The 70,187-nt window shown below is 43.2% G+C and overlaps 3 protein-coding genes and 2 long non-coding RNA genes across 13 annotated transcripts in view; 3 read left to right on the top strand and 2 right to left on the bottom strand.

Moving 5' to 3' along the window:
• The window catches only part of OXNAD1 (oxidoreductase NAD binding domain containing 1), a 17,797-nt gene extending 11,322 nt beyond the window's left edge, over nucleotides 1-6,475 (bottom strand). Inside the window, exons 1-4 of one of the 4 annotated variants that reach the window (XM_035318325.1) lie at nucleotides 6,442-6,475; nucleotides 3,537-3,651; nucleotides 2,878-3,040; nucleotides 2,552-2,615 (exon numbers count right to left, since the gene is read on the bottom strand). In XM_035318325.1, the coding sequence (XP_035174216.1) occupies nucleotides 2,552-2,615; nucleotides 2,878-3,008 (195 nt within the window). In that variant the 5' untranslated portion in view covers nucleotides 3,009-3,040; nucleotides 3,537-3,651; nucleotides 6,442-6,475. Of the gene's footprint in view, nucleotides 1-2,551; nucleotides 2,616-2,877; nucleotides 3,041-3,536; nucleotides 3,825-4,453; nucleotides 5,231-6,441 lie in introns of those variants that run through there. The other 3 variants (XM_035318326.1, XM_035318327.1, XM_035318324.1) reach the window with 3 other exon arrangements.
• A 28-nt stretch (nucleotides 6,476-6,503) lies between these two features.
• Nucleotides 6,504-8,790, top strand: DPH3 (diphthamide biosynthesis 3). The gene is made up of 3 exons (XM_035318328.1): nucleotides 6,504-6,668; nucleotides 6,798-6,872; nucleotides 7,345-8,790. Exons 1-3 carry the CDS (start codon nucleotides 6,561-6,563, stop codon nucleotides 7,408-7,410), a joined length of 249 nt encoding a protein of 82 aa, XP_035174219.1. The 5' UTR covers nucleotides 6,504-6,560; the 3' UTR covers nucleotides 7,411-8,790.
• Nucleotides 8,791-18,945: 10,155 nt separating this feature from the next.
• LOC118162071 lies at nucleotides 18,946-24,445 on the top strand. 2 transcript variants are annotated; one of them, XR_004748278.1, is made up of 3 exons: nucleotides 18,946-19,759; nucleotides 20,624-20,762; nucleotides 22,565-24,445. It is a non-coding gene; the product is annotated as an uncharacterized LOC118162071 (long non-coding RNA). The 2 variants fall into 2 exon arrangements; XR_004748277.1 differs by lacking the exon at nucleotides 18,946-19,759 and having other exon boundaries at nucleotides 19,777-20,762.
• GALNT15 (polypeptide N-acetylgalactosaminyltransferase 15) lies at nucleotides 23,260-50,978 on the bottom strand. 5 transcript variants are annotated; one of them, XM_035318001.1, is made up of 11 exons: nucleotides 50,827-50,977; nucleotides 49,343-49,885; nucleotides 43,888-44,054; nucleotides 42,976-43,180; nucleotides 34,564-34,731; nucleotides 33,850-33,967; nucleotides 32,707-32,901; nucleotides 29,070-29,201; nucleotides 27,880-27,981; nucleotides 26,902-27,042; nucleotides 23,260-25,964 (listed from the first exon to the last, which is right to left on the bottom strand). In XM_035318001.1, the coding sequence occupies exons 1-11, from the start codon at nucleotides 50,850-50,852 to the stop codon at nucleotides 25,818-25,820; spliced, it is 1,944 nt and encodes a 647-aa protein (XP_035173892.1). In that variant the 5' UTR covers nucleotides 50,853-50,977; the 3' UTR covers nucleotides 23,260-25,817. The 5 variants fall into 5 exon arrangements, 4 of the variants coding, with proteins under 4 accessions (XP_035173892.1, XP_035173896.1, XP_035173893.1 ...); XM_035318005.1 differs by having other exon boundaries at nucleotides 49,343-50,045; nucleotides 50,827-50,959; XM_035318002.1 differs by having other exon boundaries at nucleotides 49,343-50,370; nucleotides 50,827-50,844.
• LOC118162072 lies at nucleotides 29,102-30,824 on the top strand. Its single transcript, XR_004748279.1, has 2 exons — nucleotides 29,102-29,230; nucleotides 29,321-30,824. It is a non-coding gene; the product is annotated as an uncharacterized LOC118162072 (long non-coding RNA).
• Nucleotides 50,979-70,187: the final 19,209 nt, after the last annotated feature.

Below are 70,187 nucleotides of genomic sequence, written 5' to 3'. Positions count from 1 at the left end.
ACCAATATGCATAACCCTATTCGGAAAAGCTAATGCCACTTTAGTAAAATACTAGTAACACCACCAGAACTTTACCATTTCTTATTTGTGTAAGACTAAATAGCAGAGAAAAAGGAAAAGGAGAAAAAAAGGAAAAGGAGAAAAAAAAAGGAAAAGGAGAAAAAAAAAGGAAAAGGAGAAAAAAAGGAAAAGAAACTATGCTAATTTAAAACACATGGCAGGAAATTAATTTCTTCATAAAGCGACATCTGAACACATCCGCTGTCCCACAAAACAGCGGGACATTTGCCAATTTAAAATAAAGTAGCATACGTTTCTTTTCCATGTTAACAGATAGCATTAAATGGGAAAAGTGATAATTCTACATTAACAAGACAAAATGTCAAATACGTGACTTAAATGGCTGTTTTAACGGAGGAACTCTAAGTGCAGGAAATGGACTTCAAGTTTGCATCTTCTTTCTTCCCTTCTTTACTCTTCTGTACACTCCCTAATTTGTTCTATGGTCAATACATCTGACAGGGCACTGGAAACATAATTCATAGTCAGGATAAAGCTATTACAGAAGTGAAATTTGCCAGGGTGACCAAAGATGTTCAAGCCAGTATTTCAGACCATCAGAAGTGTATCCGATCAGCCCTGAGCAAGGCTGCAGTAAGAGAGGAAGACCCTAGACTTTGCCATTGTATTTCAAGAAAGTGTCAGGCACTTTTTCTTGTCCTTGCCCTTCACATCACCACACTTCAGCAGGTGATAGTGTGGCATGTATGCTAATGCAACACAGACCTATAATTCTTTCATCTCCCTAAAGGATTGCGATGGCCAAATAAGGCAATACAGGCTGCGAGAAGCAAACTGCTGATTACACGGAATTGCAAACCAAGTGAAGGATTTAAAATAAACTGATTTTAAAGTGGTCAGAAGAAAAGTAACAAAATATAAATCAAACATTTTTTAAAAAAGAAACAACATAATCCTCTAACATGCTGAGAATCTGTGTTAGCAGAACTGAGCTCTGCTCTTCCACCTAAGCCATACAGCTTCCTTCTTGCCCTCAGACCTTACACAGTTCTCTGCACCACCTCAGAGCTCCCAACTCCTAGGGATCCACTTATTTCACTTATTTTCCAGCTACCCATCTTCTGTTTTCAGCAGAAAAAGCAAGGCAAGCAATCAGAAATGTACAAGATGAAAACCTGGTTGTAAAACTGCAGTCCTTCTTTCCATGTCTCAAGTAAACAAGAACATGCATCCACCTGCACCTGTCTCTACAGAGTCACTCTGTCCAGACCCACTTGAGAAGCTGTACATCCACAAGCAATGCTAACCTGTACCCAAGTAAGTGCTGACATCAGACGTGAGCAGCTGAAGCTCAGCTCCAAGACACACGGTTTCCAAAGCTGGCTCACCCCCTGGCAGCCCTTAACAGGCAGCACCAGCCTATGTTTGCTTTGTCCATCCATAGCCTACACTGTAGGTGCTTCATCTCCACTTTTGGCACTTATATCCCTTCCTTCCAAGAAGAATTCACTTGGCCTGTGATTATAGTTTGGGAAAAAACTAGCAGAGGATGGCATACATATATATAGAAAGAGGATTTTGCATGCATGTTTGCATATATATGCACATTAACAATGGTATTGTGAGTTTCAGCACATGCAGCTTGTCCTGTTCTGTGATATGCATGGGACAGGCCCAACAGGCTACTCCTAACACGGAGAAAAGCTACATAAACAACGGAGAAAAATGGTATCACTGCCCAAAATTCTGGGAATTAAGGATGGGATTTTTCCCACTCTACTTTCAAAAAGTACCTTCATTCTCTAGAAGAGCCTAAGACTGCAGAATTGTTTCACTAGAGAAACATTTCTGAGGATTGAAATTATATTCTCAAAGTATTTAAATTTTCTAAACACCTACTTAGCAAATTACAGAAAGGAAATGCCCGTATGAAATATAAGACTATGTTCCCCTCTGAGCATTAGGAAAAAACGTGCAAAACTGTATCCAGAATAAGCATTTCTGGACTGCATGGAGAACAATGCCCAATCTTCCTTGTACCTGTGAATTTAAACATATACAAACCAAGATTCTTTTTACAACTAACAACTCTCCCTCCAAGACACCTACACCTCTATCCTTCTGCTCATGGTATAAAATTACACTTTCCACATTTTTTGTTGATCTCAAATTTGGATCACAATTGTGGAAATCCATAAAAATCTGAGAAACGTGTGTATAAATGGTGGACATGGGTGCGCTTTCATTACCTATCATAGTCCGTACTAGATTAGAATTCTATTAAATTTCTTGTCTAACATGAAGTAAACAATTATGTGTACTGACAATTTATTATTCCTCATTACATTCCATCCATTGACCACAAAATCCACCCGTTTTACAACGGTATCAAACAGGAAAAATGAGGGGAAAAAAGTGAAATATACTCTAGTAGAAGAGAAAAGGAATCCTAAGACTCAAAACCAATTATCTAGTTTTCTTCACACGAGACAAAAAAAGTTACTAACATCCCAAAGAACAGAACACTAACCTCCTGGCGAAAATTGCTTGCTGTTCTCTCTAGGTGATCCATTTTCCTTTTTGATTTTAATGTGCTGCAACAAAAAGCAAACAAATGGTCATTTTGACAACTGTGCTACTGTCCCTCACTGACAGGAATTTCTGTTAGCACTATGTTAGCCTGTGTAATCCAGCCAGCATTTCAGAAGACATAAGTCTAAGCAAAAATTAAATGGAGAAATATAATCAGAAGCTAGCTGAGTATTTACAGGTCTGTAATAACTTGTCAGCTTCATTTTGAAGTGTTATTGTGACGTTCTCCTTAAAAAAAAATAAAAATGTAGATGGATAACCTACCCATTCCCTGTGCAGTAACAAAAAGCAGAGTGCCTCAACACCGCCAGCGTAGCACGAGCAGGACAAATTCTGCTAGCACCTCTCAGGAACTGAGGAATAGTCACACCCATGTAAATGGTAGCATGAGCCATGATGGCTGAGCTGTCTGCAGAATCTCCAGCCCCTGAAAAATCCATATAAATATTTATTAAGTAAAATACCCACTGTTTGACACTGCTTGCTCTCACCCTTTACTTCCATGAAATCAGGAAGGCCAAAGCTCAGCTGGAGCCGATATTAGCAACAGACGTACAAGGCAGCAAGAAGGAATTTTAGAAATACAAAAGTATAATAAAGAAATGAAACTATGTGTCCACGAATAGAATAGGAAGATAACCTAGTCACAAATGTTACATAAAACTATGAAGGCATACCCTTTTTTCACCTCTGTCCTCACAAGCAGAGCCTGCTGTCAGACCTCTGCTTGTATCAGGAGTGCTTGGGACAAACGACTGATAAGTGGGGCAGCAACAGTTTTAGGGACTGCCTAGAGGAGCTGGAAGTATGCAAATGCACAAAGCCCGACAGGATGTAAGGGCACTATGAGACACAATAGACATGCTTGTGAGGCCCCTGTCTATCATCTGTGAAAGGCCACAGTTATCAGGGAAAGTCCTCACCTGACTAGAAGGACAGGTGCGTGTTCATCTTTAAGAGAGGCAAGAAGCAGTGTCCGTGTCCAGTCAGTACCACCCGTGCCACCAGAAAAATGCTCAGGGCCTGCCCTTTTGGAACCTGTGTGAAAGCCGGGAAAGCAATCAGGGAGATTCAACAGGGATTTACCAAGGGCAAATTCTGTTTGACAAAGCAGGCTGTCTCCTTGTGATGACCTGTGTGGTCGTGCAGCTAGGGGACGGCAGTGGATGCAACGTGCTTTGACTTTCCTGGGGTTTCTGACACCATCTCCCACACCATCGGCATTAGGAAGCTGAGGCCAGATAAAGGGGCTGATGGAACGGCTGAACAGTGGCTGGCCGGGCGGGCAGACGGAAAGGCTTGGTGGCCACTTGATGTTCGTTACCTTCATTGAGAACTTAGCTGATGGTGACAGAACGTACCGCCAGCAAACCTGTGGGTGATACCAAGTTACAGGGATGGCTGACCTGCTGAACGGGACAATGTCCCTTCCAAGGGACACTGAGAAACTGCAGGACTGGGCGACAGAAACCTCATGAACTGAGTGTGAGGGTCTGCACCTAGGGCTGGCCTAATCCCACACTGGCACGGGTCCTGCTCCAAGCAGGACTTCGACTAGGTGACACCCAGCAGTCCCTCCTGGCAACTGATGTTGTCATTCTAAGTGCTCATACAATGTTTATTTGAAAAAAAAAAAAAAAAAAAAGATTGGACAAACACTGAATAAGTATTACCTTTTTCCAGCTAGACTTTATTTTCTAATAGAAATTTATAAAGGTTAAATAAAACCGTTCATGGGCTAAAAACACGTACATGCCTCCTATTTCCTGGAACGGTTAAAGGGCTGATGTAGAAATACACACGTCAATGCAACAAATCATACACCCTACAAAATACTTACACCTCTAAACAGTTAAGTGGGAAGAAGAGACTTCCACGCACTCCTGTGGAGAAACAGCGTGCATTTCAGAAGTGTGTACCAAAACGGAGCTTTGACAGAGAAATACGAGCTGATGTACAATTTTCAAAACAAGTCAGAAATATCCTTCACTCATCAAGTGTAGGATAAGGTTCGCAGTGAGCCAAAAGATATTTCTCATTGCTTGTAAATCTGCCTTTGTTTTTCCTAAAATGGCTTAGCATAATTTTGTATCATATTATCCTCACCTAGCAAGTTATCATACTGGTTCTATGAAGCTGTCCCTTGCTTCTTTAAAGCATTCTTGATCTGTTACTTCCATTTAAATCCCCTTTCCCCGCATTCTTTTAAAGCATATAATTTATTTTCAAACTGTTTGTTTTTCCCTTTGAATCCCTTTAAATGGCAATGATCCAGCTTGTTTAAGTCATCAGGCCTACACGCTAGGCTTTCACAAGCAGCTGCACTGGCTGGTCACTTGGTAATTTGTCCTGTTTGTAATCTCGTACAAATGGGAGGCAGAGCTTTCGTAAACGAGGCTGCTCAGAAACAGAATACATTTACTGTAACTGCTTAAAATGCCCACTTCCAGTGTAAGAAATACTTCCTGTCCATAATTTGTAATAGCTTTTTAGCATTTGATTACACAGCAGCTTGCAACTTTTCAAAGCGGAATTAGTAAAAACTCTTCCGCCACCAGCAGGCAAAACTGCTGTAAAAAGGTTTTGCCACAGCACATACTGAAAACTTTACTGAACAAAGTACTTCCCTACTGGCTACGTGCAAATGTGGAAAAGGTACTGGTAACATGTATTACCGAAAAGGTACTGGTAACGTGTATTACCATTCTTTAAGAAGTCTGTTGAGACAAAGTACACATCTCACAAAGAAATCACATCCCTCACTTGAGATCATCACGTTCAGTTTGCAAACCCTGCTCAGAAAGCACTGAGTTGCTGAAATTCACGAGATCAGCTTATGATCTAGTTGTTTAGATACTGCAGCTTGCTTACATTCATCTGCATCTCCCATTCTGGCCTTCCACGTGCTTTTTGATTCTTGTTTTCGAGCTTTTCACTCTATCACATTAATTAATTAAAAGTGAAGTTTGAAAGAGGACATTTTTATGTAAGCAGTTTATTCCAATAGCTGTGACTTTAATTAAATCATCACAGCAAAAAGTCCAATGTTTTGCTTTGGAGGCCAAGGATTGAGAATGAAAATTATTTTTTTTTCTTCTGTAAAGCACCTTGCACCCTTCAAAACCTCTTTGGGGATTCACTGCTACCAACCATGGCGACATCTGCTGGTCAAACAAGTGGCCCAACTGTAAAATCCAGAAGGATTCCCAACTGCTAAATTTACGTACTTGGTTTAACTTAATCATTCCGCTGCTAGGGCTGGCAGGTCATTAAAGCTAGCCTTGTTTTGACCGCTGTTCGTTTAGGATATAAGTATGTGCAGTTCTACACGTTAAAAAAAATGAAAATAATAATCAAAAATAAAAAAATAAATACAAGGGTGGGACTGGCCTAAATCACTGACTCCTGAGCTGTCCTAGTGCAGAACCCACTGGACCTGGATGATACTATCATCAATCACTTCCCAACCCCGTAAATCCCAGTAAAATCGCTTCGTGGTTTTCACTCGGCAGCTAGAAATCTCCAGAACGTCTCACAAGGAGTCCCGGCTGTGCCCTGTGCCCCACTGCGAGCCGTGCCCTCACAGACCGGGACCAGCCCGTCCCCCGGCTGTGACCCCCGCACCCTTCCCGGCTCTGTCCGTGCCCTGAGAGAACACTCAGGACGACCCCGCAGCCCCGCGTGGAGCCTCCCCTCAGCCCCTTTGACCGTTAACGACCGTTACCGGCCGTTACCTGCCCAACGGCCGCCCGCGGCTCACGCACGCCGCGCGCACCCCCCCGCCCCCCCCAACGGCCGCCCCCCGCCCGCGCCGCGGCCGTGCCCTACCCGGCACCGCGTCACGTGACGGGAGGGAGGGGGGAAGAGGGGGTCAGGCGGGCTCTGCGCATGCGCCGTCGCTCCCCTTCCGCGCGGTTCCGTCCCGCCCGTTCCGGCCCGGCGCCATCATGGCGGTGTTCCACGACGAGGTGGAGATCGAGGACTTCGAGTACGACGCGGAGAGCGGCACGTACAGCTACCCCTGCCCCTGTGGGGACCGCTTCCTCATCACACGGGTAACGGGGGCTGGGGGGGACCCGTTGGGGCTGAGGGGGGCCCGGTGAGGTGCGGGGGGGCCCTTGAGTGAGGGGGGGCCCTTGGGTGAGGGGAGGCCGTTGACTGAGCGTTTCTTGCGTCTGTTTTAGGAGGACCTGGAGAACGGCGAGGATGTGGCCACCTGCCCCAGCTGCTCCCTCATCTTGCGGGTCATCTATGACCAGGTGAGTGCGGGAGGGCGGCCTGCGCCTCCACGCCTTCTCCGGTGCTTCCTCAGTCAAGTGGGGTTGAGGTTTGTTGTGGGCTTTTAAAAGGCCTCGGTAAGCGTGAGGTGAGACTGGCAGGGAGCCAGCTGATACATCCCTTCTGTTATGACTCTGTCTCCTGCTTCATTTTCTTTTCTGGTGTCCGCTTGCTGTTGTGTCTGAGCTTTACATCATGCCTGTTCTGGGTGAGCATGGGGTGAAACGCGGGCAAAACAGTCTCAGAGATGTTAAGATGTCTGTGACTCCAGCAGCACGGTCATCTGATCTATTTTTCATAAGCAGTAGGCATGCTGCGGCTTTCATCTTGTGGGAGACAATTCCATGCCGCTTACATCCAGACCAGAAAGCAAGATGGTGATCTGATGTCTTTTGAGGGAGGGGAGATCCAAAAATAATGATATCCAACTAAAACTCTGCTTGCTGTCTCTAGGAACAGTTCATGCGTGATGAAGTCATTGCAGAGCCTTTGACAAACAAGGAACTGATTAAGTGCTGACGAACGCATCATGAACTGTTGCTGCTTTAGGATAAGAAATTATGGGAATGACAACTTTGGGAAGAGACGCGGTGCTCCGCCTGGAAGTTCTTGCTGCTGTGAGAAACAAGTGCAATAAGTGGCTGTCGTAATGACACGAAATAAAATTTTCTGGGACATGAACAGGTTTTGGTATAAAGAGTTACGCATTTTAAGAAATTAATAGTTGGTATTCTGGAAGACTTGGAGTGTGATCCTGATTGACTTCAAATCAGTATTCGGAAGTGTGCAGTGAGGATAAACCGGCGTGAAGTGGCACAGAGAGAGAAAATGTTGGGAAACAAAACGTAAAGGTCTGTGGGACGTGCTGCCATACAGAATTACAGTGTTGGTGCAGCATGGTGTCACCTAGGAAGTGGACCCTCGTACTTTCAGGCTATGCTGAGTTTAGGAAGAAAAGGAGGCCCAGAACCACTGCTGCTGGTAAATGGTTTTCACTACTGTAAACGCAAAGAAGGCACAGCACGTGGATTGAAGCAGATTTGTTTGATAAATTGCAGTTGCTCAGAAACAGCTTTGGTAGCTGTATTAACTGGATATCTGAAATAATCATATTACTTTTGTTGCGTGAAATGAAACAAAAAGAATCCAGCTCTTCTACCCTTCAAAGATAGTCATCTGCAAATGGATTTGAACTCAAAAGTGGATTTTAATATACCCATATTTTCTCAGCAGTTCAGTGATTTGACTGTTGCAGCAAATACAAAACAGGCTGCAGTTCTCTGTCCCACTTAGAGTAGTGCACTTCCTGAATTTTTCGGTCTCACTTTGTCAAGGTTCTGTCTGTTCCTGGATAAGAAATGCCCACAGTTTGCTTGATTTATTAATAAAAAGGAGTCTTAAGATAGAAAAGAGTTGGAAGATTATGCTCTGAAGTAACCTTGATTCCAAGATTACTTCTTGTATTACAGGCCACTGCATATAAGTATTTATTTAAAATAAGAATCATTCATAAATTTTGTTGGATTTGACATCTGTGAATTTGGGGGAAAGTATTTGTGCAGTGCTTATATAATTATTTCACTCCAGGCACTAGAGATAAACAAGTCTTACTGATATCTTTCTCTTAATTATTCTTGTTCTTACAATGTTCTGTGAATGTTGGAAATGAACATGCTAGTTATTTAAAAACAAACAGACCCTACACCCTTCAGCTAGAAGTTTTCAAGGCACCGTGTACAACGCGAAGTGTTTTTATGCCGAAACCAGCAGGTGGCACTCGTGTCACTTAAATACCCGTGCTTCAGAAAATGCTGTGGTAACTTTGCTTAGCAGTTTCTTAGCAAATATTTATTTTGGCTGTTATTTAAATAAAGATTCTTGAAATTGCACCAGTGGTTATAATGGGCTGTTGCTTATTTTATTCTGTCCGTGCACCAGCCAGAATGGTTTCTGAAGATGTTGAGTTGCTGCTGCTGCAGTGCTTGGGTACTGAAATCTCTTCTAGAGAGCTTGTGATACTGAAATCTTCTCTCTAGGTTAGCTAAAAAAGTGGTTGTCAGTCTATCAGTAGGTGCTACAAAGGAAATTCACAGGAACCCCGTTTAAGCTCCCATTCAACCTGCATAAATATCAGTTGTTTGTTTTTTCCCCCAAGTCTTATAAATAAAACCATGTAGGGTAGGTTTAAAAAGGAACACCAGGGAATGTGTACTCAGAAGCAATTATCTTGAACCAAATTGATTCATGTAGGATATCTAAATGTGCGGGGATTTTACAGAATTAATTTGACCAAGTTTTAAGGGGGGTTGTTTTTTTTAATAAAAGTAAGGCATTGTCATGAAGATACATTTTTTTTGAAACTTAAGTAGAAAATTATTTATATTCCATATGGTTGAATTCCGACACGGTTGTAAAAAAGTCTTTATCGCTCAATCTTACTTGGACTGCATTTATTTATTAGTGCCATTTATGTATGCACTACGGTTATGTTAGGTAGTACATATCAATGCTTCAGTCAACTATTCATTTTCTTCATTTTTTTTTACCTTTTCCAGAGCTTTTTAGTAGCATAACAACAGTGCAATATCATGTCTGACTTTGTTAGAAAAGGATGTGTCCACGTTTGCCTGCAGAAATTGCTTACAACTTGGTTTCACTGCAATGCCTTACAGAACTTGAGAGAACGGTTGCTGTCCTGGGGGAGGAGAGAGGGGAGAGACAAAGCAAGGAGGATGGATGATCTCTTTCCCCACTTTGTTGCGTTTTGGGAGTCTGAGAAAGATGTTTAGAAAGTGTTGAGCTGTTCCATTGCTTTCCAGCCCTCTCTGCAGAACAGAAGGGAGTTCTGTAGCAACGAAGTGGAGCCTTGATAAAAGCTCAGTGATGGTAGCAAGCTGCCCATTTTTGTGTTTTCCTAACTGGTAAGAAGCTTTTGATTCCAGTGATAGCAGATAGCTTTTTAAAAATTCTTCCATGCTGTGTAATTCCAAAACAGTAGGCAGGGCAATCTGAGTAACCCATCAGCAATGTTCCTTTCTTGGAATTCAGTCACAAGATTTCCTCATACCACCGCAGGCTTTTGCCCAGTGTGTAGGCCCCTTATCCATCCCTTGTGTGCTGCATGTTCTTGGAAACCAATGGCTCACTTGTCTTCTCAAAAGACAGCTATGTGGAACACAAAGAAGGCTTTGGCTGCTTGGTTGTATCCGACAAGTAGATCGGTTATGTAATTGATTAGCTCCTTGACTCTGCACAGAGGAGTCTCATGTACTTGATGAAGAACAGCATTGTGTGAACGTTAATGTAGACGCTACTAGAGTAAGTCATGCTTACTGGGGGTTAGAGAGGGTGGAAAAACTTGTGATCAGTTTCAGATGGCCAAGCTCTGAAATCGCTGATGCCATTAGCACTGTTACACACCACTAAACGCCCATGTAATATTGAAAACAAGCAATAGCCTGTGTCCACAATTTTAAAGGAAGAAATGGGAAATAATTTGCTCTTTGTTAAGCTGAAGAGGCTCTGCTCCTCCAAACAGTCAGGTTCGTGTTTGCATTTCAAAGAAACTAGCTGAGAAGGTCATGCACTGCTAAATCATTGTGCCTGTGTATCAGGCATACATGATTAGTTCTGAATAGCTGCTCTGGCAGTCTGGGACAAAGACCCTGGACTTCTAAGAGCTGAGGTCTGGAGGTCGCCAATTACAGCTCCTGCACTTGCTCCATGTGCCTGTGTGGCAGGGAAGTTGTGACCTGAAGGGCTGTTAGGCAAAGACCTTGTCATTCCTTCCTTCCGTCATCACTTTTAATTTTGATTCTCAGCAGCACCAAAAAACTTATCTACTTTACAGAACATTGTATGAATAAAGATGATTGTGTAGACCGGCTGGTCTGCCTACCAAGAAGCAGATTCTAGTTAATTTCAAATAAACCTTCAACATATAAATTAAAGTGAGCTGACAGCGGTGTATCGTCACTAAGAAAAGTTTCCCCGTATCCCATTTCCATCCCCCCTGCATTTTGGTTTAACATTCAGATCAACCTTGACTGCCGGGATAGGTATTTGTTACACTGAAAACTTACTGAAGTGTTCTTAGAGATAGGGTTTTTATCAGGATACCACAAACGTTGGCCATGAGTTTCTGTGGGCAATTTCTTGTGGATTCCTTTATGTTTAGTTAGGATGTAGCTTTGCTTCTGCTTCTTGGTAACTTAAAATGCTAATTTCTTCATGTCTCTCTGTTGTAGCCATGGCATAGAGGAGACGGAGGATCTGGAGGATCCTGTGTAACCCTGGGGATGCTGAAACTGGTCAAACCTTTTGAGTGACGGCGGCAGCAGCTGAAAGAAGCTGTGCCAAGCTGGAGAACAGCTTTCAGTGTCACCTGCTGTCAGGGAGGAAATGGGTCAAAAGGGAGTAAGGAAGAGGGTAAATGCTTTAGACCTTTCATCACTCCTTCCTGCCCCTTTGCAGCCCCATTTCGGTCTGTTGGGATATCTTCACAAATCTTGGCAGCTCACCCACCTGGTGTAGGCTTCTCACCATGACATGGAAAATCATTGCTGTGCCACGAACCCTGCCACTGAGCAGTCGGAGTGTGGAGTGGATGGCTGTGGAGGCACAAGACGGTGGGCAGAGGCCAGCTGCAACACCCACCGGTGCCATTATGCACCCGGCAGGCAGTGACCATAGCTACTGTAAGGATTCGCTCTGGTAAAAACAAAAATACAAAGAAAAACCCTGAACAGCAAGTGTGTATCATCTGCTTTAGGTTATGTGCCGTGCCATGCAAATCTAGCTCTTACACCAGGTAAAGCAGAAAGTAGAGTTCTTTTGAGCTGTACCTCTGGGTTTTTTCCTGAGCCAAAAGCCTGATTGTGCTGACCACCAATACACTGAGGGAGGCCTAGCCCTCTGAACACTCCTTACTTCTTGTTTTCCTCCCTCATTCTTGGCTGTCTTTTCTTCCCTATAGAGAGGGAAGAAGCTCTGCTAGTGTAAGGTGATGTAAGGGAATGATTCAAAATATAAGTGATAGTGATGTTGGCAGCAGTGCAATTGACAAGTAAAATGTTGGGACCCTCAAAGTCTCATAAAGACTTGCCAGGGGGTCATTGACTTGTCGAGGTCATTGTTGTGAAACATGTCTGAACAGCAGCTAGACTGATTTATGAGTATGATAGTCTTCTGTATGCTTTCTTCCTTGTAGTGGAAAAGTAATCTAATGTGGATTCACAGAGCACTCATTTATTCATGAGTATTTGCCCTATATACATTGTTAACTGATCATCTTTTCTTTTTGCTCTTCTCTGTGTTTTCAGTTGTGGGGTGATTCATACAGTGTAACTTGCGGTCTTCTCTGACAATTCCCTGACACATTTTCAGCTAGGTCATCGACGTTGCTGAAGCCAAGCTTTTGAAATGTGTGAGTTGGGCCCCTGTAAATTGTAAGTTAGGCTTAAAATCATAGGTTTAAAAATGTATTTTAAACTAATTCTCAACTATTGAAACTTTTAGGGATCGTGTTTTCACTTTGCTACTGTGATTTCCTTTTTTGTTGTTGTTGTGTGGTGATGATTTTTTAATTCAAAGTCAAAATTAAGGTTCTTGCCCTGCTGTTTTGAAGGCAGAAGCTGCTCCTTTAGGCGAGGCTCTAGCTATCGCAAGTCTCAGGGTGAAATCAACAGTAGCTGGCAGTGTGCTCACTGTCCAGTACGTCATTCCTGTGGTGCCCTCTTCAGGCTCTTCCTGTTCCATTGGCAAATGATTTTGCTTTGGCCTCACAAATGCTGGACAAGTTGGTAAACAACCATTGACATGTTCCTTGTCTGAAGTAAAAGTTACTCCAGCCCAGTAGCTGTCTAAATAGCTGCAGCGTTTCTGAGCTTGATGTAGCCCTACTGTGTTTAGTCCTATGTTTGTAGGACTAGTGTGTAGTCCTACAGTATTTACACACAGTGCAAGTTTGCTGATATAATCTTAGAAATAACAGGCATTTCACACTCTCTAGGAAAATAAAATACATTTATCAGGGAGGATTTTTTTAAGTACGTTGAAATGGTTACTGCCTAACTGTTCTCATTTCTGCAGATAGATCTCTGATCATGGGCCTGTTGCTGGGTCTGTCTGGGGAAATTCTGTACCCGTGCAAAGCCGATGCAATCATCTTGTGGCATTTATTGCATCTCTCAGATAGTGGTGTACAGATCTCTGTACACTGCAGCAAAAAATTATCATTTCGTATCACTCTGTAACAGATTAGAACTGCTATTGTGGCTTGTGGCAGACTTTAAGATTAAAGTTTGATTTAATTAAATATAGAGGGAAAAAATAGTAGATAAATTATGGAGCCTACATTATCCTTTATTTATTTATTTTTCTCATACTGATGGAATACTCTTGGCTTTGCTTTTATATCATGCAGAGGCTTCTGCAACCACCTGTGCATTGCACTGGTGTTATCACACTGGTGGACTCTGGTGTACATCCCATAGCCTGGTAAAGAGGATCAGACTTTGAATTTAAATGTAAAATTGGTTTGGAGGCAGAGAGAAACCACCCATCAGAGTGCCATTTCAGAGCCAATGAAGAAAACTTCTGTCCTAGAGGGTGACTTGAAGCGTGGTATCAGCGGAACTGGCTGTCCCAGATCAAAGCGAGGGGCTGCCTAGCCTGGTGCCCAGCCACAACACTGCCCTCCAGCTAAGGAAGAGTCTAGTAAAGAGCCAGGCAAGCATTTGGGGATGCTTCCCCGCAACACTACCACGCAGTTTGTGAGTTATGGGCTTCTTGAGACTGATGCACTAGTGGCGCGGTCTCAGAAATAAGTGATTAGCTAAGCTTATGGAAATACATACTTATAGAATTTGTGTCACAATTTATTATCTACTGCACCCCGTGAAAAGGAGTTACACGGTGTAAGTACACTCTGTTAGGAGAGCTGTCTCCTCTTGTTTGTGTTGAATCCACTGCTTGCTGGTTCATTTGAAGACTCTTTGGATAGGAAGGGACATTTCTGTGTCCTGTTCTCTCTATCCTGTTGATGACTGTTCAGGATTTTTTCTTATCTCCCCTCAGTCATTTCTTCTCTGAGCCTGTAACGTCCTTGCCTACTCAGCCACTCTCCCCACAGGAGCTGTTCCATGCCTTTGATTGTCCCTTGCTGCCCTTCTCTGAACCTTGTCCCCCTCTCCCACGCTGTTTTTGAGAGGAGGGGAGGTAGGTGCATCATGCATACATTGGCATAATGGTACTTGGTCTCTGCTCTGTTCTCCATTTTATAAAATACTTCCCATTTGATAGTTTTTTTTGGACACTTGCCAAGCACTAGGCTGATGTTGTCTTAGAACTAATGTTTAATTAATGCAAAAGCCTTTTACAATCTAAGCTCAGAGTAACTATGACCTTCTCCTACATAACCTTGTTGGTGGCTCAGGCAGGTTTTAGAAGAAAGCCAGGTGATCTGGGTCAGGTACCATCAGCTCAGATGGCCTTTCTGCTCCAGCTGGGGTGCCTTTCTGCTGCAGTCTCCTCATGGCAGCTGATGAAGGGGTGCAGGCTCCACACATTCCGGTAGGACTGTCTCAGGCTGGTTAATGCTCCTCTCCTCCCAACATTTAGCTGACTTTGTTTAATTTTGTGATCTGTTTGCTTCCTTTCCACGTGCTTTTCAATTAGCCATATTGCATTTCTTAATGGCTTCAGCTCCTTCTTCAAAGCCACATCTGTGTGCCTTTTGTATCTCCCAGTCTTTGCTGCAGTGACTTTCCTGATGGGTGTCTGAATTTTCCAGGCAATAAGCCCTTGACTGAGCTGATGGTGTGTTTTAGGGTGAGATATCTTTTAAAGCTGAATACACTGAATACTTTAATCAAAGGAATGTGGATACTGCCCAAGATGCACATTTAAAATAGGGTCCTTTTTGAAAGGGCAAATATTTTTTTTCCATTCAAAGGTACTCTTACCTTGTGACTTTATTTTTTAATGCTGGCCTGGAAAAAAAAAATCTTATCATGAATAAGTAACAAATGACGAATGTCATAGAGTGAATAAATCTTGCTCTTCCTTTTGAAGAAGGGGTTAATTGTAACTCAGTCTGTCTCGTCTGGCAGAACTACTCAAGATAAAGCTCTTTCTTGGAAGAATACCCTTAGGAAGTTAGTGACCTAGAATGAGCTTGGCATAGGATTGCATTTTAGCCTGAACTGTGAGACTCGCTGCTGCGATCTCTATACACAGATAGTTTCTGACAGGCTTTGCAAACAGCCTGGGGTCAGAGCCTGCAGGCTTTCCTTGGGTGAGTAAAAGCTGTGGAAGGGGAGCTCAGTCCGTTTGCTGTTGAGACAAACAGCAAAATTCCCAAACCCTGGGATGGCGCAAAGGGGGGCACTTAGAGGCAAACACAGGCCCTTGCTATGGGGCGGTGAAAAGGGCATGGGAAGCAGCAGAGCATCTCCCTGCCAGAGCTGGCTCATGAGGTTCAAGCACTGCTCTTAACTGGCACCAAGACTGTGTTTCTGATGCCCTTTGACATAAGGCACAAGGAGAGCAGGTGATGGCACGCCAAGCTGGCATCCTGCATTGGGCTTCAAAATGTATCCGTGGCCCTGCTTCTACACCTCTGCCGCAAACTGCCTGGCTGTCTAGGGATGAGATGGTGTTGTGGGAGAAGGGGTGAGCAGGAAGGTGGCTGGTACCTAAGTCAGTGACACATGGACCTTGTACACACACGGAGGGTGCGTGGCAGTGGGACGGTTTTGGGGGATGCCCTAATAGAGGCCCCCCTCCTCCTGCTTGCATGGGGAAGGATTTTCTCCCTACCCCAGCTGTCTGTTCCAGGCTCTGATCTCAGAACTTGTTCTGGGCTCAGCAGCAAATAACCTCGAGGTTTGGGCTGTATGGTTATCCCTGGGTTATAGAACAAATGGGGAGGATGCGTGGAAGATGTACAGTGGGAGAATTTAAGCTAATCCCTATAAAAGGCTGATCCTTGCAATTTTTTTCCCTCATTGATAGTTTTTTATGAGTCTGGAATTTTCCTAACTTGAGGAGAATTCAAATAAATCAGCAACCGGAGAGAATGTCAACCAACCCTGTCAAACTTGCACAGCGTTTCAGACTAATAGGCCCCTTCTCGAGATACTGCGTGTAACAGGATTTGATTGTGCTTTCTCGGCCAGAGAATTTCCGTCAGTACCTCTGCCAAACGACAGATCTGAGGAAGGGAGGATCTGATGGCGTTCCATGTTCAGCCAGCCTCTCCATTCAGAGACAACGACTGCCGGTCCCACACAGGTTGCAGCAAGGCCACCCAAAAGCCGAGTTTCCATTGAGGAAGGCCAAGTTCCCCATACTCTTTTTATTTTTGCAACTGTAGCAGGGCCGTGTCCTTGGTTTCTTTCCATGCCAAATAAAGCGTCTGCACATTTTGTCTAGCTCGTTTTTGTACAGTTAAGGCGTTCGTCCCAGGAACACCTGCAAAAATAGACTTCTGAAGACACAGATCCATCTCTGATGGGTTAATCAACCCGAGGAGTAAGAAATTATCGTACTAGATCTGTAAACAATTGCAGGTTGCCTTGCAAGGGCAGCTCACAGAGATGAAAGCGGCTGGGGGTATCGTGAGCTGTAGGCACGCAGACAGCTCATAGAAAATGCTTTCTGAAGAATGCTCTGGGGCAGATCCTGCCATTCAGCACAGCGGCGTAAAGCTAGAGTAACCCAGGCTGCTTTGGTGATGTTACTCCAGCTCTACTCCACTGTACGGAAGAGCAGAATTCAAATGAATTACCCATGAATGGAGAATAAAGGACATGTACGGTAAATAATAAATTTCTGGGTTTTCTGCCCTTCACGACTGCCTTTCATAAATATTTCAGGCTGCAGCTGATTTCTGCTTCGCTGGGTCAGCCAAGAGCTCAGGCTGGGCAAGTGCATTTCAGCGTCATTTGTGTTTGAGGCTCTTAGGGCCTGGGGTGAGACAGAAGCACAGGAAGCTGATTTCTAAGAGGGAGACTCTGTCCTGACCAGTGCCCTGTTTGCAGTACCACAGGGCACTTTCTGAGACTGTTCATGATCAGACGTGGTATCTGTTTTATTTATCTCCTACCTTTTGCTGACCTGAAATATAGGGAAGAGAAAGGGGTGGGAGTATTAAATTCATAAAAATTAGGCTGGTGCAAAAGTGTCAACTGAGACGTTTCAGCATTTAGGAAGCAAATAATTTAATTCTGAAGAAGCTAATTTAAAATATTCCAGTAGTTCTCACACCCTCCATGCAGGCTGGCACTTGACATCAATCTGTGAGGAGTTTGGGTTCCTCCAAAGCTTATTTTTTGGGGGGACTTTGGTCAACGAGCGATGAGTTTGATTTCTCTTTTTTTTTTTTTTTTACATCACTGCTGAACTCCTTCGGTTAATTTATGTTGTTCAGCAGCTATTACAGTCCTGTCAAGATGTAAGATCCCTGGTTAGAATCAGCCTCCGTTGCGATAACTCACTCCATTAGGTCGGGGTTTTGGCCCCACCACTGGATGCCCTCGAACCCACCCCTGCTGTGTCCCACACGCTCTTGGTGCAGCGCCACCCGCGGAGCAAAATGCCTTCCTGAGGTCTGCAAGAGCTCTGTCCATGCCTGCAGTCACAGTGAGTGGGAAGGAACCCTCTTCAGAAAATCTGAAACTACTCAGTTTTAATATTCTCTTTCCTTCATGAGCTGACTGCCATATTTTAAACCTGTCAAGTGTGTTTCATCTACGTGAAATTCTGTTTGCTTTTGCTCCTCCTTGCAGTGTCCAGGCCTTTACCACGCAGACTCTTTCCCGTGTTTTCCCCCGGGTGCAGCATATTGTAATTGACTGCCGGTGACAGCCAAGAGATGACAATTCCAAGAGTGCCCATAGTTCACAGCACAAGTTACCTCGCTGGTGGAAATTCCGTCACTGTTTCTTTGCCGTGAGTTCAGTGGAAAGCAACCAGAAAGCTAAGAGGGATGAGCCTCTCACGTGGGGCAGGGGGGAAACCTCGACTGTGGATTTTTGCATATTTCTGAAACGTCCAGTCACTTCCTGGGGCACCTAAAACTCTTGGTCTCAGTGGAACAAACGACTGCCTGCACATTGTCACAGGCTCAGAAATAATCTCCTCCGTCCTGCCGCTTCTGCTCTTGCTCTCCTGTGTTCTCCATTAGGTTTGTCTCTCTGCTGTCAGAAAAAGAAGGATGTGGCTCTCCCGTGTTCCTGCTGGATGTGGGCTTTGTCCATGTCTAGGGTTTTATTCCTTTCACTGTTTAATTTTCAGGTGTGTTTAAAACATTTTTAATAACATAACTGCACTGACGAGACCTAGTATAGGAGCAGGTGTAAGTAGCTCTTTCCCCTTGTGCAGCTCAATATTTTCTTCGGTTCAGAGAGGGAAATTGGTGGCCTGGCAGAACTGGAGGGATCAGACGAGGCAGTACGCTTCGTGTTGTCATGGGTCAAAAGGAGGGTTATCTGGAGGGAAGGAGTTTCACTGTCTGCGGTACATTTTCAGTGTTAACCATGCCAAGAGTATTCCTGCTGAGAAACAGAAAAATTAAAGCTGTCATCCACAGACTCACCTTGAAAACCCATATCGAAATGTCAATAATTGAGGATAGCTGTTTGCTAAAAAGGTTACTGACAGGCAGTAATGATCACTGATAGCTGAAAGTGTATTTTATGCCCTCAATATTTTCCTGGCAGACTTTAGTCTTCCATTGAGTTATGCAGTAGCAGCTCTGGATTTGGATGACTTGTTCTCAGAAGAGTAGTAGGATGCTTTTTGGGGTGGCAGAGGGAAGAAAGGATAGCTTTTCTGAAATCAGTGCACAGTAATTTTCCTCAGCTGGCAAGAAAGCATCACTCCACAGAGGACTGCATTTCAATTTGTTCTTTTGCAGTATGTTGTATGAGAAGGAAGAAGATAAAATAACTTTTTCTGGAGAAGACCCAGAATGTTAATTAAGGAAATGGCGCTTGGACATCCATTCCTGACTGGCTGGAGTTCATAGCCACACTGCTACGTCGTGTCTCGTCCTCATCTGAAGAGCTTTCCAAGGTGATTTTCTCTACAAACACTTATTTTTTTCTGCCACTAGAGGTCCTAAAAACAATAAGGAGAGGAGGCACAACCTGTGTGCGTTTGACACTGGAGCATTCTCACAAAGTGGACCTGAGAGCTGGGTCTTTGAGACCTCCCATCGGTCTGTGCCCGTGTTGGCTGCTGGCGTGGGCAAGTGCTGCGGGCAGGCTGGAGGAGCTGTGGGCGTCTGACCGTGGGGCACGAGAGATTAGCTCAGCCGCCAGTCCAGAGCGATTTCGTATGCTCCTGCCACATCCTGGAGGAGTGGGAGGTAGGATCTTCTTACACTCCAGCGATGCTCTGCCAATTTGTCATGCCACCCATGTGCGTCCCATAGCGCCGTGTGCATGACGACAGCAGGGAGGGCTGAGCTGTGGAGGCAGGCCCTGAGGCTGCTCAAATCGACCTGGTAAGGGAAATGGTAGGGAAATGCAGGAGGGAATCAACTGCCAAGGTGTTAAACAGCTGAGCAGCTACCACCAGCTGAAACAGCTTCTGGGTCCTTAATCCCCAGCCTCCTACTTTTTCCTCTCGCTTCCAGAGCTTGCTTTTGCAAACATAGAGACAAAAATCACTCCAGGTGCCAGGGAGAACAATGGAGAGAGCAAATGGCCTGAACACATGAAAACAGAGAGAAAAGCTTTTTCCTGCCAGGCATTGCGGTAGGGGCCAGGATTTGCAACACAAACCTTGGGCTGCTGCTGTTGTCGTGGCCATGCTGGATTGTTCTGCCGCGCTGCGGTGCTGTAAAAAGAAATGGATGGATGTACTTGGAAACTGAAATTGAACTCAGCTTTTCTCATTTTCAACTTCTCTCTCTTCTTTCTCCCTCATAAGAAATGAATATTGATTTTCCTCGTTCTGCTGAGTCTGCAGTCCTTGCTAGCATGTAATTGCTATAAACACTTTCACTAGAGCTGGCTAAGAAAACGCCAGCAAACCAATTTTGATCGGAATTTGCCAGCTTGTTGAAAGCAAGACATCTTGGAGGCAGATGCTCTTTGTTGTGCGGGGACGACAAGGAGGCAGAGCCTGGCCCCTTGCCATGGGCAGCCCAGCCCTGCCACCTCTCTCACCATGCCTCTGGGGAGAGCCCCAGCTCTGCTTCAGAGAGAAAAGGGAGCATTGGTTCTTGTTCCACACTGAGACCAAGCTGAACCCAGGAACCCTGGAAGTTCTGCAGAAAGGAATTCCCGTCCTCTGCCAAGGCTCAGCATCATGTTATGACTTCTGATGTTGAATGCAAACGTACAAAATACTGTATTTTTCAGAAAAGGCTGTAATTTTCTTGTAATTGGCAAGTTATGGTCTCCTTGTACTTGTTTTGCGTATCAGGTTATTTTTCAGTGTCGAGGCCAATTTTGTTTCAGCCTCCCCTCTCACCACCGACTTAAGAGTTGTTCCTGGCACCAGGGGACCTTTACAGCGCGGTGCTGGCCGCACGCGTGAGGCTGTTCTGATAGCAGGAACTGGAGCCGAAACAGCTCGCTGTTTACATGAAACTAAAAGTTAATTCCTTAGCATCAGCACCGGCCTCTGTGCTTGAGGCTGTGTGCGTGCCTATCTACAGGGACACCACGGGCTGACCGTGGCTCGCTCCTCTAGGAAAATGTTTCCTTCGCTTCTGCAGAGAAAGGAATCAACGCGCGTGAGTCAAGGCACGGCCTGTGGGCTTGCTGTGGCAGCGTGGGATCGACTGACCTGCAGAGGCTCCATCAGCATCACTGCCGCAGTCAGATAAGCAGTCAGTAAGATTTGTTGGCTGATTTGTGAGTTAAAACAAATCTTGGCACCGCTGATGACAAGTTTTCCACGGGAATGACATGTATGCAAATTAGGCAAGGAGACAAAAAGCCCGTGTTTCCGCTAGCTTGGCCAGTGAAAATTTTTATGTAAGGCTTATTTTTAATGATGTGATGAGTTTTATGCATCTGCCCACTCGAAATATTCTGATTATGAAACTGTCTCTTTGTTCGCTGCTTGGCTTTTGATTCATAAGCAGGCAAAGCAAGCAATGTGTGCTAATGAAAAGGACACAGAAAGAGGAAGATGTTAATGCAACGTACTGCATTAAACATTTTGGTTTGCCTACAGCTTTTCGACCACTTTTGGTTTGTTTAGTAATCCCAAACCATATGTATGTAGAGTGATTGACAAGATACATTGTGTTTGAAGCAGCTTCCCAATGGATTGCACTCAGATATAAATATCTGATGTTCAGGATCTTCAGAGATGAGCTCCTGATATATCAAAATACCATTTGATTTTCTTTCATATCTGCTCTGAATTTTTCTCATGCAAATGTCAAATTAAAATGATGAAAAAGAGACTAAAAAAAAAACAATGGTTTTAACTTAATAGGACACCAACTTAAGAAGTTAAGAAAAAATACTGCAGAAAAACATAAAACCAAAGGATGTAATACTTTGAAAATCGTATGTGCCTATAACAACATAAAGGACACCATTAGATTAATTCTTATCTGTCTATAAGACTGAGAGAGTAATAAATAAATGGCAAAGAATGGAGATTTGTTAGCAATCTTCTGAATAATACAAAATAGGCTACAGTGTTTATATCTAATGAATATTTTTAAAAATGGATGGTTTTCATCATCTTCTGAATTTGTAACACAAGCTTACCTTCAGTGTAAATAAACATGATGGTATTATCAAAGGTCATGGGCTTTACCAAAGGTCATAGTGCAGCTACTTAGAAACTGAATGCTGTATTCAGCCTTTAGGTTGGTCTGTGTATAAATTAGGGTCAAGCTGAAAAAGGGAACCTCGCTAACAATCCTGACACCTGTATCTGTTCTCTGTCATCAAAACTCTGTTGTGTCTGATGCACAATAACCCCCAGCTGGGCAGCTGTTTTAGAAAATCCACCACTTGCAGCTAGAAAGACAGCAAAAATGCTGTGCCTGCTATCCAAAGCAGTGTAGTCAGATGGCTTTTGCAGTGCGCCCTTCCAAGCCACCTGGTGGAGAAACACCCGTGAGCTGGAGGCATTAGCCAATATCGTATCATAGTAAAGAAGAATAAAAATACAACATTTCACTGTGCACTGATATACTTTATTGAGGGCAGAAGTGGTGCAGTTTGCATAGCTTATGAACGTGAGCCAAGAAGTTACTAATATTTGCAAAACACTCCTTTTTGACTCTCTTGTGTAAGACTCTCCAATATGTTTATAATCTGAATCAAACTGCTGGAGGTAAAATGAGATATGAGGTGCAGAGGGAGAAACTGAAAGCTTTCACTCACATGTCACCATCCAAATGTCATGAGAAGAAATCTAGGCTGCTACTGTTGCCTTGGTTGCCTCAGCATAGCCCCATTCCATCCTGGGGAAATCTGTACTCACAGCTGTTGAATTTCAGTAAGCACAGTGTCACAGCTCAGCCAGGGGCTCGCAGGGAGGACCTGCAGGCACTCGCACATGGACTGGGAGATGCCCTGAACATTTCTGTGCTGCAGGATTTAGCATAAAGCTTGCTCTAAGCATCCCCTTGTTCAAGCTTCGGGTTAACGCACAGATTAAATGCTGCCGTTCTGTTTCTCTGTCTTAGCGATGACACTTTACCCAACAGGACAAGCCCCAGACTGCTGCCAGTACTGCCTGCATCATTGCGGCTAGGTTTAAAAGTTGAATAATACCTCAGGCCTTCCTGTTCTTCCATTTCCCGTTAGCTGGAAGAGGAGTAAACCAGGCTATTCAGTAAGCGCTGTTAACCGCGAGGTGACCTGGTCTTTAATCTGACCTTTTAACTCCATGGGTGGGTTTGGCTCCAAGCCTGCCTTATGCCTGAGTTGCCAAATTCAAAGAAACAGGTGGAGTTGGACTATAAGGTGTTTATTCGTGTTGTGCTGGAATTCTTTTGCTTTGCCTGAGGCTCTACTTGAGAGGTCTTCAGAGTTAACAATGCTATTCCATTCTTGCCTGAAACATTTTGTTCTTACATTTCTCTCCTGTCAGTTGGAATTAGAGGAACCAGAAATGTTGTCCCTGTCTAAATACAGAGCTAAAAGTAATTCCATGTTCTGTGATGCTCGGAGCATTTCTTTCTGCTTGTGTTGTGTGAAAGATATTCAAGAGTGAAGAAAATACTAGCACCCTTAACAGAGACCCTTTACTGAGCTTTTGTGAAACCTACACGAGGAGAAGGGTCTTGTTCACAGACGTGACAACAGAGGCAAAGTGTACACCACCTCAACGGGAAAACAATCCACCAAATACAGGGCATACAGGAAGGAAACTAGGAAAAACAGGAGATGGATGTTTTATTTTGTGTGTGTGTGCACCACAACAGGTTATGTTTATATCAGAGGGAAGTGCTCTGCACAGTATGGCCCACAGTTCTTGCCCCCTTGCTGTCCCCATATGAAGACCCCCTGGATCATGCTGTAGCTCCTTTCTGTCCTGTGCTCTGGAGATTAGTTCCCTTGGAAACCAAACACACATTTACACAATTACTACATGCAACAAGTATAATAGCAATTATTCTTTAAATTGTACTGAACTAGGTATTTTCATTTTATTGTTGGAAGAGGTATTGTGTAACATATTACTCTATTGTACATATATCTACAGCAACTCTAATCTTCTAGGCTTTTATCGTTATGCTAAAGAGCAGTGTAAGAGGAGGATGTCCACATCTCTGAAGTTTTATTCCAAACTCTTCCTCTCTAAACAAAAATATTTTCATTTTTGGTGATAAATCCCACTTGTGATCAGTTATCGTATTTGTATAAACATTTTTAAACATTAACAAAATGCTGACGGAATGATATTCCCAGTGTAGAGTCCAAAATAGAATAAATAATACATAATTTAAAAATCTGGCATACTTATAATTTAAAAAATAAAAAGGAATCACATTCTGTTAAAACATTTCAATTGCAGCTTTTCTGCAATTTTAGAAATTTTCTTTTCTCACCCTAGATTTGGGCAATGATCAGTGATCACTTGTTCTGGAAGAAGTTGTTTCCATCCTTTCCGCTGAAAATTGAAGTGTTTTCAAGAACGTCACAGGAAAATTTAAATGGCACAGCAGCAAATGGTATTAGATTCTGATGCTATCAAAGAAAGAGCGAGTGGTGATTAGGGTGCCTGGAGTGATGCCTGAACATGGCATGGAAACTGCAGCACTCAAACCAAACAGGGACCCGACTGAGGGTTTTTTTGGACAACATAACACAGAATGCTGTTCACGTCTTCTATTGTAACTAATTCTATATGCTTGAAACAAACTTCTTATGATTTTCTAAGAGCCGGTGACTGGAATACTCTGGGCAGAGTATTCTGTTATTCTTTCCGTTGTCTGAAGCACACACATTATGCTGTACATTTTCCAAAAAAAAAGCTATTTTCTGTCTTGAAAGAAATATCGATAGCAAATCAGGTTTCATTAATGATACCCTCCCCCTTTAATAAATATTTGTGTCTATGATTGACTTATATTATAAATCAGGTGTGGAGCTGACATGGGAGAACTCCCAGATCTTTGTTCCTCTGTCGAACAAGGCTCTTGGAAAGTGTCCTCATTGTTTCTTTTAACTCCAAAATTGAAAGTGCCTGAACAAAATACTGATAGAAGTTTGCTTTGCTAGTGCACACTGAGACCATTCTCATTACCTAACATGAACTCCCATTGACATCTGCAAAAGAGAGGAGGTCAGAGGGGATGCAGGCTCTACAGCAGCTTGTTTAGAAAATTATGCGTGTTACTGTCTTTGGAGGATCGGCTAGGAGACCCGTGACAGCAAGAGTCTAAAAATCTTCTTGGCTAAAACTGACAGTGTAAAAGACTTACTCAGTGTAGTAGGCAGCAAGCAAGTGGAAGCAGACACCAGTATTTTCTTCCTATGTAGCCGCTGTTGAAACCTGTTGTTTCCCTTCGTTTGCTCTTCCCAGCCAGCATTTTTGTAACTGGAATAATAATGAGCTCATCCCACAGCTTTTTAAGAGCGAATGGATGCCACTGATTCTTTCCATTTCAGAATAAGCAGGGGAGCTGTTACTTTCCTCTCACATCGAATTCAGTCTTCTTTCATATTCCACAGAAGTTTCTTGAAGAGTTGTTCTTACATTGCATGAACACTAAAAAAAAATGTTAATAATTCAGTCTCTTTCTCCCATCCAAATTAGACTCCAGACAAAGGATGTAAGGAAGGGTGTGCCAAATGCTGAAGACTGTTGGTATTCCAAATCAATGAGAGCAGTTCGTGCCTAATTAAGTGCTAATTTATGCCCTCTGCTATCTCATGGAGGGTAGAAATTTGGCTCAGGCTGGAAAATTATTTTTTTTAGCTATTACATATTAAAACATCTACTACTTTTATGCATACAAGACCTACTTTGTTTTATATGAATTGAGTGCACTGTACAACAAGGTTAAAATCTCATCCTGATTTGGCTGACTTCCTCTTACAGCTTGAAAAGTTTTACAAACATTCATTTTCCTGTGTCCTCAGAAGTCACGGAGTATGCTAAAGACAAGTTGTCTGGCAGCCAATATTCCACATTTCCTTTGAAGGGCAAACTTAACTGTCTTCTGCAACAGCAGAGTTGAGAATCTATTGATGCTCACAGTATCTTTATTCCTTGCTTCACAGAATATATGGAAATTTTAGCTCGAGCTGAGTAAACCAGGAACTGGCAGCAACTAGTTGAGCCAGGCTTTGAAGGAGAGACCTTCCTAACTTCCCTGTATGCTACAGCAAACACAAACATCTTTCTTTTCTGTCTGGGAAATGTAGCTTGAATCCCAAAGAGAAGTAATGCTAAATTTTGGTGACCTGATTTCCCCACAGACTTGTCAGTCATCTCTGACGTAGCCCATGGGAACGTTCAAATTGCCACAGCTGGTTTGCATTCTTGTTACATGCACACAGAAACAAGTCCTCTTCATCGTCACTCTTCACTGCCTCTATGCATTTGCCAGAAAGGACATGGACGATCAATCCATTCTACAAGATGAGAGAAGGGGAAGAAAGAACAAGTAAAATAAAATAAGGGATTTCCAGTGAAAACTAGGCCATGCTTCCGAAACTTTTAATGTACAATAGGTCGTCAATAATGACTGGTTGTTCAAAAATGTGTTAAACATGATGACTGGGTTTAGCTTTGAGCCCAGGACATTGTGAGAACATGTAATACATTTGGAAGCTGACAGGCTTCACAGTTGCAGAGCTCACTTTCTCTCTTTTCCAACACTTTGTTTCCTATAGGTAAATGCTGTCATCAGTACCAAGTGCAGTATTAGAGGGCACCAAATTTCAAAAGGACCAGTGCTTCCCTTGGGAATCAAAGCATAGTACGGTAGGTACTGTACCCGGGGATTGCAGCCTGCCTATGACTACTGTAACTGCTATTTTCCCAGGCTCTCCAAGAGCATGACATTTTTCAGTCTTGCAGAGGAGTTTCTACTCTGTGGGGTGAAGTCCACTGAGTATTACTGAACTCTTCTAACAGGAGGTTTGTCCTTCTACAGTACAGGAGGAAATTTAAAGATTCCCCTACTCCCAAAGAGCTCTTATGTGGGAGAGTTCAGATTCACAGTGCCTTCCGCTATCCAAAAGAAGTGGGCAAGGATTTGTCCTGCTCTTACACAACCTCTTACAATTCTGATTCTATTCTGATAAGGCCAGTAAATTAAACAGATAAAGTGAAGGCATGTGAATTTAGGTAGGATTTCTGTACTTTGTATTTTTTAACAAAATTTATTTTGCTCAGGCAGTGTAAATGCGTAAACAGCATCCTAAATTCCCTGGGTGAAAATTGTCCAGAAATGAAAATTGCCTTTCAAATATGTCATCCCTTCCCTGCACATGAATGCTGTCAGTCACCCAGTGATGGCACAGTTGCCATCAGCAACCCTTCCCTCATGGCAGTGTCAGTACGGACCTCCTGGACATCCCAGTGCTGCTGGCTGTTGTCTGTCTCCTTCATACAGTTGTGAGGGACAACCTTCCCGTGTCTGACATCAAAGCAAAACAGCGGAGCGGACCCAAGCTGGATTTCCTTCATGCTGTTATATTCAAAATGCTGGAAAAAAGAGGGTTTGTTTGAACAATGACAGAAGGACATCCCGATGCTTTTTTAAACATTCATTCCAAAATTTCCCACTCGCGTTTCTTAATATGCAACCCAAATATGAATGAAGGAGAACCAACAGGCTTGATCCTGCAAGGCAATATCCCCAGCTAGTTTTGGCATAGCTACATACCTGAGACTATTTTTTTGAGGAAAGGCTTTGTGGGCTGTAATTATGCATAAAGTTAACCCATCCTACAAGAAAATTTTCTAGTTTAATAAATATTTGAACAGAAGGGAGTTTCTGAAATTGTCTGTACACATTGCAGTTAAAAATGTGCCTGCAGCTACCTTGAGCTCAGTGTAAGCAGTGGAACTTGCTTGGGACTTAGAGTAAATATCTGCAGTCAGTCTGTACTGGCTTGACTTCTCTCAGTGCAAGAACTTGCTAGTCTAATGCCAGCTTGAGTATCTACATGATTTTTTTTCCAGTATTTGACTGCAGTTTAGACACTGGAATATGGGAGAAACCACCCGTTATTCTAGAATTGATACATATTTTTTATGCCTAGTCTTTTTGTTCTCCAGGCACTACCAAATATACTAACAAATAACCACTCGATGTCTGCTGGAGAAAAGTGTGGGGATCAGGCCTCAGTGAAACGTGGAACATTGCCATTTTGCAAATGATAATCATCTATACAAAGATGGGCAATGTTGCCTTAGCACACATCTGATATGTCAATATTTCCCCTAATGTCAACCCAGCCATTTACATGTTGGACTCACTATTTTCTTAGCAGTTCCTTAAATCTCGTGCAGTACCCATGTACTTAAAGTGTACGGTACCTGGGTGGGGCTGTCACTGCAAGGAGAGAGTTCGATGGAGCCGACTGCAGTGGCCCTTCCAGGTCTGTAATCTGCACAGAAGCCAACACCAGTATTGTAAAGCTGTAAATAAATGTTTATACTGAAATAAAGCACAGTCAGATACAAAGGAAATATCCTTCAGCTAACTTTTTTGTGATTACATCCCCTTACAATAGGTGTTTTTGCTTACAGTTCAAACCACTGATTTTTTTTTTCTTTCAGACTAGATCTTGCATTTTGATCCTGCAAAGTGATCTGATATACAAGGGAGAGTCTCACCAAAGGTCAGTGACACCCAGTGAGTTTTGTTTAAGTTAGAGTTACCCACTTCTGGTTTTAACTATTACAATGGTTAAAAGAAATCAGCCACACCTACTTTTATGCTAATGGAAAATTGCACTTCATCCTGACAGTGTAATGAGAAAAAATCAAGTTGTTCCAGAGGGAAAAAAACATTTCCTGTGATCCAAAATCAGTTGTTATGCTCTTCTCAAGCAAACATTGATAATAAAGAACAGACAAAATAGTAAAAGGACACAGTAAAATCTGGCTACAGATACCAGGATGTGACTTAATCAGTAGACCTTGTTGCCTTGTTGGGGGGAAATCCCTCCAGTAAGGCTGCCTGGAATAAATTTGTATTTTAATTGATGGTAATTATCCACTTACATGGTTTTAAAAATCATTGAGAATATCACCTCCTGTACACAGTCTGCCACGTAACTGCTATTTCTACCACCTCTGCCCTTGGGGAAAGTGCAGGACTGGAGAAATGCTGCTTTCTCTTCTTGCACAGGGATCAGCACAGAGATATCTCAGCTACTGTTGCAGTTGCCATCCGCATCAGGCAACACATTTCTTTTTCTTTGCTAATAGCACCTAAAGAATCTAAGTTTAGGCCCAATGACTCCAAACTGAGACAGAGAATCTGGGTTCATCTCCTGGCTGGAGTTCAAGGCTTATGTGAGAATTTGGATCATCTGTTTTTCTTCTCAGTCCTTTTGCTTCTTGTTCCATTCTTGTTGTGTAGCCTGTTTGTATAATAAGCTTTTCAAAGTGGGAACAGCCTCTCACCATACACTCATCGAGTACCTAGTACATGGAAGCAATACTGAGGTCTATGATCAATACAAAAATACTAATCCTTTTTTTAGTGCATTTTCTCTTACTTTGCCAGAGAACCTTGGTGTGTCTTCAGTCTGGGAGAGTTCAGGGTACACGTTTGACAGAAACCACTGGAAATTTCTACAGCCCAATCTCTTCTGTAGCTGAAGACGCTCACTGCAGTCTGGCTTCTCTGCCTTCAGGAAGAAAGCACAGGGCAAACAAGGTTAAGAGTGTATTTGTGTTGGAGATGCTAGAAATTAAAATCACTGCACAGGAATTATTTCCACTACCTCTCCTACCCTGCTTGTTATAGATATTGATACATATCTCTCAAGATCAAGCACAGGAGGAGGACCAGCTGTACCCTTTCTCCAACTTTGTGTTAAAACAGCATTTAGTCTGGTGTTATGACAGAAGTTAATGTTTCAGAAGTAGCACACTGAAAATTCGTATTTCCTTTAAAATTCTTATAATCCTGCAAGATAAGTCAGATCTTTTTAATTAACAAAGTCTGGGTCAAGTTTGATACTTGTTGTACTGAAATCAGTGGGATTGTATCAGATTGTCATTAAGTATAGCGTTAACCCCCCCCCCCCAGAGGGGAAAAAAAAAAAGATAAAAATTCAGTTTCCTGACCCTTAAGAGTCCAAATTACCCAGTCATTGTCAGTCTTCCCTGATGAGAAGATGTAAGTAAAAGGAGGATTTGGCCTAAGATAAAGCCTATGAAATTATTACCTGGCAGCTGCTAAATCTAGTGGGTGAATGTGTTTTGTGGTTATAAAGGCGTAGAAAACTTTCCTAAGATTTATGTATTTTCTTAAGTTACATACACACAATCCTAACTCTTCATCCTCCCTAGTACCAACTCTGTTCTGAAAAAAGACAGGTACCATCAAACCTTGTTGCAGCTATTGGCATCGTCACTGCAAAGGACTGGGGTCTCAGTGTGTGAGGTATTTAGCACCTGAAGATGGCTAACAGGATTCTGAAAACCTCCTAAGCAGGTAAGTGTCTAATCCTTTGGTTTCAAAACCATGCAAAACACTTTTCTAAATCTCTCATTGCTCAAACACTAAAAAAAAGCAACACAAAAAACAAACCCACCACCTTTAAGAGCCCCTCTCCTCTTTCTTGCAAGCAATAAATTTCCCCCTTCACATTTCTACTTTTAAAAAATGCATTTTTAGATTCCAGGACAGTGGTGTGGATTCCTGTGTCAGAAATTAAAATTGGTAACATAAACAAAGAATTGCCTGTAAATAACATTTCTCAGCCCAGTCATTTCTCAGCATCCATAAGGAAAAAAAAAAAAAAAAAAAAAAAAAAAGAAGCCATTGCCATGTGGCTGAAAGTCACTGACAAATAAAGGGCCTTGGAGATGAAGGGAGAGGTATCAGTTTCTAAAGATAGGTATCAATCATGCCAGCCCCTGTAAGCCTCACAGGCAAACATCAACAGTTGCAGTATGTTAAAGAGAACCTTATAGTCTAATATCAGTCCTAGATTCAATAAGAGTAAAAATGAACTTCAGCAATTCAGCACCACACAAACCTGGCCCCAAGAGGTTTCCTTGGAACAGGAAAACGGAGGAGTAAAATGCTTTCCCTAAAAAGAACTGTTCCTCGAGAGACTCTGCTTTGGCTGAAGAAGGCAATGGCAGTAAATCTCATGTTGTCACACTAGTTACAGTATGCATTTGATGCTGAATAAACAGTGTAAATATTATAAAGAAAGTGATTATCCCTGTAAACCAAGCTGAAAGGAAACTGCATGTAAGTTGAAAAAAAAACCCCAAACACACAAAAAAAAAAAAAAAAAAAAAAAGGAGAAAAAGAGACGGTGGCTGAGACTGTGGAGACCGGCAAAGAACCTTATTCATCTGTATTAATGTTCATGCCACAGGCATCCTGTGCAGGATGTAATTTCGACCATAAAACGGGAAGACTTATAAAGCAATCTAAACGGGGCTCATTTTTTATTTTCAGTAGTAGGCTCGCAGAGATTTTCGTAGTGGCCAATAGGTGGCTCCGCTCACCCTTGCAGCGCAATAAATCCCCGCGGGGCTGATCTGCAGCTGTGGCAGCTGAGCGGCAATAATGTCATTGCTTGCTTGTGTCTTTTGAATAACATCCCGCTGCACTGACATGCTGAAAATATTGGCCGTGAAAGAAAGGAACGGAGAAAAGGGCCTTTTATGTTATGGTGTGTTGAACAGGGAGATCAAAAAATAGGTCACTTGAAGGAGCATCATACTTAGGAGTACTAAAGGTACCCTGGCTAGAACAAACTCTGAGTCAAAAGGTCATCGTACTTACAGCTGGTAAACTGAATCATTGATGGCTATAGTTTTTAGTTCAGAAAATTGCTTCTGAGTTGAAAGAAAGGCCTCCAGGAAATAATTAATTGACTTAAGGATCTAACTGCCCATCTTAAAAGACCTGGCCTAGCATTCATTCTCCTGTTAGATGGCTGTAAGCTTTGAGAGTCAAACGATGAAATCCTGGCCAGTGGAGTTAAAATATACTACACAGACAAGAATGGAGAAGCTTTTTAAAAAAGTGAATATAGAATAAAATAAAAACATGTCTGCATTGAGAGGCACGCAGGACTGAAATGCGGGAGCAAAACTGAATGGGAAACTGCACAGCACCTACCCATGCCATGCCTAGCTGTTTTCAGGGAATCTTTTCTCCTGAAAAGCATGGAACTGATTAATGAACAAAAAGATGAATGACACTTTTTCATTCAAAACTACTCACATGTTTTTCCATTGCCTCGTAGAAGAGGATATTTTTACAAGCAAAGGTGTGGGAGCTGGAGAATTCTGGAAAGCTGCAACAACATTAACAACTTTGCTGCCACAGCTTCTAATACAGCACCCAGCAGTTTGGGTTATACGTGGGTTAAACGTTTGGGTTATACGTCCCTTGACTGACCCTGACCTGCAGTGGATTACATAGTGGCATAAAAACAGGCATGGCTGTTCTGTAGTTGTTGGGTGGTGTGCAGCCTGCGGATGTTTCAAGTGTGGCTGTATGCCAGGGCTGTGTCACACACCTGGCTGCAAGCCTGTCTTGGTGTGCAGGCTGCTGGCAAGCCAAATCTCTGGAGGTTGGATTGCTGTCTTTGTGACCCTTCTAATGAAAACGTAACTTGTAAATAGTAGCTACGGTAAGAACTGACTTCCTTAGTTACCGACAGTTACTCCTGTCAATTTAGGAAGAAGTTGCCTTTTCCGATATTCCTACAGTAGGAGAGACACCACAGTTTGCCACATGCCAGTGAATGTTACATGAATCACATGAGGAAGACCGTCAGCAATGGAGAATGAATCCTCTGGAAGGCCCCTTCAAGCACACAGTGCAACTAGGTTCCGTTTCAGATGACCCCCCAAGTACCATCAGTGGTGGAAAAGCAAACCACAACTTGTTGGGCAATCTGAAGAAGGAGTCATTTGGAGAAGGAGTCATACTCGACGAGATTTGATAGCTTCAGCAAACAACTCTTAGGCACAGGTTTCTCTCTTTCCTGATCTAAGAGGTCTTCTACCTGGCAGGTTTTACAAAAACAAAAACTATCCCTGGCACCTTGGCCATTGAATGACTGCACAGAGACACCCACGCTACTGTCCCACCCCTTTCACCTACCTCAACACACACTCCTTCCCTCATAAACAGACTGCCACTGATGTCTTTACCTTGCTGATTAGGAAAGCCACTGTGTCGTGCTTGTAGAAGTTCTCTTTGAAAGAGCCCAGCCAGGTCTCTGCTATTCGGATTTTGTTCCTCACAATGGCCTCGTCATAGGATAAAGCACGGGGAACGTGATTTCGATAGACATGCCCAACGCGGGAGCATGGGATGATTTCTACAGAGCCACCACAGAGCCAGGTCTGAAACACAGGTGAAGGAGCAAAAAGAGATAATCTTTTATTATCTTCTGTGTAGCTGGTAAAGCACAGCTAGCAGCATTAAGTAATAGACCAGCAATTTTAAAAATGCAAAGCAAAATGAGAGTCACTCATTGAGTTAAATCCTTCTCTGGGCAGTGGCTGAATGTTAATTATCAGTTCAAAAGCACCTAAAAAGGAGAAGCTCCTTTACTACAGACTCCACTTCAGGAAATTGTAATCTGCACATTGCTGGAAACAGATAGAGCATCATTATGTGCTTCTTCCCCACAGACACTGAGACACACAGATACTGGGCAAGATAGACCTTGCAGTATAACCATTTATGTGCTTTTATGCTTTCCTGTGCACAAACAGTGCAGTATAGTGAAGAGACCTGGGGGCACACCTTCTTTTGCCTTGGACATAAAAGACTCTGTACCCTTTGTGTCTGCAATTTCCATTGCTTTTTAACATCAGTTACTCTTTGTATTGAGCAATAACTAATGCACACAAATTAATACAAATGGTTTGATATTTAAAGTACATGTTGGCAAAGACATAAAAGCTACTCTTCCTTTGGTGCATGTTACATGCCAGAATAGAAGAGGCAGCTTTTTGAAGGTGCCTAAACCAGTGACTTTCTCCTCAGGCAGTTACTCATCATAGAATCATAGAACAGCTTGGGTTGGAATGGACGTTAAAGATCATCTAGTAATAGTGAGTGAAACTTCTTGTCCTGCCATAGTGCTCCTAACCCACAGCAGCTGCATATTCTTGTATAGTCCCGACAGATCATGGAGCATGGGGTAGAACTCTGCAAGTGATATTCTCCATACTTCAAGAAGTTCTGCACTTAATTACTTTTATAAATCACTTCTTGCCTTTTTATTCAAGTCCCTTCAAAACCCAACAGTTACCAGTGCTTGGTGTTTTAGTTAAGGTTCTTACCCTTATAGATAGCTCCAGATTTTCTGCTCCCCACATGGTCATGTCAGAATCATAAGCTCCAGTGTTTTGGAAGTGATGTCGATCCACGGCAACTACTGCACCAGCTACCACAGGACTCCTGGGTAGAAAACAGTTTGGAAGTGAACAGCTGCTTTGGACAGGGAATATGAAAACCACACCATTTCTGTGATGGAGATAATATTGCAAAGTGATTGAAAGCTACCCCTTATAATCGCAAGTTAACTGTTTAACGAACCAAAATTAAGAACAACTGGAACTGAATTCTAGGATTTGCCTGGGGAAGAAGGCCAAGTACTGAGGTGTTGAATAAGGCTCAGACCAGTGAGAAGTGTTACATCCATGCACACCCAAAACAACAGACAAGCATAATGATTAAGACATCTCTTTTAACTCTGTATGACCCATCTTTTGCTTTCCCTACAAACCTCAGTATCTTGTCTGGTCAGGTTGTATACTAGCTGCTTCCACTTGCGTGGAAAACATTTGGCATGTTGGCAGTATGACTGCAGTCTACGTAGAATGAATGCTAAAGGCCAGATAAACTCAATGTAAACCAAAAACCTCTCCCTTCAAAAAACATGAACCAAGCGAATGCAAGTAACCATGTCTCACTTTTATTAGCTGGAAGCTTTCCCACATTGTACAGATTTGCTGTTGAGCTGAGTGGAGGCATATTGGCTAATGAACTGTTACCTGATAGGGCTGATGGGAGACTGTCGTACCTTCTCTTCACGCTCTGGCACTGGTTCCCAGTGAAAATCTAGTTTCCAATCAAAAACACCTCGATGCAGGCCCACAGAGTGATAGTACTGAAAAGTCTTCCAGTCTATGACATCTATGACAGGGGAGACGACACTGTTTCTGCAAAAGACAATATCATTTCTTTTCAAAGCCAAAGCATAAAATCTGAACTGTGTTAGTGAACAGTGGTTCTCCTTTTTGATACTGTCAAGCACAAACACTCCCTTAGATGTTGGGTGACCTCATTTTCCCTCCTGATAGAGCTCAGATGCTCAGTGCGTGGGAATGCTAAGCCTGCAGTAACGATTCTAAAGATCAATAATTTATTGATAACCTATACATTACATTGCCATTTTGAAGCTATTCAGGATTTTATTCTGAGTTAACCATCAAAAATCTTCTAAAGCTGTTTCACACAGAGGCCTCAACTTCTGAGGTTATAGGATCTGTATGGAGGCAAAGTTTTGCAAAAATTGACACTGAAAGAGTATTCTGGGCTCACACACTTTACCATCCTTTGATTTTCCTGTAGATGTTCCACACTTCATGAGTTTGTCACTTCAGGACAATGAAGCATGCGCTTACCCTTAGTTTGTTCTGCTGGTAGCTTTGCAAAAGCATTTATCACTGCATTTGTAAAACAGTTCCTGTTTGTACTGCCTTCTACCACACCTTGATGTGTTCTTGCAAATGCACTGAAGAAAAATAAGTAACATTTACTAGGAATTAAAGTACACTGAAAAAAATACTTTTATTCTTGAGTATTTATATAGGAAATTATTCCAGAGTAGTTCTTTCCCTAGAAAATAACTTCCTGTTAAAACAGAGAGAAATTGAATGGTCAGTTTTGGGGCAAAAAATAAAAGGTTTAATCTCCCCTTTTTAAAGATATTTATGTTGGTCAGAGATTACTCTTGAGAGAAATATGTTTGAAACATACTATAGCTGGTGGAGGAAGGTCATCTCAGAATGTTTTAATGCAGTGGGCCATATGTTCTTTTCCATGGCAGAGACCAGAACCAGTTGAGGAAGCTGGCAGCCCTTGGTGATGTTCATGTAATCCTGGCATATCGTCTCTGCCTTTACAATATCTTTAGTCTTTTTTTTTTTCTAGTAACAGGGTGAGGGGAGCTCAACATTTTGTTTTGTCGTAGTTGCCCTTTCCCGTAGAGAATTTTCAGACACATGGAGAAAAAGAGATTACTGATCTTCAGTGAATTGTATGAGAATGAACTGTGCAGAGGATAGCATTAAAATGATTCAGTTACTCCTTTCTCTCCTAGTGTGAGCAGACTGCCCCATGATGAGCTAAAAGCAGAAAGATTTAAAATAGAGAAGTGATTATATTTGGGTATAAAACCAGCCCTTGCAATATGTTATTATAATTGCTCTTAGAAACGAGCATTGAGTTTATAAATAGATAGTACAATTTTATGGTCACCTGCAACATCTGTAGGTTTATACATCAAGGCAGTGATTTGTTGTCATTCTTCTGCAGGACTCAAGAAGAAATGCAAAGGAACGATCTTAAAAATAATAAAGCTGATATCCTTCCCTGATTCTCTTGATGAAAACCCAGTGATATAGTTTTGTATCCAGGACAGGAACAACCTGAAATCTCAAGCCAACAGGAGTCTTTCTAGTGAAAGCTGTATTTAACCTCTACTCACTAACAGCATGAAAAGGAAACTAACTACTTCTGAAAGTTACTAAAAGGTAGTGTTCTGTCGGACTCACACAAGCAGGTGTTTTTTTCTTTGACATGCTGAGAAAAACAGTGCTAACAATTTAAAAGGATTTTCTAAGACTAAACTTCAAAAAATGAAAAATCACTATAATCATAATTCCTACAGCCTGCTGCATTCTCCAGCATAGACATCACTGACAACTGTCTGGTTAGGAGTGTACTTGGAGCCGGATATTTCCCACCTCACTTTATTGCTCCTTGCTGAAATGCATATTATTGCTGCTTGTCTATCCGTTCTCATCCAGACAGGACCGAGGAACTAATGACTCCAGGGGAGTTTATTTTACAGTTTCAGAGTCAAGTGGGAAAGATCAGGAGGGCATGCTTGAGTGGAAGCCAGAGCAGGCAATGTAGACTAAACCATTCAAACCCTTGGCCATGAAGACTAGGCCACATGTGTATATCCAGTATAGCTCAGAGAGAGACAACGCAGATACTCGGAGCTGTGCTCAGATATATACTGGATCAGATATTCCAGACATTTCAGATGATCCCACATTTCCATATCCAGCTATTTCAAGCCCATCATTCTTTTTGTATCCACCTTAAGTTACTTGCCACTGTAAAACTCCAAACCCCAGTGAGGCTTCTAGCATTGGTGCAATTGCTCACAAGAGTCAGCACCACGGTAACAGTTCCAGCTGAAAGAACACCTCATTTTTAATGCATGCTTTTACTTTGCTTGTTTTGGGGCATGATCATTCAATGTAATTCAAGAAGAATACCTGCACTGATGTCAGGGATTCTGATGGTTAGGAGACCAAGCAATTAGCCAAAATGGCTACAAATTACGGCATGGAAAATACAGTACTGGATAGGTCATATTCTAACCTGGATAAATTCAACAATAAAACAGAACAAAATAAAACTCAATATCCTTTCCCATTAAATTATACAGTACAAACTGGTTACTGTGTTTTAAAGCTATTACTCTAGCAACTTTTTCAGAATACCAAGATTAACAGTTCTCAAGAATATCTTTGCAAGTGTCATGCTAGATTCTAAGAACCTTAGTATAAACTGGTGTGGCTCTGCTGAAACCAGTAGAGCTACATCTTCCTAAAACTTTAAATACTAGGAGTACCTTTCTAATCTGAAGTAGAGCAAGTGAGTAATTTTATCTTTTGTGAAAAGCAGTCAATGGCCAATTTTAATCTTAAGTAGTGTTTTAGGGTGTTGAGGCACTGGAACAGCCTGCCCAGAGAGGTTGTGGATGCACCATCCCTGGAGGTGTTCAAGACTTGATCTAGTGGGTGGCATCCCTGCCTATGGCAGAGAGGTTGGAACTGGGTGATTTTTAAGGTCCTTTCAAACCCGAGCCATTCTGTGATTCTGTGATATCATTTGGTATTAAGGCTTTTTAATAAAAGATCTACTTTCTGCATATTCAGTGATGGTTCAGTGTTTCTGTGGCTCTAAATGCAAATGTGCACCAGAAGGTAATTGAAATTTGGAAGATGTTGTTAGCTATTTATTGTTTTTAACTGAGTAACTGGCAGACCGTCAGCAGCTTCTCGGCACTTTGAAATGAAACACACTGGCAAACTACTGCTAATTTTACTCTGTGGAATCCAAGGAAAAGAAAAAAACAGGAAACTCAAATACAACTGGCAGTGAGGCTTTGAACTGTTTGACTGTGGTGATACTAATTTGTGAATATTTCAAATGCTTGGAACACACAGGATCTACAAAAGGTCACAATTCCATGAAAATGAGCAACCCAAACAAGTACAATTTCCTAGTTTGGTATTTCTCAACCATATACAACTTAAATGAAATGCCTTCTCATGACCCTTTCTTTGCAGTCGCCATGAACATTATGTTCTTTTCTGTTTTTAGAATAAGTAACATGAGAAGAAGAGTTAATTAACACATCTGTTTTGAAGTTTTAGATATGACATTTTGAAAGTGTTTTTTATCGATTTATCTTTTTTTTTTTTTTCTGGGAAGGGAACAGATTTTAATCTGTTTAAATCCTCCTTTAAATAAGAGGGAACATCAAAAACAAACATGAAAATGCTGTGTTTTCCTCAACCAGTTTCAGAGTGGATCATTCCCTGCAAAAATAAGATAGCTCAGAAATCCAGGCCGCCTGAATTGTCTGGCACTGCACATAGTCAAAGCTTCAGCAAGTAATTGAGAACACAAGCTTGTTCCACAGCACACTTCATTTTCACTGAAATCACATTGCTTGCTGAAGTCTTCAGGGAAAAAAAAAAAAAAAGTAATTCTAAACACATGAAATTTAGTGGGATTAATAAAAAGAGAAAAATGCAGTGATCAGGAATGGTAAAGCTGTGGGATACAGGATTACTTATATATTGCCTTGCAGACCAACTTCTGGCTGACTGAAAGCATAAGGACAATATCCTTGAACTGATGCACTACCTACAGGCTAAGCACTAAGCACGTAATTCAAATATCTGCTAGGCAGAGTCCTAAGAGAATGCTTTATTAATATATATATATTTAAACCTGCTTTTTATGTTAAAATAGTCAAATCTGTATGTGGGGTTCCAAAATCTATAGGAGCTGCCAGTACCTTTTAATATTTGGCAGTCAGGGCCCTGTGCCTTGAATCATGCCTAAATCTCTAAATCTTCACTGCTCCTACTTCTGCCAATAATGATTGCTTTGGGCTTTAGATTCTCTTCAAGTTTCTTCACCTCCTCTTCTTTAAAATAGGTCACCTGCTGATACTGATCAACTGTGAAAGATCGTAAACCGACAGCATATCTTCAGATAACATACCATGTAAGTGCAGAACATTATCTTACTGAATTTGAAATTAGTGTTATCGACAAATGGTTCAGGCTGTAAAAAGATTGGGCAAAAAGAGAAGTCCCAGGAAGCAGGCTGCTACATGCGAAGTATATGGAAGGTTTTCAAAACAAGGAACGTAGCATGGAAATGCATGGTGAAATGCATTACGGGGTTGTGTGTCCTCTGGATGGAGAACATCATGCTTCCTTAAGTCCGTAAGAAGGCAGAAACCAGATGGCTTATGGATGTGATAGCTTGAAAAGCTGGGGTGTGGGCCACAGAGAAGTGGAGAGCTGGGCAAAAAAAGATGATGGAAGTGTTCAGTGCAAAATATTTCTCTTCTCCCTTGTGCACTGCCATAAAACCAGTACCACTCACAAATGTTTTGAACAGAACTCTGTATCTATTCCTGTATCTGCAGAGGCTGTGCTTGCCTCCTGAGCCGTTGAGATAGCTTTCCATTGCTGTGCTCATTTCTTATTCTGTTTAACAGCATCTAGTGACCTGGAATCATGGAGCTAAGCAGAGGCACTCTGAATTTTAGAAACCAAAGAGGCTTCTTTTAAGAATATTAAAGGCTCCAGTTTGCTGACGTAATATTTGAGCTGTGGTATAGGGAGGCCTTGGTGATGAGGAGCAGGGGAAAGGTCCTGAGGGCAAGCTACCCCTTTGCAAGCCATCTCCCTCTGCACTGTTGTAGCGCCCGTGCCTCTTTTAGAGCTGGAATTCCTTTTCACAAATATAATAAAGCCTTATTTTGCTTCCATGGAGTATTCTCTGGAACCACAATTTGAACCTTTTTTATTTTATTTAAATCACCCTGCTGTAAGAAAGGAACTTTACACTTCGGCATGATGGTCACTATTTTTAGGTTAAAGCAACAACCTTTTCAGGGCTTCAGGCAGAGTTCACGGTATGCTCCCCCTGCCTTTCACTGCCCCTGGACTGAGTAGTAGTTGTCTCAGTTGTCTCCTGCAGTCTCCTGGAAAAGGCAAAAGCCTCAAAAGATGATTGTAATAATTGCACAGCTGCATTCCTATGCACCATGCTACTCACCTGGAATTCGGCTGGAACATAGACAGTTGTCAAATGAAATGATCTGTGGGGCGTCTCATCTAGTTTTCTAATGTTGTCCAGGTGACTGTGGTATTCATCCTTGGGTAATCGAAATGTCAGGGGATGCTTTACAAACCACTGAACCGTTCTCAGGTGATACACTAAGCTGATGCACAGCATCCCGGTCAATTTGTTAGGCATGGTTCAAAGAACGGGTCCCAGGCAAGGTGTCCGTAAATGCACGTGTAATGATTCTAGAAAGACTTAATGCTTCTTGAGAAAACAATTTTGATTGGGTTAATGAATAAAACCCTCATGCAGGGAGATGAAATGCAGTCACCCAGAGCAGTCAAATGTCTGACAAATACGTCTGTACCTGTAAGATTCGGATAATATTTCTCATGTTTCTCGTGTTTTACTACAGGCTGCTCAAAACTGGCCATATCTCCCTTTTGGTGAGTATGTTCAACCTGCAGCGGGGTCTCAGTTTGCACAAGGATCTCTGTGCATCACTAAGATCATACTAATAGCGGTAGACCTGCTAAGGCATCTCAAAACTAGGCTTGTTCATGGTTTTTAAAGCTAAAATTTCCCTCCCAGCTCCCTTAAACTCTGGCAAAGGACTGAAATTTGGAAAGGCTGCATTTTTCCTTGCCAGCTAACAATTCACTCGCTCTACATGATTGTTTTCCCATCCTGTCTCTGCAGCACAAGAGCACAGGTAGCAGCTTGATTAGTACATTAAGAAGAGGAATGGGGGGCATTTCACTACTCGCTATAAGCTTTTTTTCACTGTGCTTTCCTCATTTGGGCAGTCTTAGGGAGTGGACATGATTCAATTTAACAGCTCCTCAGCTACTAAATGAAGCCAAGTTGCCTACGTTAATGCTTTATATTTCTATAGTGATCTCCATGCAAGCATTGCAGGCAATTTAGGAAAAATAATGAATTAATTTCCTTAACAAGTCAGTGTTGTTATCACCATTTTTCAGTTAGGGAAGCAGGGACAATGAGGGAAACTGACTGCCAGATGCCTTCGAGCATTCCTGTTTGTGCACTGGAGAATGGAACAGGTTCCCCTCACTAGGGTGACAGAACTTCCATCAGCAGACACAATGCCTGATAGAGCATGCAGAAAGGGATGATTTAGCCCATACTATTATCCAAAAGTCCTTCCGCCTTTTCCCCATTAGTCCAATTAGCCATTAGCTATTTCAGTGCTAAATTCTACCCTCATAGAGGGATGAATGAGCGTATGGGGCTTACAGGGAAAAAGAATCCTTCTTCCTCACCCTCTGGCGAAGGTGTTACAGAGATCTCAGAGCTCTGGTAGGCTCAGTGGTTTGGCATCCCCTTGGCAAGGAGAATTTTTGACAGCGGATCACTACACTTGGAGACCTCTGGGTCCCAGCTTCTCCCATGCCATTGCAATCCTCCTGAAGTAATATTTTATAGCTCTCCTTTACGGCTTTTTGCGGCTCATTTGATTTCGGCAGTATAACCTTAAATAAGGACTGACCAACAGATACAAACAGGAGTTTTGCACAAACATCAACAATTGGCTAGAGCTCAAGGCAGAAGAATCTGCATATTTTTAATAAGCTATCCATTAAGTCAGCAGACAAAAAAGAATCTGCTTTTCCAATGAGAATCTTTTAGAAAAGACGAGTCATGACATCCTAGGGCTGCATTCCACTAGCTTGTAGTATTTTTCATGTTTTCCCAAGAATGACGTAATTGTTTCTAAAAGCTCAAATTAATTCTCTTATGAGCAAACATAATCGGCCATAAAAGCAGTTTGTTCCAGTGCCTGGGAACAGCCTTTGAAGGTCTTTATTACTACTATTTAGTGGTCTGGTAAGACTTTTAAAGATGTATTTTTCTTTTACCCCCCCAAGCAGTTATTCATTTTTTTCTCAAGTGGCTTATGGGTAATGATAGACAAGTTAATGTACAAATGTTTCTTTCAGAAAAGTCCCTTTAATAAAGGATTTAATTCCATGTAATTCTAGAAACATTTTCAGCATTTTCAGTGATTTAATCTCTTTGATGGACTTGGGGACTACACAGATGGGCTCAGCTGTACGCTAGAGAGGAGGCCCAAGTACCTACCTAAACTTGAAACACTCAGAAAATAGGAATCTGTACCTTTTTCTGTGAGTTTGGAGTCAGTGAAAGTATATGAGATTAGCTAGAGCTGTCGAGGCTGCCCGTAAAATCTTATTTTTCTGTGGAACAAAGATGGTGCAGGTGACATCGGTGTGTAACCAAGCAGGCTCAGAAGAACAAAGTACTTTAAGGAAACTATCCCATTTTATCCTTGGCTTCATGACTGAGACAACTAAAAAGCAAAAATAATAATGGAGTATTGCAGTAGTTTCTCTGGTGGACATTTCTCAATTTGCAAACAGCTTGAGACTGCAGCCTTTTTAATTCAGACCACCAAGAAGCCTTCTCATAGCTCTAGCAATGGCTAGATGAAAACTGCCAATTTAGTGACTCTGGGTGTAAAACGAGGGTCATCAGCTGCGTGACCTACCCTGCTTCCCACATATCATGGTGACGTATGTGGTGTTAAAGCAGAAAGTAAAAGCAATGTGACCAGCAGGAAGAAGGTAACCAAGCAAGGATGGAAAAAAAATCCCAAACTTTCCAAGTACATCTCTTTCAACAGGAATTAGAAAATGCAGAGAGCTGCGAAGTCATGAGGACAACGGTGTTGGACAAGACAATTTTTAAGGGTCCCCTCCAACCCAGACCATTCCGTGATCCTACGGATCCCGTGGTTCTGTATTTACCGATTGCTGGACAGGCGGGCGAGGAGGGGTTCCAGCCAGCCCTTCTGACACTCGCAGTGCGAATCCATGAAGACGAGCACGTCCCCAGTCGCCCGTGCAGCTCCCAGCATCCGGCCTCGGATGACTCCAAGCCTCTTGTTGCTCCGGATCAGTTTCACACCATCCAGCTTTGAGATGTATTCACTCAGGGCTGACTTCAGGGGCCCTGTCAAAAACAGAAAGGTCATTTTAGCTTTGATTCAAGCTCTTACAGAGGAGCAACAGATAGTAAGAGATGTCAAATGTTTGCTGGTAAAATGTTCTGGGGGCATTTATTTTATATGGCCAAGCAGGCCATGTTCCAAATACTCCCACAGCAGCGTAATGTCAAAGAGAAGTAGAGACTAATGGAAATTGAGATTCACTAGGTGTGAAGCTATTCCTCTGGGAAACTTAATATCCTCCTCTCCTGTTTTCACCAAAAGGTGGATACTCTCATCATCTCATAAAAGGCACAGATCAGAGTGAGATACTACAGGTGTTTGGCTTTCCAAAGCACTTGGGATTACTTTAGCAATGTGGAGTTTTCCACTCCATGCTTCAGCCAAAGTCCACGTCTGGAAATTATTACAGCAGATCTGGTCCAGTGGGAAGATTTGCATACTGTGAACTTATTTTAAAGTAAGAAAGCTCAGAATGATTGGAAGTGATAGGAAAAAAATATATATATATAAAAAAAAATTCAAAGTTGAAAGGCTAAGCTGAATTCTGGGGATGGGAGAGTGAAACCTGGCAGTCAGCTCATGGCTTTGCTTAGCTCCCTTCCTGCGGTCCTATTTGCCTTCTCCTCTCTTCATGCAGTTCTTGGAGGAGGACAGTTTCCTCCCTGCGGCTTTGGAAAGCAGAGCTCTCATGCAGAGAGGTGTGGGCTACCTTGCTGGCTCAGGTCATCTACTAGGATGATATCCTTGAGGGAGGCCTTTGGGGCTGTGTCCATAATGCTGTGCACCGTTCTCAGCAGAGTCGACCAGGCTTCATCATGGAAACAGATGATGACACTAGCAGTAGGCAGCCTGGAGTCATATTCTTGCTGCAGGCACCTGCATGGGATCAAATGAGGGAGACACTAGAAACAACGGTACAACTGGCTACTTCTATCTCAGACCAGAGTTACAAGCTATACCTTGATCTTCAGGGATGGAAAGACATTTAAGATATCAGATCAGGAAGCAAAGGAAGTACTGGAGTGTCCCAAGACTGGAACACAAAGTAAAAATATGAGAATGACATTATAATAATTGAAATACAAATATAGGAATGTTTTGCTGTATTCTGGGGTTCTTCTGTTCTGGCTGAGGCAGAGAAACTGAAGACAACTACAGCAAAGCAGAGAGGGGGATAAAGCAGATCAGTCAGCCTCCCCCCACACCCCTCTCATATTTCTCCTATAACAGAGAAAAGAGCAAGCTGAAATGCAGTACCTTGGAGGCTAACAAGCAAAATAACTCATCTGCACAACGGATAAGTGTGTCTGTGGCCTGCCTGACCAGGAGCATAGTGAATGAAGCCAACATCTCATCCTGGTACACGAAAGAAATGGATCCTCACATAGGTAATGAAAACAAATACAGATACACCTCAGAAAGGAAATCCTATATACGGACTATAGAGCCTGTACGCCTTGCTCTTTCTGACAAAAAACGGGTTGCTGATGAAAGAGGCTCCCAGATGGGGGGATTATCCCTATGCCTTTTTCTGCTATTTCCTTTACAAGTCCAGGTACTGCTACAGCCTAATGCAAGAAACCTGGCTGCAAGGGGCACGGTGTGGCATTTCTGGAGAGGCTGCAGAGCGCCAGCTGGGGCCCACGGCTCCCCAGCCTTCCCTGGTGCCAGGAGTGCACCCTTGACATCAAAACATCAAACGCCAACATGACAGAAAGTGAACGAGATGGTGGTACGCAATTTTGGTTCCAAGGCTGTTTGCTGATCCAGCTTTGTCCCTGGTGTCAGTTCATGAAAACCCGTCGCACAAATCTGGCCCATTGTTATTTCAGCATTCTCGTATTGCCAAGCAAATCATCATATAGATTTACAGTGCTCATTAAACAATTAGCTGCTCAGCTAGCTCAGCTGCAGCAGAAGCTCATGTAAGGGATATCATTTTAATAATTGCTATGTTTATTGCCATTTTACTGAGTGCTTTAGTTCACGGGCTGAGGCCCTATCATGCTAGACACCACCCAGACACAAAGCTGCTTATCATTTAATAGAATCCACAGGCTGAGTGATTTAATAACAAATACAAACAAATGAATACCACAGATACACTTACGGGCATATGGATTTTAAACGGCCACAATCCTTATAATATTTTGCACTAATATCTTCTTTATGGGGAGAAACATTTTTCCTGATGATTTTCACATCATAACTAATGTATTTTGTTCTTGTTTTACTAATCTTCTGTAATCAACAATGCTGTTGTTTCATTATTGCACATGGGAGACTTTGTCTATTTTTCAGCAGGATGGAGGAAAGGATGCTCTCGTGACTTGGCAGTATTTGTCTTTTCAGGCAGAATAATCCAGAGATAATTAAGAAAAGCGAAGGTCTGATGCTGTCCTTTCACTAACAGGCAGCTTCCAAACAGGAACACACAATACAGCTATAACCACCCGTGCTTTCCACCATCATACTGCGACGCTTTGTTGCTGGTATTGTGGTTATAGCAAGAAAATAAGGCTGTTGTGGAATCTTAATTGGAAAATAATTGAAAATAACTGTACTTGAATATGTAGCCTAGGTGGCGAGTATCTGGTTGCCATGGAGATTGGCAAAGGCTTGCAATGTGGGTATCTAATCTTCGGAAAAACGAGAAAGGGTACTGGTGTACAGAAATGCCTTCCCTGTAATTTGGAGCAGGTCCACAGGCTGTCTGTCATAAATTGACATTTCAGAAAGTCAGGGCTGTGACTGATGTAAGACGTAGCGATAGAATCCAATTTGTGAAAAATAAGGAATTGTCACATGCAGCAAGGAACAGGAGAGCAATTCTGACAGAGCAGCGGCTCTGCCAATGAGGCCTCCCACTCACCTGCAGGAAAATAGCTCATTGAGATTCAGCTCCCAGTGGCACTCCAGTGGAAGCTGTGTTTTTTTTAACAAAACTTAAATTCTTTTTAGATACCTGTATGTTTACATTTGCCTGCGTACATACAGTTTGACACTCAAGGCCAAGAGAGGAAAACAGACCTTTTTATTATTATTTTATTATTATTATTATTATTTTTCAGGCAGAATCCAAAGATACGTTGACAGGCTTACTTCAGGTCCACAGTCCCAGGAGGGTGTCAATGGCAGCTGGACAAACTGATAGCACTGTGAGGGGTGAAGGTACCTTAGAGGATGAATTTTGATTTGGGAGAACAACTCTGTAGCACAAGACAAGTTACAAGGCTTTTTCACCTAGAGACCCTGGCTGTGTCAGAACAGTTACTCGAAGGAATGGGACTAAACCAGGCACACGATTTGTCCACCGAGGTAAGACTGCTGGAAGAGATGCAGTTTTATGCATCTACTTTCTGAAAGGTAGCATGAAACATTCACCTGGGAAGGCATGCGAAGAGATGTGGGTTACGTTAGAAGCTGCAGTCTGGTGAGAGAGGTCTGAGGTATCGCTTTCCAGCTGGGGAGGTTGGATCCAGGGCTGTCAAGGCAAAGCACAGCCAGCAGGCTCTGGTTTACTTCCATCAGAGCTCTGCACTCTTTGTATAAAAAGAAACTGTAGTTATGGTGCTCAGTGCTCCAATGCAAAGCACGACAGAACTTTTTATGTGAATTTCTGAGGAACAGCAGCTAAGTATATCTTATGGCATTTACGTTACATCTTACACTCTGGTTTAAAAGTAAAAAGGCAGTATGTAAGTGTGAAGCCTGGCCAGCCTTATTTTACAGTACACAGAAGTGCTTCAAAATTGGTAGGCACAGCGTCTGGTCTGAAGGATTTGTCATTTTAAGTGAAATGAGAGAAACTGAGTCTGTGGAGCTAACTTGCTGAAATTTCTCCAACTGGTTAGTTTCTCTCTGATAAATAATAATAGACATTATTACAAGCAACACAATTCAAGCAGAATAGGGTAATAGCCATTCTGATTCCTTACTGTTTCACTCTCCTTTTACATCAGTGTGAAACAGGACCGACACAGCTGTGAGTGAGGCCCCCAGAGTAAATTATGTCCAACAAATACCATTGGGGTTTGCGTGCTGTGCCATGAAGGACAGGGCTGGCTTAGAGGTAGACCTTTGCTGCAGGTTTATGATCTGGATTTAGATCTGAACAACTGCAAAGCCTCAGATGTTCAGATCTGTGGTTTCAATCTGGGCTTCTATAAGCTGTGGTGTTGATAGGTCCTTAGGCTGTCACTAGTCAGACAGGAAAACTCATCCAAGAGCTCTGAGACCATGGCTTAAATCTGAGTTGAGATTAATATTAGCTGAAACCGCCTCTTGTTGGATGGCCCTTCAGCTGCCAAAGTAAAACTGTTTTTTGGCTTACATCACAGGCAGTAAAACAGGGTCATCATTCCTCCTTTGAACATTACATAGTTCAAAGAGCTGCCAGTGAAGCATGGTGAAAAATAACCGAAATAATATTAGCATATCATTATTCAATGGAATTATCCAAATTAACACTGAATCTAGTCAGTGAATGTAGAACACAGTCTCTGTCTTTCGTTTCTCTTTCCTTAAGATTGTGCTCTTAATTTAGCACCACCATCTGGTTTTAGACAAGGGAAAATTACCGCTAGAAAAATGATTATATAAATTCTATGTCTTAAAATGTTTTCTGGCACATCTTTCCATTGTGTCCTAGGGGAAAGCTGCAATAGCTTTTGTTACAGAAGGCAAGAAAGAAAGATAGCCACCTGCATCTTATTCCTTCTCCAGTGGGCAGGGGAGCATAGATACTCCTCAGCCCCTTTTCAAGTAGGATGAACTGCTCCTCCTGGGCTGCAGGAATAACTGGTTCACAAGTCTCCAGGCTCCAAACACAGTACGTGGGGCTTCAAACACAACACATGGGGCTTCAAATGCAATGCATGAGGCTTCAAATCCAACACATGGAGCTTCAAATGCAGTACGTGGAGCTTCAAACACAACACAGGGCATTTCAAATGCAACACGGAGGACTTCAGACGCAAAGCTTCTTTGATGTGGCCTTGCAGCGTGGCTGCTGCTAGTTACCGTGCTGTTTGGCAGCCTGGTCAGACACCCTGATCCGCACCTCCCTGCCTCCCTCCTGGGAGTTTCCTTTCACAGAATGACAAAATGGTTGAGGCTGGAGCTCAGCTGGCCCAAGCCCCTGCTCAAGCAGGGACACCTACAGCAGCTTGCCCAGGACCATGCCCAGATGGCTTCTGAAGATCTCCGAGGGGGGAACCCCACAAACGTGTGCCAGTACTCTGCCGCCTGCACTGCAGAGAAGCATTCCCTGTATTCAGCCAGAACCTCCCGTATTCCAGTTTGTGCCCATTTCTGATTGTCCCAGCACTGGGCACCACCAAAAAGAACCTGGCTCTTCTTTGCATTTATTAGACATCAACAAGGTCCCCCCCGAGCCTCCTTGTCTCCTGGCTGAGCCGTCCCAGCTCTCTCAGCCTTTCCTCATGGGAGAGGAGCTCCAGCCCGTTCATCACCTTGGTGGCCCTTCGTTGGGTTCGTCCACGTCCTGCGGGGCAGAACCGGACACAGGGCTCCTGCAGTCCTGACGGGGGTGACAGGATCACCTCCCTTGACCTGCTGGCAACGCTCTGCCTAGCGCAGCAAGCACCACCACCACCACCCTTCAGTACTGGGGGCACAAACCCAAGCGGGGAGGAGGCGGCGGGGCTCCGAGCCCTCCCTCACCTCAGCGGGGCCGACCGAGCCGTGCCCCCCGCTCTCCCCTCAGGACCTCCCGGCACCTGCCGCGGCCGGAGCCCCGCGGCCACCAGCAGGCGGCGCTGCCGCCCGCCCGCCCGCGGCGCCGTGAGGGGACGGGGACCGAGTGACGGGACCCGATAACGGGGACCCGATAACGGGGCCCTGTAACGGCAAACATCGCGCGGAGCCCGTGCTCCCCGTTCAGACCTGGCGCCCCCTGAAAGCCGCACCCCCCCCCCCACACACACACACCCTGCCCCCGGCGCCCCCCATTTCTGCCCCCCGTCAGCCCGCGGGGCGCCTCTCCCGGCTCCCGCAGCACCCGGAGCGTTGCCCCAAAGCGAGGGGCCGGTTCGGTGAGGGAGGCGGAGGGTTCACAGGAGGAGAGGCTCACGGGGGCTTGGGACAGCGTCAGGGAAAGGTGCGGCTTTTCTCCCCGAGATCAAATAGGCTGTTTTACTTACAACGGGTGTCGTACCTCAGGCAGCTCCCTGCGCAGAGACAGCCGCTCGCTGAGCGCTTCGTTAAAGCCGTGGGTTTCCAGGCCGAGCGGCCGCTGCCCCCCAGCAGCCCCCTGCCCGTCCTGCAGAGGAAGGGGTACGAGCTGCGACTCCGGGTCCCCCTCCTTCGCCTCCGGCCGCCTGCTCTGCTGCTTCACCACGCGATAGCCCTTCCTGGCCTTGCTGTGGTTCCTGCGCCCGGCGGGCGACACGACGGCCGCGATCAACTCGTCCTCCCGCAGGGAGATGAAAGGCGACAGCCCGTCCAAGGGGTAGTACTGCTGGCTCTCCTCCTGGGTGTCCAGCATCTCCTGGGGCTCCGCAAAGTCCACCTGATAGCCCTCCCGGGGGTTGAACTCCACCGGCTGGAAAGTCCCGTCCTTGCTCTGGCTGCTGGGTGGCGGATTCAGCGTTGTAACCATCAGTAGCAAAAAGCCCAGCATCAGCAGCAACAAGAGAAACTGCAGCTTACGTGATCCATATCTGCATTTCTTCCTCAAGAACATACTGTTGGTGACAAAATGATACAGATGGTCATGTTAAACACCACTTGGATATCGCTCAGATTCCAGCCCTCGGGTTGCAGCAGAGCACCGGGTTTCACTATCTGCCAAGAGGATTTTCTGTTCCCCTCACATTTCACTGATGCCGTTTCATGCTCTCCTCTCTATTTACAGACAAAATAGAAAAATGCCTATTAATATTGCACTTACTGTAGTAAAAGGCAGCATGGATCCAGCGAGATGAAGTAGATCCGTTATTATGCAGTCCCAGCTTAGTTAGGAGAGAGCATGTTTAGTTGCTGAAAAGAGTAGCTAAAGTTTTGATTTTTTTCCCTTCTAAATTCTAAGTAAAAAGAAAATCCATTTCTTATAGCTTCCTTGCAGAGTATTTCCTGCTTCTTCAAAGTCTCCCGTTGCTGCCTGGTCTGATGTGCCTTATCTCTGAAAGCAGATCAGACAGCTCTCCCCCGTTCCGAGGCTTCAAGTTCACTGTGATCAACAGATGAGAGAACTAGTCAGTCCCTGACTTTGTTTCACACATAACTACAGCACTCAGTCAGGAAGCACTTTGCCAGACATAATACAGAGCAATGTGTGCGTCTTTCTCTTGGTCCTAATGCCCTCACCGTTCTTGTCCTATCAAATCAAAACTTTGCAAAAGCTGTCAGAGGAGGAATATAAGAAGCGAAACGCTGTGCTATAAAACAAGTCAAGGCGTACCACGAATCACCCGACTTCTGAGTAACCTTATTAAGCCAAGAATGCTCAGAGTGAGAAGCAAGAATTTCATAAACTGAATAAAAGATGGAGTGTGCATGATTTATTTAGTGTTAGATTTATTCATATGGTAATGTGCTAGCTGGAGTATATGAGTATATTTCATCTGCAATAAATATTTACAGCTGTAGGGATTTTAACACCGACATAAGGATGCCAAATTATCACCTGGCAGACTGAAGTTGTCTCCTCATCCATAAATTTGGTGTTGCACGGGGAGCAGCACTTCAAGTTTTCAATAGTCCAGGAATAACATGTAGAAAGCCTGGGCTGGAACAACAACTACTGACACTGAAAGAGAACAACTTCTGTGAGTAAAAGGGGAGCTCAGTCTCTGAGGTCTGTTTGCTAATGTTGCTGGCAAGGGTGCTAGTGGGCACTGACAGTGGCATTTTTTTGCTGCAAGACGGAAGATTGTCCAATGGGAAAAGGGTGAGATAGTCCACATGCTTCAGCATCACATGCCTCTTGGTCTGGCAGAGATCAAATATAGAAGACACTCAGGTGTTACCAACCTTTTTGATGCTGGGGACATGGGATATATATATATGTATTTTTCCATATCCTGTAGCATTTGATGATCAAAAAGCTCCAACCTCCAACTCTAGGAGGCATGTGACTACTGGAGAACTTCCACATTCACCTTTTGTTAAAAAGTAAATTTCTAGACATTATGCGTAAAAGAAAAACCTGAAGACATGAATGCAGTACACTCTAAAGGGAGCCAGGCATTCATTCATTCTTTCCTTCTTGCCCATTACCTCCCTATAGCCTCTTTGCTTACTCCTGTAAGTTCAGTCTATGGATCCTGGTAAACAGCTTTCAAAAAGCTAAAAAGGACAGGACACCGACTTGTCAACTAAATTGGCTTCAGCAGGAGGGACTGGAGAGAGCACCTTATAGTTGCTGGAGGCACATAGCATCTGGCACTTCTGTGTGTACCCCCCTGACTGTCTTATGCAGAATGCCTTGAACAAGTGAGACCAGTCTGCTGTGCCTTGGCACCTTCCCTACCTCAGCTGTTCTTAAAATGATTTAATACTGCTATATCCTGGGTAGAAGGAAGATTTAGCCAATATTTTAACATTTCACCATTGTGCATGCCTTCCATTTTTAGCTTAAATTCACAGAAAAGTAACATCCCAACCCACCTTCTGTCTTGAGAATATTGCTATTTATCCTTTTTTTTTTTTTTTTTTTTGTAGAAAAAAAAAGTGTTGATGTTTTCAGTTCAGTAGGGAAGCAGCACACATTTGCATTAAAAAAATCTGAGTTCAGAAGCATTCATTTAAATAACAATACATGTCAGCCATAGAAAGACAAAATGAAATGGAAATAAAGAGACCTGTCCGAGATATTCTGCAAAATCTGGCACCAGTGACTTGCAAAATGTTCGGTTTCACGGAGTCCTAATACCAGGCATATGGAAGAAAAGGAGAAACTTAAGGAAGATTGTGTGTGGAATAAATAGGAGAAGGTAGTATTTTTTTTCTTCTTCTTCTTTTTTGATCTACCGAGGTATTTTGATTTAATGTAATTAATTATTATTATTATTATTATTATTTTTTGCCTTGACTAAAATATTAAAACAGGATACTTTAACAACTCTGATCAAGATAATGCTAGCCTGCAGTGGTAACTGCTGTATAAATTCTGTCCTTGTGTGTTCTGTGTTGCTGAACAAATCCACCTGGATCTCTCATGCAGCTAGGTTTCAGCTATGGATGAAACCCAATTAACAAAGTTACAGAAATATTTGCTACTTTTGGGACAGAGCTGATCAGTAATGTTATCATTGAAGTATATGCATATGGAATCTTACCTTTTCATATATCCTTACAATTTTAATGAAGAAGAAATGAACAACTGCAAACAATTGCAGAAATTAGATGTTTGGAGATTGGTCTAGTAAATTATATGTATAGAAGTGTAAAATACCGCATGGCACTGTTCCAGCAGACCTTACTCCCCGTCCAGCATGGACTTCTCCATTGAAGCTTTCCCTCAGCCAGCCCTAATGCTGCAAGAGGAGCCTTCCTGAACCATCATCTCTCAAGCAGTATGTCTTGTCTCACCTCTTAAAAATGAGCCAGGAGAGCCCTGTGTTCCACACTGCCAGCATGCAGAAGAGAGATTGACTTTCCAACATGTGAGCTTTTTAGTGTTTGGGAGGGTATGTCTTTTTCTGAATTGCACTTGAAGAACGTTGCTTGGTATTGACCAGTGCCAATATTGATCAGTGCCAGTATTGCCCAGTGCCAATATGTTGTCTTTCCTGCTGGTCAGCCCATGCAAATGGTGAAAGACAGGCTTCTAACCAGTCCTGCTGGGGGAGAACCTGTTGTACAAGGTACAGAAACCTTCCATAAATACTAGGGCAAGTCATATCAGCTCCTCCATTCTCTAATGCTTGCTTTTGCCTCTAACTAGTAAGGAAGAAAATATTCACCATCAGTCACTGTTGCAAATTTTGCTCACTAATTGATGAGAGCTAGGACAAGAAATCAAATCTAGGTCTTGGTATTCATTTCAAAAGTGTCAGCAGTATCCAGAGTAATAAGCCTTTCAGTCAGTGTGGTGTAGCTGTTTGTACTTACCCTTTCCTCCCCACCACATTTTTGTCTTGCAGTTTTGTCCAAACTGTTCCCCATCACATACTTGTTAAATGTTACAGGACATGTTATGTTAGCCGTACGTGAAGAAACAACGCGTACTTTCAATGTGCAGAGCTTGTGTTTAGCTGCCAGGAAAATAACAAAGAACAAAACCAAGGCTGGATGGAAGAAAGAGCACGTGGGCAGGTTGTTATTTACTCTTTAATAAACATCTTGGATTGATTTACGCTCCGATGCCAAAAGCAGATGTGCCACCTTCCATTTAAAGACTCAACAAGTAACTGCACTCATGGTTTCATGGCTGCGTGTATTATGTGCCACATTGCTTCATGCATTTTAACAATAGCTTTATTTGCACAGATGTGAAGAAAGTCAGTGTATAAAATGTGACTGATTACTTGGTGCACAGGATTTGGGGGGGTTTTATAATCAAGTTACTTTCCCTGTTCTTTCCAGGATACAAAAATAAATACATATTTTTAGACTATCTTCACTTATTCGCAGATATTGCAGGTACTCTGAGCACTTGGCATTGTAATGAATATTGTTAGATCAATGACATTTTCCAATAGCAAGTTAATAATGAATTTGAACAGGATATTATGGAACTTGTTTTTAGAGCCTATCAAAGCTTGATAAAATCTTTTTGATCACTGGCAGGGATTTTGGCGCTAGTGATGTGATTTATAAGATGTTTGCCAACCTGTCAGTGAAGGAAATGCAGCTGAAATTCCATTTTTACAGGATTTCTGCTCATAAATCATGTGACCAATGCAAAACAGAGCATGGAAGCCATTGACCTCTGCACTGCCTTGCAAAAGCAGTTGTGTGGACATGAAGGTCAGCAGCCCTTGATGGAAAGTTAAGGGAACCTATCACGGGAGTGACAGCTTCTGGATTTACTGCACCACAGCCACTGGTTAAATCAGAAAGAATAGCTCACAGGACTTTATGGATCAATAGTAGGTACTCCTTGCGTGAAAGCTCACCTCTAACACAACCTCAGACAGTTACCAGCTATCTGTGAGGGGTGATCACTGGAGGGGTGAGACTTTTGATCATCATTAGCCCACCTAGAAATGATACATCCCAAGTACTGTGGGCAATGCCATCACAAACTCCTGCCTGTCGTACTCAATTGCTGTTTATGTGTATCCTTAAGCTGGAGAGGGTTCTGTATACCTTCAACCCCCAGTAAAACCAACCCAAGACAACCTGACTCCAGCTCTAAACTGGTTGGGACTAAGTTAGTGTCAACATTCCTTCACTTGAAAGTCATCCCATGTTGACCATGAAATCTTACCCAACGTTAGTGGCTATGGGGCAGGTTTTTAGCTGGCGTTAAATTGTTGTATCTGCACGAGTATAAATGGAAATAAGGTGGTTTACTCTTTTGGAGTGGGTGACCCAGCATCCTTGGTTTTAAAAGTAAAACAAATGAGGTAAGGGAATTGGATGGCTCACATAACATTAGCAATGTCAGTCAAGTTACATCAGGGATAACTTCAGCCCTAACGGTGCAGGGTCACAATAAGGCAATCTCCACCATGAGCTCCCTCTGGGAAACTTGAGCATCTCATCCGTGGTTGGAAATGTACTTTATTTCTACAGAACAGGCCACGAAGCCACTTGTGAGCAGAGCATCTCTAGAGATTTTGGAGATACTACAGGAACAGAGAGAAAAGCCTTTTTCCTCACTGCATGGTCTTTTCCCGGTGTGCAGCCCTAACTTCAGACCTACTCTATTTTTTTCTGTATATATGGAAGATCATAAACAGCGTATGCTTCCCACAAGCTTTAAATGCAGACAGAATTTAAAAGTCACAATGTTCGTATGTAGAGGCTGTCCCCATAATAGGTATTTTTAGTTAAAATGGTGCTTAGGCTATGTGAAAAAGAAAAAGCTTTAAATAGTACTTTCACCTCTGACACGCTGAAGTATCAAATGACTTGCAGTTACACAACTGATTGCACCTGGTTTAGTGCAAGTGTCTGTCATCCCCAACACCTAAGCTGGAAAATCTCTCTCTCTTTTTTTTTTTTTTTCCTTTTCTTTTGTCTTTTTTTATTAAATAAATTGTTATACATTTGTGTGTATTTGGTAGAGTAAATAGCTCTTTTTCAGCTACCTGCTGAATATTAGGAGTTTGATGAGTTAGGAAAATCAGCAGAGAGCGTCATAGTTGTGAAAACCCTGAGGAGAAGACAATATTTAATGACAGCATGCAGAGCAAATGCTTTTGCTGGTTCTGGGCTGAGTAAAGCCCAAGTTAAGTCACTGCAGGTGTACAGCTTAATGGGCTGCACTTGGGCAGCAGGTGAGCATAAATGGAGAGCACAGAGGGCAGCTTCTGGAATGCTGCTGCAAGGGAAGAGCTGGAATAAATGTATGATGGATGTTTGAGGTAAGGCTACAGTAGAAGATATTTTTCTGCCCTTTAATTTTTAATGTGGGGAAAATACAGTGAAAATGAAAATAAGCTATGTTGGTATTGGATGTGCACAGGTTGGATGTATGACTGCCCTCCATATCTGGTATCTGGGACTTGTATTATTTAAATATTCGGAAATCAAAACATGGAGAACGTTTTTTGCTAGCCTGTTGCCTGTATTTGCTTTGTTTTCTTTTTAAAAACTGAGTTTTAAAATACGTTATATTCATAGGAATTAATACTGAAGCTATGAAGCAATTCAGCTGCGTATGTGGAAGTGAGCTTCCAGAACTAAAGGCCTAGGTGCTATTTATTTATTTGTTTTTCCTTCTCCTTTTAAGTGCAGCTCACGATGGGGTGAGTAGTTTGTAAGACTTGAAGCGTGGTCTAGTGACATAGACCTTGAAATCTTGGTTTAAGAATCCAAAACAAACCCTGTGCTTTTCTCTACATCAGTGTTCATGTAGAGTGGGTAGACTTCAAAAGCAATGTATTATTAAAGAGTGAATCTGGGCTGTATGCCTAAGATGTTCTAGATAAGCTAGGTTTAGCCCAAAGATATACACATGCACTGCGCTGATATCTGTGGGAGCTGTGTGTGGCCTATGTTTAAGAGCAGGATTGAATTTAAAGAGAAAGGCAGAAAGAAAATGTGTGTATGCGTATAGAACTACAGCTTGTATATATAGTAATATAAAATAATTATATTTGTAGATATAAAGTAGAAAACCCTTTTCATTCTAAGGGCATTTCAGTGTGAGAAGGGGCTGCCCAGGGGGGTTTTGCTGCCTCTATCCTCGGAGGTCTTCAAGACCCAACTGGATGAAGCCCTGAATCCACCTGCTCTTGTTTTGCTGACCTGTTTGACCCATTCAGTTCAGCAAGTGGCAGGGGAACTGAAGAAAGGGGTAAAGCACATACTGGAGATGTGTCCTTTTTTTATGTTTGTTTGGTTTTAACTGGAAGAGATTAAAAATCTCCTACCTTCATCACTCTAGCAGTACTTGTAAAACTCACCATCTATGCATTTTTTTTAATTTTTTTTTTTTTTGGCAAAAAGTTAATGCTGATGATTTGGAAAGTTGCTTGATAATGGCTGAAGCAATTCCAAACAAATTCTTTGGCAGAAGCAAACCTGCTTCCATGTTGTGGCAGTCACTGGGTCCTCGTTTGTTTTGGATCAGCTATTTTCTCCTATCTTAAATAGGACCTAACAACTGTTTTGTGTTTGTTTTTGTTTGTTTGTTTGTTTGTTTGTTTTTTTTTTTAAATCTGCTGAGGGACATCAGATCCCTTTGTTCCTTTGTTTACTGTGTAATGAAAATATCTTCACGCTGGCAAGCCATTAAAAAGTACAACAGGGTAGAAGGAAGTGGCGTGACAGCTAGGACATGTGTTAAATTAACACATTTCTTATGCAAGTTTGTCTTTCCAAAGGAACCCCTCTGGGTGAAGGGAAAAGAGCGTCCTCTTCCAAGTATAGCCTTTGAAGGAAGTGATGCGTGGAGCGGCATGAGACTTGCTATCAAAAAAAAAAATCACCAAAAAACCCCTCTCATGCCTACTCCTTGGAGGAACTTTCTGTGTGGTTTTATGAACGTTTTTCTATCCTTAACAGAAACTCTTAGGCAGGAGTGGGGGTTTTGGAAATGTATTTGTGAGTGTGGTGGTTTTACCGTGCTAGGCAGCTCAACACCACAACCGCGCTCTCACTCCCCCTCCTTAGATGAGGAGGGGAAGAAGTAAAGTAAAGAACAACTCACAGGTTGAGATAAGGATGATTTAATTAAAGAGGGGAAAAATAATTAAGGAAAGATTATTATTAATTAATCAATTTAACTAAAGGAAAAAGAGGGAGGGGGAAAAGGAGAGAAAAAAAAAAAAAGTAAAGGCTATGTGGAAGTGCAGAGGAAAGAAATTACTCTCCACTTCCCACAAACGAGCGATGCTTGACCATGTCCTTGAAGCAGGGCCTCAATGCACGTAGCTGGTGTTCGGGAGGAGGACAGATGTTTTTGCAACGAGAGCCCACCCCTCACCTCTTCCTCCTTTTTCCACCTTTTATTGCTGAGTGTGACATCATATGGTATGGAATATCCCTTTGGTTGGTTTAGGTCAGCTGCCCTGCTGATGTTTCTTTCTCACATTTGGCCCACCCCCTAGGAGGGTCAGAGAGAGTCCTGATGCTGTGCCAGCACTGCTCAGCAGCAGACACAACACCGGTGTGATACCACTGCTGTTCTAGCTACAAGTGCAGAGCGCAGCACTGTATGGGCTGCTGCAGGGAAAGTTAACATCCCAGCCAGACCCAGTACAGTCAGGAAGATAAATCAGGAAGGGAATGTGGCATTTGTGTAGAGTAGAACATATTGCAGAGTCAAATTTTTCATTTCCAGTAACACTTATATGTCAGGAATTAGGGCACATCCAAGTTATTCACACAATTTTTTTACCTTTTCAGTACAGGTGCACCAAAATCAATCTGGCTTCTGTTTCTAACTCTGTTACAGAGAACACCCAATTCCCCTTATGACTGGGAATCAAGACACTTGCCTCATGTTAAGGTGCTTGTTCTAATAGAATACCCCAGGAATAGATGAATGCCATCAGAGTAGGGAGTTTCCATAGGAAACCCTATTATAATGGCACCTAAGCTCATGTAAACTAAAATATGTATATAGACAGGTGTAGGCAGGAGAATCTTCTGAGCAGACCTTCAGGTATCCATTGGACTAGCTCCCAAATTACACAGGTTGCAGAAAACATCCCTCTTTTTCTTTTACCTGTTAACAATGCACATCAAAACAGGAAAAAAAAAAAAAAAAAAAAACATTATTTCAATACTTTCATTTCCATGACATGGTCATTTGGAAATAGTCTCCTTTATTTATCTGTAATCTTCGTGGAGGATGTTATGAAGTTTAATTTGGAACTTCAAAACAATCTAGGATCTACAGCTGTATCCAAAGTAAAATCTCCTATTGTGGGTGCAGAGGCAGAACGTTAAAGTTTCTAAGCAGGAGGTAGCCGAGCTGACTAGGAAAAACTTGGCATAAAGTGAGCTGTGATGGCCAGCCGTGGCAAGGCTGGTGCATGTGAGAAATGTGCAGCAAAGCTATGAGAGGTGCTTAATTTCCCAGGTAGAAAGCATGGTTCTCTTTGATTCCCAGCAGCGGGGCAGCTCCCCCAGCGGCTGCACGTTGGGTGCGGAGTGCATGTCAGGAAGGGGCATTTCCTCCAGCAGTTCCATCACAGCAGATGAGGCTTTTTTGTTAAATGTTGTTCCTTCCTTGTACACGTGTGGTCCCTTGGTGAACGAGGGAGCACACTGGTTTCTGGACCCATGTCTGCAGAATCTGCTCTTAGATTAGGACACTTAATCTGCTTTGAAAATCCCTTGATGCCAGCATCTGACGAAGCGGAGGCTGGTACACTCGCTCCTTCTGCAAAAGGTAAAGCCCCCCCAAGGTTTACCCAAGAAGGGCAGGAGAAAGCAGCTGATGAGGTTGTGAATCAGAATCTTTATTTGAGCAATGTTTGAGAAAGAGGTGGGGTGGTGCGGAGGCATGCTGAGCTCTCTTTGCCCATAGCCGCGGGGCCAGTTGGTGTGCTTGTAGGACTATGGCTGGGTAGAGACAGGGTCCTTGTGGGCTTCCTGCTCCTCCAGTGGCTGTGGTTGTTGAAAGCTGCACCAGCCTTCAGGTCAGTGGCTGTGGAGGGACTGGGCAGAGGAGGGAAAGGACAGCGGCGGAGCTTGGTGTGCTCGGGGCTCTGTGATGGGGTGAGAAAGGAAAATGATCAAAAAGGGTAGCCCTAGACCGTTGCTAGGGTCAGCCCCTGCATGCCTGAGTGAGGTTCTCCCAGCCTCATTCCAAGGCCGTCTATTTCACAACTCCCTGACAGCCAGGAGATGCCCATCACAGCCCAAACATGTCATCTTCTGGCATGCTGTGACACCATGGTGGGGTGTGGGTTGGGGATCACTTATCTGTCCTGTCACCTTCCTGCTTGCTGTTAGAGCCTGGTGGGTGTGGGTTTGGGCAATCTTACCTGTCCTGTAGAGAGTTGGCAGCTCCTCCTCCCAGCTAAGTGGTTGAGGGCAGGGAAGCCAGGATTGTGCCATGCTCTGGTCCCATCGCTGTGTGTTTCTGGCTGAAAGAGAAGCACACAAAACGGAGCAGCATCCCCCTGTGACCACAGACAGCCCCTGCCTCTGTGCCTCGGTGTGTCTCACCGAGGCTGTCCCGTCATCTTGATGGAGCAGTCACTGCCATCCTGGCCTGAGTGTGTCACCTTCCTGCTTTCTGTTAGAGCCTGGTGGGTATGGGTTGGGGTGATCTTACATGTCCTGTAGAGTGTTGGCAGCTCCTCCTTCCAGCTGTGTGTTTCTGGCTGAAAGAGAAGCACCACCAAACAGAGCAGCTTTCCCCTGTGACCATAGGCAGCCCCTGCCTCTCTGCCTGAGTGTCTCCAGCATCTCACCATGTCCATCCATCTCCCGTCATCCTGATGGAGCAGTCACTCCTGTCCTGGCCCAGTCGTGTCTGTCCTGGTTTCAGTTACAACAGAGTTATTTTTCCTGCTAGTAGCTGGTAAGGTGCTGTGTTTTGGATTAGGATGAGAAGAGTGCTGATAGCATGTTAATGTTTTAATTGTTGCAGAGCAGTGCTTACAACAAGCCAAGGACTCTTCAGCACATTATTATTATTATTTTCCTGTCTTAATAAACTGTCTTTATCTCAACTCACAGGCTTCACTTTCCTGTTTCCCTCCCCCATCCCAGAGAGGGAGTGGGGAGGGTGAGCAAATGGCTGTGTGGTGGTTTAACCTGGCCAGCAGCTAAACACAACAGTGTCACCTTCCTGCTTGCTGTGAGACTGTGGTAGGGTTTGGGTTAGGGCGATCTTACCTGTTTTGTAGGGCGTGGACAGTGCTGGAAAGGAGAGGCCAGGAGTGTGCAGTGGTTTAGTTCGGTCAGGGTCCTGTAGGGCGCTGAGAGCCATTTGGGCTCTCAGAGAGCCTCTCTGAGCAGAGAGGAGCTGAGTTCCTCTGGTTAATTTCTGTCCGGAGCTGAGGCTGGAGCCGCAGGAGCAGGCAGCTGAGCAGCCTCCCTGTCAGCATGGCAGCCATCGCAGGCCTGCGTGGCGTTGGGGCCAACATTCTGGGGCCAAGGCCGTCACCGCCCCTTTGTGACATGGGGCACCCCCTGCCTCTGTGACATGGGCAGTGCCTCACTGGGGGTGTACTGGGCCCTGATGCCCCTTATGAACCACCCACCCTGCTTTCCAAGAAGGCATTTCCACAGACAGGCTTCTAGAGAGCCACTGCTCTTCTGGAAACCTGGCAGTTTCTATGAAAGAGCTACTAAAGAGTACTTCAGATACAGCTGTCTGACAGTTCCTGAACCAGGGCTCCATTTTATCACACAAGAAGGAGTGGAGAAAGTTTTCAGAGTGGAAGTCATGAACGTGTCCCTTTCCCTGTTGAGGTCCAAGAAATGCCAAGTAACCGCTGTGACTCACTCTGATATTATAAAGCAGTAGGCTGTGGTGGTATTTTCAGATGCCTGCTGTTAGCAGCAGAGGAGAAATCTTGAAGCAGGGCCTCAGCGCATGTAGCTGGTGTTTGGGAGGAGGACAGATGTTTTTGCAACAAGAGCCCACCCCTCACCTCTTCCTCCTTTTTCCACCTTTTATTGCTGAGTGTGACATCATATGGTATGGAATATCCCTTTGGTTGGTTTAGGTCAGCTGCCCTGCTGATGTTTCTCACTTTTTACCCACCCGTAGGAGGGTCAGAGAGAGTCCTGGTGCTGTGTCAGCACTGCTCAGCAGCAGACACAACACTGGTGTGATACCACTGCTGTTCTAGCTACAAGTGCAGAGCGCAGCACTGTACGGGCTGCTGCAGGGAAAGTCTCCCAGCCAGACCCAGCACAGTCAGTAACAGAAGTTTCAGAGAGAGAACCTCTTGTGGTGACAATTCTGACTTCCTGGCAGCATAGGAAAGGGGCAGGTGTAGTGACCATGCTGTGGTCATTTAATTGCCAGAAGAGAAACAAAGAATAGACCTGAACAGTTTGTCTTGCTTTGATCACAAGCAAGACACTTCATTAGTAGACATGAAGTAATCTTTTAAGACATGCAGATATCACTCAGATTGAATCCTCATTGAGGCAGGGATTTTTGACTGTCAGTTGCCCGGAAAAGTAATGTTCATCAGGTTCTGTGTTGTGCAGCTCAAAGCATGTTCAAACAGATATGTGGTTGACTATTCCAGTTCACTTTCAGTGCTTGTGGCTGATGTACAAGCTGGCTTCTCTTATTTAATCGTTGCATGTGGTGCAAGACAATCCCAGTATTTTTCACCGACTCTTTTCCTCATCATGTGAAGTCTTGGTGTGTGTATTTTCTATTTAGGAGAAAGGCACTCTAGGTACAAACAGGACACTCTGTGAAGATGACTAGCAGCTGTAGTCTGAGATTGCAGTTGGCTGGTTCATGCTCATGGAAACTGACACATGATAGAGCTGCTAAATGGTGGGAGAAGTTCATGAGATAAGCTTCTGGTTAATAATCTGAACAAGGTATTTTTTTGAGGTCCTTAAGTACTGCTCAGAAATAATGCTATTGGCATTTATACAGTGGAGCTTAAAAATGCTAAGCACACTATTTTAGAAAAGGAGTACCCCTTTGAAAGGCACTTATCTGGACTGTTTTTGAGGAGCCTGGTGATCATAGACTTATATCGTGGTATGCTTGCAACCAGGTAGTAGAAACCGGGGCTTTGCTAGCGGTAACGTTTCCGTCCTTTGAAACCTCAAAGGAATGAAATCATGAGTTTTGATGCTTCACCCAGTGATTGAGACCTGTACCAAAGGACAATTTAAAAAAAAAAAAGTCCTGCAGGGTTATTTTTTTTTTTAAGGATTTCTACAGTGTAAAGAAAGTTGTCATGGCAGGGGTAGATATCAGGTGAAATTATCTTGGGAGACTTCTGATTGGGATCAAAGATGGTGAGAATTTGGCATTGCCATGTCTGAACTCAAATTCACCAGCCTACAGTCTGGACAGAGCCAAGATCAGCATCTGACTCTGAACTTGGTCTCCTGGATCATATCCACTTATTAAAATGCTCTATCACTTCTAAGTTATGGTAAAGATGCAGTTCAGCACAGCTGTCTGGGTTATAGAAAGGCTGATCTATAGCCCTGAAGTATACAAGAAGCTGTATGTCAAGAGCTGGAAAAGTGGCCTACGATTTTAAAGAGGAGTGCTCCAAGCCAGAAAATGAAGTGTGGTTGAGGGGGGGAAGGGGTGCTGTTAGACTTCTGGAAGCCATCACTCAGCAGGTATATGAGCAAAAATAACAAGTCTTTATAGCAGTTTTAATAAAGTGTATGTTATAGCACTTTTCATCTTCAAAGAGCGAACCAAATTTATTGTTGGTATAAATCCCCTGGGACCAATGAAGTTAAAGAGGGGGGTGCAGCTACCCCATTACTAATCAGGGTCACAGTTTCACAGGACTATTATTTTGTACCTTGTCAGTAACTATTACAGAATCTGTGAGGCTGCGGTACAAATTTAGCAGCAAAAGGCAGACTGAATCTTGTGACTGCAGGCTTAATGGCCATCATTAAGTATAATATATGCATAGCTGCAGTACACTTCTTTTGCCAAGTTTCTGGAAAGATCAGTTAAGCAACTGACTACAGGGATGTAAAATTTATACTTCATCTCACTAATGACTATTTTTATTCCTGCTGCACGCAGTGTGGAAGTCTGTAGATCACGTTAAGTACAAAGCTGCACCTCGTTCTCCCTGTTGCGCAGCATCACTTTCAGTGCATTCCTTGACAATATGGAAGCTGTCAAACCTTCAAGTTATGGAAGGCAAAGCACTGGACATCACGCAGGCACCCAAAAAGAAGCATTGTGTTTACTCCTGTTCTATTAAAGCAAAGGCTTTGGGACACAAGGATACAAGCAAGCTGGCCTGTACAGTTCAGCACGGTACAGAGAACACTTCTTCCACGCTGCCTTAGTCATTTTACGGTGTGGAAAGGGCACAGGGCCAATAAGTGATTCTAGCGTTGTTTGTTTTCCCCTTGGCCCTACATACTGTGAGTGCAAGCTAATGCATTTTGCTTGGCTCCTGCTAAGGACTTCAAGAATCCCCTCTTTATCTGAGCAAGCTTTGGCAAATCTTTGTGTCCTGTTTTTTTTTTTCTTTTTTTTTTGGGGGGGGGGGGGGCTTTACACAGAACTCAATTCAGATTGCTAATGACTGGCTAATGTGCTGGAGTTTCTCAGATGTGACTAATCTGTGCTACACCTTTGTGGTTTTTTTAAGCAACACTAGCAAAGGAAAGGAATAAATTTATATTATGTGCTCAAATGCAATATGCAGAACAAGAACCATTTAGGTTAGATGTGAGGTTGTCTCATTGCTAGCTTAGTCTGCAGATGGGATTCTTTTTTAAAAAAGTATTGGTCTCATTTCATATGACTCAGATGAGTTCCTGGTGGAAAAGCTACTGCCCATATGAAAGTAGCTGGTCAGTGTGGGACTTGCTGCAAACACTGTGCCGTTCCACCTTAATGATAGAGTTGTGTGGTAAGAATGAATTCCAGCCTTATCTTTCAAATTACATTTCAGAGTCTAATTTACAAAAATATGGGTGGCCATTGTCCAGCATGGAAAAAAGATATTCCTAAAAATAAATATCAGCTTGCACATTTCCTAAATGCTTAAAATGCTTTGATTTAACCTACTTTGTAAGTAGGTTATATACTTTGTAAGTATAATGTGCCAATTTTTTGTCTCTATACTGTAACTTGTCTCTGCACTTAGGCTCTTTGGTTTCTATGAAATGATCATCTGTTCTTGGCATATAAACACTGCAAAGAGAAGTAACCAGGAAACCATATGAGTATTATGATAACCACAGAGTAAGCAACCAGGAATTCCTCTGGAAGTTGTACAGACTATGCTGTTACTTGTCGTACTGTAAACAACACCAGAGCGCATGCCTTGTGGCACTGTCCATGCATGGAGGGATGTAGAGGGAGTTAGCAAATGCCTTGAAAGCTGCCTTGGAAAGGTGTAGCTAATGGTGATGATGCCCTGGAAACTGCATGAAGTGGGACGGGGGAGGTATGGATTCCCCCTGGTTTTGCCGCTGCTGGCAGATTGCTTACCTTTGTTCCTGTGTGTCTGTCTGTTTAGATTACCACCTTCTCCAGATGGGAGCTGTGTTACATCAACTGTTCCTACAACATCTCTGCAATGTCAACCTAACCTTAATGGTAGCCATGTAAAGCCTGGAGTTAGTATGGACAGCAAATTAAGGAAATGCTTAAGTTCAGGGGAAGCTGGTCTTTGCTCAGATCATGGTATTGTGTCTTGAGTCCCCAGTTACAATAGTGTGGTATCAGATATATGATACGTAATGAGGATATTTTACAAAGCTGAAAACATACCCCAATAGCTGTTTGTAGCTGGAACTGAGTGGTGCAAGCACCTGTAGCTCTGAGTGACAGATTCCTCGTAAAGGGAAAACTTATTGGTGGAATGGAGTTATTCCTGCAAATGACAAGAGGACTGCACAGTTTGCTCTCCTCTCCTTCTGCAGACAGCAGCCACCACCACAGGATTCTCATTTCCACTGTCTCCTAGGGGACTTTTGTATCTGTTTGCTAGTCCTGCACCACCTCCTGGTTTCACTGAACTCAAAACAAATCTGCACATTTCCAGGCTACCTCAGCTGCTCCACACTTCTGGTGTAGAGAGATCAGATCTGAGGAATGTGAGGATCTTGCCATTGTCTCCAAATACGAAATGTTTGGCATGGAAAAAGTGTCTGACCTGATGAAGATGCCAGCCTTCAAACCAGGAGATGAGTTTGAGTGTTGGCAATAAATAATACTGGATGTTTTGCAGTTCTTGATTTGTGGGCTGCCTGCTAGTCTGAGAGACATCTATTCATAGACTGAGGAGTCACAGCCCATGCCTGTAGGGGTGTGCACCCATGGCACATCTGCCTCTGTGGTTTGTGCTGTGTTGAACCTGTGATAGTGGGAATATGAGATGCATGCACTATTGCTCAATTATTGCTCAGTGCCAAGGGAGGACTGAGGCAGAAGAATGAGTCAGAAACAAAGAAATAAACAGCCGTAAATTTCCTTGGCTGGACCTGGTACCTCAGTTGACGGGAGGGGAGTGTTCAGTGGCAGGATGCCAGGCCCAGCATCTGAGGCCTTCAGTTGTGGTGATGTGGCAAATGGGAAACACAGCTTATGTTTGTGGTGACGGCTCTTCAGGCTCATGGACAGGGATTCTTGTTTACTTTTGGGTGGGGACAACGTGAAAAGAGAGGGGCAAATGGTCTGAATCCTGGTGAGCGTTGCCACTACTGGAGCCCTCTATTGGCCCCACAGCCCTCAGCTCATTGAAATGTTCTATGTCCATAGTACATTATGCTCCCTATATACCCTCATCATCCCCTACCATCATGGACTTGCTCAGTTTCCTTTGTCTCAGGCCAACAACCTGCACATTGCTGTATGATTTGCCTCTTGTTACCCACAGTTTCCATGCAGGTAGCAGCGAGGCAGTGCAAGCAGTAGCTGGTGTGCCTCAGCAACATGTGATGTATCGGCTTATCAGAGAACTGGGGATGTGATTCCTGCCTGGCCTGTCATGGACATGGCTGGATGCAGCTGAGATCAGAAAGCTGGAGAGTCAAGTGGCCCCTGGACAGCTGAACATCCCCAGCCATGTGTAAAAAGCAAGCTGTTCCTGGTGCATATGGAAAGCAGATGTGGAGCTTTTGGGTAGGCCCCTCCTGGTGGGGTCAGCAGTGTGGCTGTCTGGACTAGGCAGAATTAGTGTGAGGTTTTATTTTTATTTCCCCCCTCTGCCTAAAGGTGGCCTGCTTTCCTGTGTTCAAAGCAAGTGTGTGTATTAGAGATTGCAGTGGCTGGGAAGGAGGGTGGCCTGCAAGAAATGGCTTTTCCAAAACCTGGACCGGGCTCGATTACTGTCAGATGTGGACGCCCCAACTACTGAGAAGTTGGAGCTGGTAAGGTTGAGCTTTGGGGTGTGCTTTTGCCTGGCCCTTTTGTTATGCGCAAAGATTTTTGTTGTAGTTACACTGCTGAGATTATGGTCACTTAACACATGTCTCCAGACAGTTGTTCAGTGCATTGGTGTTAATGGAGAGCCATGGGCTGAGTGTTTCTTTTAACGTGAGTATAACAGCCTTTCATGCTTCTGCCCAGCCAGACCATGTTGTTCATAACTAATATTACCCCAGTAGCTACCTGACCATACCTTGTCTGAACAGTGCTGACAGCTGATAACCATTCAGTTTCTCTTCAAACTCTTTCTTGTCAATTGATAATTTACTAATGGGTAAACTTTACTGTTCTGAAGTGTAAAGCAGCTTTTCTAGGAGCTGCCACTGTCTCTTTGTAAAGAACACCAAAGACTCAGGCAGACATAACTAAATTGTATTTAACCCACAAATCTGAAGTCCAGAACCATTGAAGCAAATACTTTCTGAAGTATTTGTGACCCCTGAAGTATGACTTCTGAAGTACTTACGACCTCAGACTTGCACTGCTTGTAATACTTTCTAAAAAGAGAAAAGTGTGGGGTGGGGGGAATAACCAGTTCTGAAGCTTTTTCTCTTCTAACAATGAGTACCTGGCTAGAGGACCATGTGTTTCATGGTATATGTTCTGTTCACTCAGGTATATTCAAGTGCCTTCATTAAAGTGCTTGTGGAGTTAATCTAGTGGCAAATTAAGTTAATACAGACCTATAATGGAAACGAAAGATCTCTTACTGTGACAAATCCCTCCTTGTAGGGAGGTTTTACCTGGAAATTCTTGCTTCAAAAAACCCTCAAACTACCTGAAAACAATAGCCATATTGCTTCATTTGTTCACTTGTGTTCAGTAAGGGTTCAGTCCAAATCTCACCTAGGTCAATCTCTGGAAGTGTTTCCATTGATTTCAGTGGATGTGAGAACTGGTTTCTGCCTGGGAACTCCAAGGTTCCAGCCAAAGCATGTTCTGGGCATCATTACCGGCTCATCTGCCAGGCAAAATATACCTTTTGTCTTCTGCTTGTGCCAAGCTCATCTCCGTCTTGTGGTGTTTCTTTTTTTTTTCTCTCTCCTGCCTTGAATAAATGCCTAAATTATAATGGTGCTCTTCCTAGAGCAGGAGACTATCACCATCTCTCTGAGATGTTCTTTGACTATTCTGAGGATAAACTTATTTTAAAAACAAGGCATCTGGCCCTATATTTTCTGCTCTGATTGTTATTGAACAGGTAGCTAACTTTGTCAGAAATGAACAGTGGAAAATATCCCTGTCTACTTTGTCCTCTGGCAATGGACAGAGGTATTTGCCTATATCACCTGCCACCCATCAGGGCTCTCTGAGGGTGGAGACGGGGTTCTTGTGCTGCTCAAAAGGACTCCTGTGGTGGGGTTGCACCCTGCATCACAGCCCTAGCTAACTAATGTTGTGCAATGGGAGATCTGTTCCTGGCAGGTCGTCTTCAAACTGATAATGTACTTACTGCATGGTGCTTCTTCAGATCAACATCTGAATTATGGTAATTTACAATCCAAATTGATGAATAGAGAATTCCAGTTATGTTAGAAAAACCTACGGGCCCCTTATGGTCAATTAGTCTCTGAGGTGTGCTCTGCTACTTATATGATCTTCTGGTCTCCCCAGAAACATCTGAATCATTGTTGCTGGAGAAAATAAGTCAATTTTTGCCATACCAGGATGGCTGGCTGCAGTGGCCTGCTGTGTTATTGCCAGTCTTGAAGAATGAATGACCATGTGTGTGTTTATCTCATGCCTTTTCTGGAACAAGATGAAAATATCTTATTTCTTCTCTTGCAGTGGTGATTTTGTGTGACTATTATGTTGCCTTCGTGGGGGGAAAAAGTCTGCTTGGGTCTTGTCATGGATACATACAGAATCATTCCCAGGCCCTGAGAGGTCTTGGGAGTCCTGATTAGACCCAGGGCTTTATTTTGTGTATTTACAGCTCTTTAAATCCTCAAAATCTATTATTAATTGGTAACAGTGCAAATACCTGTTTTCAGCTTCCTAGGAAGCAAAGTATAATCAGACAATAGTCCATTCTCCATTTGTCTTTTGAACAGTAATAAGTATGGGTCATGGTCTGATTCTATAGCTTTTATAGTAGACATTTTGACTGTTTTCTACCAACCCCTTAAATTGAACTAATGGGAATTGCTTGTTAAATTTGTAAATTCAGACTTTATTGCAAGTGATTTAAACTCGTACTTGCTAAGATGTAACCTACTGTCAGATATAGTCTCAGTTGTACCATGTCTAATGAAAATGTTTTTATTACATTCCACAGTAGTGTGGTCATTTTGTAATGTTTTGCACAAAGCTGCAAGGGAAGTACTTTTTATCCCCACTTTAATATAAACAAATCTTTGTCCGTGCTCTTTTTGAAGTGAAAATGGGTTCATTACTTCAGCAGGTATGTTGTTGCAAGAAATCTTGCTAAGTTTCAAAGACCTCTAAGTCCAAAATAATTCTATTACAGTCAGAGAATCAGTCAGAGCTTGGGCCATGACTGGAATGAGACTGGCTTTAGAGCATCAGCTAAGTCTAGCAGTCTTCTATGCTTGCCAGGGACTCTCCTAGGCTTAGGGACACCCAAACTCTTTCTAATCTTTTAGATCAACCAGTTTGTCTGGTTTCCACCCATGTTTGAGAGATGCCTACCTCTTTGGGCATACAGTTCTTAGCCTTGTTTCTTCTGCAGGCTTCAGAGGAGTTGAGAAAACTCAGGTTTGGCTCCTCTGCACTCCCGTGTGCTGTGACAGGGAGCAAGCTTGCTTCTAGGTAAAATTTCTTCTTTCAGACTGGGAAATCTTGAAGTCTGACAACCAAGTATGGAGTGAGAGAGGATTAGAAAGAGTGACTATAGTTCAGGTTAAAGTCTCTGTATAATATTCTCTGTCGGTTTGAGAAAAATATTCCATATGGAATTGTCACTAGAGTGTTCTACCCTTCCACAGGGTTCTAGCTCATCCAGGGCACCACATTTGTTGTCCTCTTTCCTCTGTGGAATAGGACATCCTTGCTGTCCTCTTGGGGTTATTCCAGGAACTGCTCTCAGGTAGTTCTTCCTCCTGGAAGATGGTAGCTTTCTCTAGCAAAAGGTGCTATCGTTTGAATGCAAGAAGCTATCTCTGGCCACTATATTGTCTATTCCCTGGGGTAGTTAATGAAGAACCTCTTTCACTTAACAGTCAAAAACACAAAATTACAAACACAGTCTTGGGATGTAGAGCCCATGCCAGTGTTTTTATGCAAGGCTATTACTCAGCCAATTTTGCTTATTGACCTTCAGTCTTGGTGTTGTTTTTTTTGTTTGTTTGTTTGTTTTAAATCTTGGCAAAATCTTC

The sequence above is a fragment of the Oxyura jamaicensis genome, chromosome 2, assembly GCF_011077185.1.
Source record: "Oxyura jamaicensis isolate SHBP4307 breed ruddy duck chromosome 2, BPBGC_Ojam_1.0, whole genome shotgun sequence".
NCBI classification, from domain to species: Eukaryota; Metazoa; Chordata; class Aves; order Anseriformes; family Anatidae; genus Oxyura; species Oxyura jamaicensis.
Note: the sequence above shows the minus strand (reverse complement) of the source record. Positions and strands in the feature narration are given on the sequence as shown.

What these genes read in the sequence shown, in the direction of transcription:
- DPH3 (XM_035318328.1), top strand. Translation starts at nt 6,561, where the DNA reads ATGGCGGTGTTCCACGACGAGGTGGAGATCGAGGACTTCGAGTACGAC. An exon ending in ACCGCTTCCTCATCACACGG is followed by an intron (nt 6,669 to 6,797) that starts GTAACGGGGGCT and finishes CGTCTGTTTTAG; the next exon opens with GAGGACCTGGAGAACGGCGA. An exon ending in TGCGGGTCATCTATGACCAG is followed by an intron (nt 6,873 to 7,344) that starts GTGAGTGCGGGA and finishes TGCTGTCTCTAG; the next exon opens with GAACAGTTCATGCGTGATGA.
- GALNT15 (XM_035318001.1), bottom strand. Translation starts at nt 50,852, where the DNA reads ATGAGGAGACAACTTCAGTCTGCCAG. An exon ending in AGACAACTTCAGTCTGCCAG is followed by an intron (nt 49,886 to 50,826) that starts GTGATAATTTGG and finishes TGTCACCAACAG; the next exon opens with TATGTTCTTGAGGAAGAAAT. An exon ending in TCTCCCATCAGCCCTATCAG is followed by an intron (nt 33,968 to 34,563) that starts GTAACAGTTCAT and finishes TTTTCTACCCAG; the next exon opens with GAGTCCTGTGGTAGCTGGTG.